This window comes from Erinaceus europaeus, chromosome 23 (genome assembly GCF_950295315.1).
Source record: "Erinaceus europaeus chromosome 23, mEriEur2.1, whole genome shotgun sequence".
NCBI lineage: Eukaryota > Metazoa > Chordata > Mammalia > Eulipotyphla > Erinaceidae > Erinaceus > Erinaceus europaeus.
The window spans coordinates 14,784,245-14,841,118 of record NC_080184.1 but is presented as its reverse complement, the minus strand read 5'-3'; the positions used below and the strand labels follow the sequence as shown (position 1 = coordinate 14,841,118).

The 56,874-nt window shown below is 63.0% G+C and overlaps 2 protein-coding genes across 7 annotated transcripts; one reads left to right on the top strand and one right to left on the bottom strand.

Moving 5' to 3' along the window:
- Positions 1 to 488: 488 nt before the first annotated feature.
- MAP1S (microtubule associated protein 1S) lies at positions 489 to 7,366 on the bottom strand. 3 transcript variants are annotated; one of them, XM_060182291.1, is made up of 7 exons: positions 7,162 to 7,366; positions 6,310 to 6,411; positions 5,923 to 6,005; positions 5,429 to 5,665; positions 3,196 to 5,305; positions 2,020 to 2,255; positions 489 to 671 (listed from the first exon to the last, which is right to left on the bottom strand). In XM_060182291.1, the coding sequence occupies exons 1-7, from the start codon at positions 7,280 to 7,282 to the stop codon at positions 516 to 518; spliced, it is 3,045 nt and encodes a 1,014-aa protein (XP_060038274.1). In that variant the 5' UTR covers positions 7,283 to 7,366; the 3' UTR covers positions 489 to 515. The 3 variants fall into 3 exon arrangements, with proteins under 3 accessions (XP_060038274.1, XP_060038277.1, XP_060038276.1); XM_060182294.1 differs by having other exon boundaries at positions 5,525 to 5,665; positions 7,162 to 7,320; XM_060182293.1 differs by lacking the exons at positions 489 to 671; positions 2,020 to 2,255 and adding an exon at positions 2,410 to 2,726.
- Positions 7,367 to 10,666: 3,300 nt separating this feature from the next.
- On the top strand, positions 10,667 to 55,219 carry UNC13A (unc-13 homolog A). 4 transcript variants are annotated; one of them, XM_060182258.1, is made up of 44 exons: positions 10,667 to 10,756; positions 13,105 to 13,134; positions 13,356 to 13,455; positions 13,626 to 13,743; positions 13,997 to 14,120; positions 14,567 to 14,640; positions 15,238 to 15,292; positions 15,913 to 15,948; positions 16,442 to 16,649; positions 16,854 to 17,378; positions 17,477 to 17,570; positions 17,898 to 17,945; positions 18,826 to 18,869; positions 19,013 to 19,091; positions 19,332 to 19,403; positions 19,691 to 19,910; positions 20,140 to 20,367; positions 20,838 to 20,979; positions 21,161 to 21,330; positions 23,810 to 23,925; positions 31,735 to 31,898; positions 32,800 to 32,950; positions 33,704 to 33,772; positions 34,415 to 34,504; positions 35,118 to 35,252; positions 37,784 to 37,917; positions 38,231 to 38,316; positions 38,794 to 38,920; positions 39,839 to 39,935; positions 40,073 to 40,216; positions 41,460 to 41,546; positions 41,959 to 42,036; positions 42,129 to 42,217; positions 43,634 to 43,786; positions 44,166 to 44,289; positions 46,829 to 46,867; positions 47,389 to 47,418; positions 48,517 to 48,573; positions 48,778 to 48,858; positions 49,067 to 49,214; positions 50,388 to 50,444; positions 51,939 to 52,031; positions 53,138 to 53,297; positions 54,493 to 55,219. In XM_060182258.1, exons 1-44 carry the CDS (start codon positions 10,735 to 10,737, stop codon positions 54,791 to 54,793), a joined length of 5,199 nt encoding a protein of 1,732 aa, XP_060038241.1. In that variant the 5' UTR covers positions 10,667 to 10,734; the 3' UTR covers positions 54,794 to 55,219. The 4 variants fall into 4 exon arrangements, with proteins under 4 accessions (XP_060038241.1, XP_060038243.1, XP_060038244.1 ...); XM_060182260.1 differs by lacking the exons at positions 46,829 to 46,867; positions 47,389 to 47,418; XM_060182261.1 differs by lacking the exons at positions 46,829 to 46,867; positions 47,389 to 47,418; positions 50,388 to 50,444.
- The last annotated feature ends 1,655 nt before the right edge of the window (positions 55,220 to 56,874 follow it).

The following is a 56,874-nucleotide window of genomic DNA, read 5'->3' as shown; positions in this document are numbered from 1 at the left end:
AGAGCAGAGGGAGAGACACAGAGATGGGGATAGAGAGACAGAAAGACAAAATGAGAGAAAGGAAGAGATGAAAGAGACTGGGACAGTGATGCAGGACAGAGATGAAGGCAGAGACCGAGAGATAGGCAAGAGTGAGGGGCTTCACCAGTTCAGGGGGGCTGCGCCCCAAGACAAGAGGCCCTGCCGCTCCCTGGGGTCAGCTGGCCCCCCATCTGGGCTCCCTCTGGCGAGTCCCTTGGGGGCGGCAGGTGGACCCCGAGATGGCGGCAGCTGCTCTCTGGAACAGGCTGGGGGAGGGGTCTCAGCCGGCGGGATCCTGCCTCTCCCAGCACTGGGCCCACCCCGCCTGCCCTTCCGGAAGCTTCGCTGGGGGCGCCCTCCACTCTCCGGGGGGCCCCCCGGCTCACAGCCGCCGCCCCACCCCCCCACCCCGGGGCCTGGGTCAGGAGCCCAAGGATCCAGGAAACACAGGAGGGCGGGGCACCGAGGAGAAGGAGGGTTTATTGGGTGGGAGGCTAGAACTCCACCTTGCAGGCCGGGAAGGCCTCGCCCTGCATGGTCACCGTGCTGTCGTTCCCCAGCACCGTCAGGCCCAGCGCCGGCAGCCGGGCGTGCGACGCCTCGTACCACTCATGCATGGCCGGCGAGTCGAAGGTGGGGATGAGGGTCACCTGCGGGCGGGAGGGTCCCGGTTTGCCTCCCGCTCTCCCCCGGCCGGCACCCCCCCCCCACAAGCTGTCCAGCAGAGGCCGAGAGCTTCCCCTGGTGGCACGGAGCTGCCCATACGGTGCCAGGGCTCCACCATGTACCGGGAGCCTGGACGGGGCTTCCCCCCAACCCCAGGCCTGGCCTCTGGGCTCCCTGCCCCCACAGCTGGGGCGCACTTCTCAGCCCAGTCGGCTTGGGGCAGCGCCCCTTCCCCACCCTCAAGGCTGTGTTTTCACCAGCCCGGCAGGCACAAAGCCCTGGGTTCGAGTCTCGGCACTCACGGGCCAGCACGATGCCCTGGTTCTGTGTCTTATCACCATCGTCATTTCAGGCTCACTTGTAAGAGAGTCAGAGCCTTCCTCTGGCTGGGACTCGAACCCAGAACCTCAGGCCTTAGAGTCGGGGCTCCAGCCCCATCTCCCTACTGCCCCACCCAACTTTGTGCTCCCTTTCAAATTTTTCAAAAATCAATCAATCAGCAACTAAACAACACATTCCTTGAAAGCAGAAAGCAGGGAGCCGGCTCAGCCTGAGGGCAGAGCAGCACAGGACCCCACCACCTGAGCCCCTGCGGCCCCGGGTTCCAGGCCCAGTGCCACCTGCCACCAGCGCTGGGCGGGGCTCCGCTCACAAACACCTTCATCTCTTTTTTCCTTTTTTGCATTTCTCTGTACAGGATGATGGAGGGAGAAAGAGAAAAGAGAGAGGAACAGGAGAGGCACAGGCTGGGGAGGCAGCAGAAGGGTCCGCAGGAGACCCTCCGCCTGAAACGCTATGAGGCCCCAGGTTCAACCCCCCGCACCAACTCAGCAGGGCTCTGGGCTCTCTGTATCTCTCCCTTTAAAAACTGATAAATAAAATGTTTTTTTTTTTAAGACAAGAGAGTGGTCCGGGAGGTAGCACAATGGATAAAGCATTGGACTCTCAAGCATGAGGTCCCGAGTTCAATCCCCAGCAGCACGTGTACCAGAGTGATGCCTGGTCCTTTCTCTCTCCTCTTACCTTCCTCATTAATAAATAAATAAATAAGACAAGAGAGGAGGGCCAGACATGGTGCACATGGTTGAGCCCGTGTCACGTGCACAGGGTTCGAGCCCCTGGTCCCCACCCGCAGGGAGAAAGCTTCAAGCTGCAGCCGTCTCTCTGTCTCTCCCTCTGTCTCCCCATCTCTCAATTTCTCTCCGTCTCTCCATGCCAGTCACCGTCTACAATAAGCTTTATAAAAGGAGAGAAGCAGAGCCCAGCCAGCAGCCGAGCGCCGGGCTATCTGAGGGCCTGTGTCCGGGGGTCTGTGCGAGCCCCTCCCCGTACCTGCACGTCGCGGCCCCAGCCCTCCTTGGCGGCAAGCAAGGCGTCCAGCACGGCCCGCAGCCCCTCCCCGCGCCGCTGGTCCTGGCCGCCCAGCACGTAGCACAGCGCTCGCACGCGGGAGAAGAAATCCTGGTCCAGCTCCGAGCCCGGGCCACCCGGGAGGTAGGCCAGGTCCAGGTAGACGGGGCTGCAGGGGGGGCAGGTGGACACCCCAGCCCGGCCGCTGCTCGCGGGGCCTGTGGATGGGATGGAGGCTCAGCGCAGGGTTGGGGGGCGGTCCAAGAGTCCCTGTGCCCCCTAGCAGGAGGGAGCAATCAGGGCAGACTTCCTGGAGGTGGTGTTTGCAGACTCAGAACTGAAAGCAACACTTGTCCAGAAGGCTGACTGGGAATGGGGCCTCTGTCCTTAGTTCTCAGCACCACCTTCTGGCAGGGTGGTCCCTCTCTCTGCCCTCAGAATACAGTAATCAATCCTCTCTGTCTTTGCTTCTTGCTGGATGGACAATGGCCCTCTTTCACAGGGGGACCTTCTGTTTTTTCTTTTCTTCCTTAAGGACAGAGAGAAATGGAGAGAAGAGGGGAAGACAGAGAGGGGGAGAGAGAGACAGACACCTGTGAAGCCACTCCTCAGCAGGTGAGAAGGGGGCTGGAACCGGGATCCTTGAGCCGGTCCTTGCACTACTGTCCAGCACCCCAGAGCTACCTTTTCTGATAAGAGTAAGAAACACCACAACGCCAGAGCTTCCCCCGGTGCTACGCCAGCTCCCATGCGGTGCTGGGGCCTCGAACCCGGAATGGGGGGAAGACACGCACAGGGCAAGGCAGGCGGGCATTCTACCCAGTGAGCCGTTAGGCCAGCCGGGGCTCGCAGGAAGGGAGCAGGCCGGGCCCCTGGTACCCTGCTGTGCCCCACAGACACGGGGTCCTGGAGTCTTTCAACTCAGGTTTCCAGAAGAGCACAAGCCAGGGGCCAGGGGCCAGGGGCCAGCTTGCCTGGCAGAGCACACACCTGGGCTGCGTCCCTGGCACCTCAGGAGGGGACCCCCGCACACTCAGCACCTGAGGGAGCTCCGTGGTGACTCCCGGGGGCCCATCTAGCCGCTCCAACAAGCTCCCAGAAGCCTCTCTGCTACGCGGGCGCCCGTGGAGGGTACCCCTGGACAGCAAGGGTGCTCACCTGGGGCTCCTCGGGGGGCCGCCTTGGGGACCGAGGGCTTCCTGGCCGGGGGTGCGCGGCTGGGCTTGTCCCCGGGGTCGCCGCGGGCGCTGGGGGGCCTGCTGGCCGCGGGGCCCCGGGTCCGAGTGGCCGCGGCGGCGGTGGCGGCCCTGGGGGGCCCGGAGGAGGCGCGCGCGGGGGCCCGGCGTTGGCGGGCGGGGCCGGGGGGCAGCAGCTCGGGGTCCACCATGCAGATGCGGGGCGGCGTGGGCAGCGGGGCCGGAAAGCCCAGCGGTGCGGGCGGGGGGTCCAGGGCGGGGCCCGCAAAGCCTTCACCGGCCACGTCATCGTCCGAGTCCGGAGCAGCCCCGGGTGCGAGCGGGAGCGGCGGGTCCGAGTCGGACAGCGTGGGCAGCGACTCGCTGATGGAGGTGGGGGGCGTCTCCTCGGGTCCCGGGGAGCCGCCCACACGCTCCTGGGAGCGGCCGCTGTCGTTAGAGCTGCCGGGGGAGGCGGCGGCCGGGGCGCCGGCCTTGCGGTGCTCGAACTCGCAGGGCGACACCAGGCAAAGGTCCACGTCGTGCGGGGAGGCCGAGCGCCGCGCCCGGGGGCCGCCCCGCAGGGGCAAGCTCAGCCCGGCGGGCTCCCCGGAGGCGGCGGCATTCGCAGGCGCCTGTTCGAAGGAGGCGGACAAAGACTCGTCCACTTCGGTGGAGTGGGGGGACCCCAGCTCGGCCGGCAGCGAGGGGGTGGTCAGCGTGGGCGAGGCCTCGGGGCCCGGGGGGCTGCGTGGGCGGGGGGCGCCGGGGCCCCACTGCAGCTCCAGGCCGTGCTGGGCCGACACCCCGTCTTGCGCGGGGGCGGCCGGAGGGCTGGGGGGCCCGTTCTCCAGGGGCGCAGGGCGGCTCTTGGGGGCCGCCGCCTCCTTGCTGGCGGCCTTCTTGGTGGGGGCGGCCGCGGGGCGCCGCGGGGGCTGCCCTTTGGGAGCACTGGCCTTGCTGGGGGGCGCCCGGGGCTCCCTGTCCTTGGCCTTGGTGGCGACGGGGGCCCTCCCCGAGGCCCGGGAGCCCAGGCTTTCTCGGCTGTCAGCCCGCCGGGGGGCGTCCAGGTCCTGGGGGGTGACCACGGGCTCCCGCAGAAAGGCGAGATGCTGCAGGCGGGCCAGGCCTTCCAGCAGGCGGGCGGGAGGCGTGCACCCGGGAAACAGCACCCTCACCACCTTGTCGCCGGGCGCCGCTGGCAGCCACACCAGCAGGGCGCAGGCAGACCCGGAGGACTGCCTGGAGGCGGTGTCGTTGCTGTTGTTGGAGGACTGCCTGGAGGAGGAGGCGAGGCCACCGCCAATGCCGTCGGTGGGAGGGTGCAGCACGTACAAGTCCAGGCGACCGACGCCCAGTTTCTGGAAGAGCACGGTGGGCTCCGCGGGCCGCGGCCCGCGGCTCAGGGGCAGCGGCCGGAGGCCCAGGCGTCGGAGCAGCTCCAGAGCCAGGGCGCCCTCGTCTGGACCGCGCAGCAGGCGGGGGGCGGCGGCCGGGGCGCGCGGGGCGTTGAGGAAGACCACCCCCAGCACGGGCGAGACCAGGCGGCCCCGCAGGGCCCCGGAGGACGAGGGCGCCTCCCCGTCCAGGGCGCGCTCGGCCAGCTTGCGCCGCAGCAGACAGTTGAGGCCCGGTAGGCTGTCAGCACCCGCGCGCGTCACCAGCACGGCGTCCACGCGGTCCAGGTGGCGCAGCAGCTTCCAGAAGGCGGCGCGTGGGTTCGAGCCGCCGTCCAGGAGCAGCGTGAAGCCCGGCACGCCCAGCACGGCGGCGCTGCCCAGCCCGCCCGGGAAGACGTAGCAGCAGGGCCGCACCAGGCGCAGGAAGCCCGCGGCCGCCGGCGCCTCCAGCAGCTCCAGGGGCGGCGCGGGCTCCAGGGACTCCGACAGCGACGCCAGGAACTCGCGGAGGCCCTCGCACCCGGGGCCGGGCCCCCCGACGACGGCGGGGTTGACGCGCAGCCGCAGCCGGCCCGCCAGCAGCCCCGGGGCCTCGGCCGCCAGCAGCCGAGACCAGCGCCCCACGGCCGGGCAGGTGACGGTCAGCACGGGGGGCCGCTCGGGGGCCGGGCCGGCGGTCAGAGGCTCGCGGATCTGCGGGGAGGGCGGGATGTCAGGGGGCCCCGGGGCCGGCCCCCCAGCTCGTCTCTCCGTGCCCCGGCTCCTCAGGGGACACACGCACTGCCCCCGTCCCCACACCCTCGTTCCCACGCTGACCTCAGGGCGGCGGCTTCTCCCCACCCACCGCCCAGGCTCAACGTGGGGGTCGGGGCCGTGCCCAGCCCCCCGGCCTGGTTCTGGTTGGGGGCTCACCTCTCGGTCCCCCAGCAGCCCCAGGAAGTGGCTGGCCGAGAAGCCCCCCGTCTGCAGCAGCAGCTCCCCGGTGTCCTCCAGGCAGGGCCCCGCCAGCACCAGCAGCTTGTGGGGGGCAGGGTCCAGCAGCAGGTTCCGGAGCTGGGGGGTGGACAGTGTGAGAGGCCCATTCTGGAGGGGCAGGGGTGTGTGTGTGTGGGGGGGCGACTCCCCGGCAGCCCGCTCCAGTCTCTGCACACACATCCTGCAGAGCCCCGCCCCAGCATATGCGAGCGTCCCCCAGTGCCTCTGTGGCGCTCACAGGTGGTGCTCACAGGTGGTGCCGGGGCTCCAGGCCAGGGACAGGCAGGGTGTGGGCGGGGACCCGGCCTGGGGTTCAGGAAGGGGGTGCCTCCTACCTCGTCGCACAGAGACTTGTCCGAGGGGTTCAGCAGCACCAGGGTGTCCAGGACGTCTCCGCGGTGATGCAGGCTCCGCTGGCCTGCGGGGAGGGCGGCTGTGAGTCGGGGGCTGCCCGGGTGCCCTCACCTCTGGGGCCCACAGAGGAGGGAGGTCTTCACGGGGAGTGGGGGGCAGGCTGGCCTGCAGGGGTGACTCTGGGAGCTGAGCTGGGGCCGCCCAGCGGCCTTTATCCCCGTTACCCAGCGTGGCCTGGGGGGGTGGTGGCACACAGAGGGTCCCCCGCGAGGTTTGCAGCCCCCCGTGTCTGTGCAGGAAAGGGGGCCGCCCCCACCCGGTCGAGAGAGGAAGGGGGCGGCGGGGACCCCCAGGCCCGTGGGCCTCACCCTTCACGAGGCTGGAGAAGGTGGCCGAGTGCCGCGCCGCGAACACCTTCAGCTGCTCGTCCAGGTCGCAGACGGCGGGGTCCAGGTCCCAGCTCCGCAGGCCTGGCGGGCAAACGGGAGCGTCCGCAGGGCCCCCAAAGCCCGGAGCTGCGGGGTCGCCCCGGGGTGGGGTGGGGTGGGGTGGGGGGCCCGTCCGCCTGCCCAGCACCCAGGGCTCCCCCGAGGGCTGAAGGTCACTGTCGCCCCCGAATGTCAAATGACCCCTGTCCTCCCGGCCACCGCCAGTCCCACAACCCAGGGGCGTGGCGGCTCCCAGAGCTCGGGGAGGAGGCTGCACGCCCGCTGCCGCCGGGGTTCGGGGCGCGCGCCCGGTGCCACCCGCGAGGCGGCAGGTGCGGCAGGTGCGGCGGGTGCAGCGCGTGCGGCGGGTGCGGCGGGTGCAGCAGGTGCAGCAGGTGCAGCGCCCACCGCCCCCCCCAGCCGCCTCTGCAGCCGGCGTGGCCCCGGGCGGCCCGTTTCTGCTCCCGCCTGGCGCGGAGCCCGGGCCGCCGCCCTCCCCTGCGGCCGCGTCGCCCCATCGCGCGGGCCCGGGGCTCCCTCCGCGGGGCTTCCTCTGGGGGTGTCCCGGGGACAGACCCCGCCGCCCCGCCCCGCACCCCTGCACCCCTGCAGCCGCGGGCGGAGTGCACGAGCCCCCATCTCGGCCCCGCATTCCCGGGGCCCTGGGACCCCCCATCTGCTGCCTAAACGGGGGTGCCCGGGAGCCCCCATGTCCACGCGCCCCCGCCCCGCCCCCCGCCCTCCACCCCTGCCCCCCGCCCCCCACCCCTGCACCCCGGCCGGCGCGGCCACCTCGCTCCAGCTCCTCCAGCACGAAGGCGCGCAGCCCCGGGCAGCCGCACTCGCCGCCCACCACCAGCAGCAGCGCCCCCGCCGCCTCCGCCGCCTCCGCCCCGGGGCCCGCCGCCGCCATCTTCCCGCCGCCGCCGGCCACGCCCCTGCGAGGACCGCGCCGGAAGCGCCGCCGCCCCGACCGGAAGTCCCGCCTCTCCCGCCCGCCCCCGGGGGCGCCAGGGAGGCCCTGCGGGCGGGGGGTGGGGTCTGAGGGGCTGCGTGAGGGCTGCGCGGAGGCACGTCCGCTGCCCGGGGTGGGGTAGACGGAAGTTCCTCTCCCTCCCTCACTCACTCACTCACTCATTCATCCACTCATTCATTCACTCATTCATTCACTCACTCATTCATTCACTCACTCACTCACTCATTCACTCACTCATTCATTCACTCACTCACTCACTCATTCACTCACTCATTCACTCACTCACTCACTCATTCATTCACTCACTCACTCATTCACTCACTCATTCATTCACTCACTCACTCATTCACTCACTCATTCACTCACTCATTCATTCACTCACTCATTCATTCACCCACTCACTCACTCATTCACTCACTCATTCATTCACTCACTCACTCATTCATTCACTCACTCACTCATTCACTCACTCACTCACTCACTCATTCATTCACTCACTCACTCACTCATTCACTCACTCACTCATTCATTCACTCACTCATTCACTCACTCATTCACTCACTCATTCATTCACTCACTCATTCATTCACTCACTCACTCATTCACTCACTCATTCATTCACTCACTCACTCACTCAATCATTCACTCACTCACTCACTCATTCACTCACTCACTCATTCACTCATTCATTCACTCACTCACTCATTCATTCACTCACTCATTCACTCATTCACTCACTCACTCATTCACTCACTCACTCACTCACTCATTCACTCATCCACTCATTCATTCACTCACTCACTCACTCATTCATCCACTCATTCATTCACTCATTCACTCACTCATCCACTCATTCACTCACTCACTCATTCATCCACTCACTCATTCACTCACTCACTCATTCATTCACTCACTCACTCATTCACTCACTCACTCATTCATTCACTCATTCACTCATTCATTCACTCACTCACTCACTCATCCACTCATTCATTCACTCACTCACTCACTCATTCACTCACTCACTCATTCACTCACTCACACTGATTTGCTCCTCTCCGCCTTTTACAAAAGGTTTCTTTGCTAATTCATTAGTGAGAGACACAGAGAGGGGGAGACCCAGAGCGCTCCCTGGCACATGCTGGTGTCCGCAGTCAAACTCGAAGCCCCAGGCCCGAGCGCCCAGAGCTTTACCCACAGGGCAGGCTGCTCCCTCGCCTGCGGAACTCCTGTAGACCCCTCAAAGCCCCACCTCCAAGATCCCTCCTTCCTTCCCTCCCTCGCTCTGTCCAGGTGCTCTGGCAGCTGGGCCCTGCTCTGGAACTCCCCAGAGCTTGGAGTGTGGGGGCTCACAGCCAACATCCACTGGCCTTGCCCCACCCGGCCACTTCCTCCCTGCGGCCACTTCCCCTCTGTCCGCCCTTCCCCTTCCCCTGGGCCCATGGCCGCCGTTATTTCTGTGATTTCTGCTCCGTGTGGAGGCCAGAGCGGATGGGTCAGCTCTCCCGGATCTCATTACAATACCAGCGAGCAAATCTGAGATTTAGAGAGACAGAGAGGAGCTGAGCCACCCTCTGGCACCTGCGCTGCTGGGGCTGGAACCCAGGGCCAAAGAGCCCCCCAGGAGGCTGGGGAAAGAAGCAGGGAAGCTTCCAGAAGCTCCTGCCTGAGAAAGGGGCAAGAAAACGGGGTCCTTGGCTGTGACCAGGGCTGTAATGGAGGGGCTAGGGCAGTGGTCCAGTGGCTAGAGCAGGGCCGTGGACGTGTGAAGCCCTGGGTTCAAGCACCGTGGAGGCACCAGGATGGTGGAGCTCTGAGGTCCCAAGTTCCATCCCTGGAACCATCATCAGCCAGAGCTAAACAGGGCTCTGGGGAAATAATAATAATATCATCTGGAGAGACAGTGTCTGGTTCTGCAAAAACAGCTTTCATGCCTGAATCTCCGAGGTCCCCAGTTCCAGCCCTGGAACCATCATCAGTCAGAGTTCAGCAGGGCTCTGGGAAAACAAAAAAATCAATAAGCTTCTTTAAGGAAAAAAAAAAATAGCAGAGCCAGTGAAATAGCTCACCTGTTTCACCATGGCAGGATCCAGGTTCAAGGCCAGCTGCAACTGCACTGGGGAAGGCTTCCCGCTGCGGTGTCCCTCCCTCTCTGGGGGTGTCTCTGAAACAGTTGCTCTGGGGGGAAGGGGCACGTGAGAAGAAGAGGTGGGCAGCTGTGCTTATGGGGGGTCAGGAAGGAACCCAGAAGGACTGGGGGTTGGGAGAGCCCAGAGAAGTCAAGGCAGCCTCTGTGTAGGGCAGTCAGGGTGGGCTTCCTAGATGAGGGGGTGTTCACACAGGGCACTGCTGACTGAAGAGGAGTTTGCTGGCAACCCACAGGCGATATTCAGACACACGGGCCTGGTGACTGCTAGGAAGAAGCAGAGACCCTAGAAGGAGAGATGGGGGGCACACGGAGGCAATAGCTGTCCTCCACCCCTATCTGCTGCAGCCCTGGTCGGAGAACCCCCAGGGCTGTGGAGTCCCACTTCTGAGAGGTTTACCCAAAGGAGGCGCCTGTGGTCAGGGAGCCCCACCTCTGATAAGGGGAGCCCTCATTTAAGCACTGGAGTCCCACCTCTGGTAAGGGGAGCCCTCACTTAGCACTGGGGAGTCCCACCTTGTGCCCCAGTGTCCAGGGTAGGTCAGGGGAACCCCTCGGCTTAGGGAGCCCCACTTCTGAGAGGACCCCCTCCAAGGAAGCGCCTGGGGTCAGGCAGCCCCACCTGTGAGTTGAGGAGCCCCTACCTCAAATTGGGGAACCCCAAGGGCTGGGGAAACCCCACCTCTGAATTGGTGAGGCCTCATCCTCCAGACGGGATCCGCCCGCAGCCCCACTCCCCCCACTCCCCCCACACCCACACACCCACACCCCCCCACCCCCCCACCCCCGTCTCCGCCGGTGCACCCATTCTCCCGGAGCCCCGCCCCTGACTCCCCAGTCCCGGGGAGCCCCGCCCCTGCGCCCCCAGTCTCGGGGAGCCCCGCCCCTGCGCCCCCAGTCCCGGGGAGCTCCGCCCCTGCGCCCCCAGTCCCGGGGAGCCCCGCCCCTGCGCCCCCAGTCCCGGGGAGCTGCGCCCCCAGTCCCGGGGAGCCCCGCCCCTGCGCCCCCAGTCCCGGGGAGCTCCGCCCCTGCGCCCCCAGTCCCGGGGAGCTCCGCCCCTGCGCCCCCAGTCCCGGGGAGCCCCGCCCCGCCGCCGCGTCAGGCGCTGTCCGCCCCCCCGGTGCTGAAGCAAGATGGCGGGCGGCCGGGCCGGGGCGTGAGCGGCCCCATCGCACCCGAGTCTGCGCCCCGCGCCCTGCCCGCCATGCCCCGCTGAGCCCGCGCGGCGCCGCGCCCCGGAGACATGTCGCTGCTGTGCGTGGGAGGTGAGCGGGGCGCTGCTCCGGGACCCTCACCCAGGGCGCCCCGGCGGGGGGGCGGCGGACTCGGGGCGGGGAGGGGGCGCCCGCACGCCGGCGGGGCCTGGGGGCTCTGCTGGAGCCGGCGCCGGGCCCCTCGGGAGGGGGCCGCACGGACGCCGCCCCGACCTGGAGCTGCAAGTGGGGTGCCCGGGGACGGGGGTCCCCCAGTTCTGGCAGAGCCGGGGCACGGGGTCCCTGGGGCTCACCGCGAGCTCGCCAGGGGTGGGGCCCCCAAATCCTGGGGTGCGGGTGGGGGGCTCTCTGGGGGCTGCCGGCCCCGCCCCTCCCCCCGCCAGAGCCGCTTCCGGTCGCTCCTCCGCCATGGGGGTGCGGCAACACCCGCACTTCGCGGGCCGCCCCCTCACTTAGCCACCTGCGCCCTAGGGAGGAAGGTGGGGTGCGGCTATTTCGGGGGTCCGCGCCATCTGCGCCGAGGCCCGCGCTGGGGGGCCGCACCTGCGCCCCCAGACCGCCGCTGTGGCTCCTCCCTTGGCGAAGAAAAGTCTGGGGTGTCGCTGAACCCCACACGTTTGGGGGGCTGGGGCTGGGGCTGGGGCTCGCTCCCCTCCCCCCTCCATTCACAAACTCACCCCCCACGGCCGCCCGCCTCCGTCTTAAAGGCGCCGCGCCCCCACCCACCACCGTGCTCCCACCCTCCCCTCTCCCACCTTCCCCCCTGCACTCACCCTCCTCTCTCCCACCCCTGTCGATGATGACCACTAACTCACTCTCCTCCCTGTCCATCTGTCCATCCTCCCCCACCCTCCCCCCACCCTGTGCCTCCCTTCAGACAGCCCTGCCTCTTCCTGCATTTCCCACCCAGACAGAAGTCCACTGCTGTCCATCGTCCATCTGTCCATCCATCCATGCACCTATTCTGTCAATCTACCTGCCCAAGTAGAAGTCCACCCACCGTCCACCCAGCCCCACCTGTCTATCCTCCATCCATCCGTCCACCCACCATCTACCATCACCCCTCTTCCATCCATCTGTCTGTTCATCCGTCTGTCCTCTGTCCGTGGGGTCAGGCAGCTGCACGTGGGGTGGGGACCCTGCACTGACCCCCCCAAAGTGGAGAAACGGCAGCCCGCCCTCCCGTGTGGGTGCTGGGGGGCTGACCTCTGCTGCTGGCCCTGGAAGAGGGGGGCTGGGGCCTCAAGGAGGTGCCCTGCAGGGGGGCGGCCTGGCCCGGCACACCTCGAACCCGGGCACCCCGGCACTGGGACGGCTGAGCTGACAGCTGCACTGCATGTACCGGGGAACAGCAGCCCCCCTCTGCCCCCAAGAAGGTTCCAGACAGCTCCTTCCTGCAGTCCCCGCGCCCCTGCTCTGGGCCGTGCCCCCCAGCTCAGGCTGCCTGCACCCTTAGGGCCCCCCAGATGGCAGAGAGCACGCCTTGCCATGCACCAGGCCCCAGCGCCACGCGGGAGGCTCCCAGGCTGGCAGAGTGGCGGCCATCTCTCCTCACTCAATGGCCCTGGCTGCCCCCTGGTACCCTATCCAGGGCCCAGGCTGAGCAGAGGGACCCAGAGGCGTCCAGGCCAGTGACAGTGGTGGTGGTGGTGGTGGTGACCCGGTGACGTCCCAGCCAGGCTGTCGCGTTATAAATAGCTCTCAGAGCTCCTGGCCTGTGACCGACCGCAGGGGCGGGGCTGACGGGGAGGGGGGGGACCTGGGCAGAGACTGTGTGCTGATGGAGTGGGACCAGGGGGAGAGACAGAGACAGAGAGATGGAGACAAGAGAGAGAAGGAAGCCCTCCCTCTACCCCCTCCCCTCTGTGGGGGTGAGACCTGGTGGAGCACACAGTGTTGGGGTGCAGCTGGTGGGTGCAGCTTGGAAGCAGGTCTTGGGAGGCTGGCAGGGGAAGGGAGTTGGGGGTCCACTGGTAATTGTCCTCCCCTGGCACCCCCTCCTTGGTTCCTTAAACAATCCTGGAGGACTTCCTGCAGGAGGCTGGGAATCTTGACTCCTGTTCGGTTGTGAAGAATGAGCCACTGAGCTGGCAGAGGGGGAGTTGGGATTGAGAGGAAAAGGGGGTTCGGGGCTGAGGCCTCCGAGTCCAAAGCTGCTTGCCCGCTAGATCTGCCTGTATTTCTGTCTGATGGCTGTCTCTTGTCCCTTCTCTCCTTGTGTCTCTCCCTCCCCGTCTCTCTGTCTCTGTATGTCTCACCTCCTCTGTCTTCATCCTCATTATTTCCCTCCCGTGGATCCCTTCTCCTCCACCTTTGTCTCCATCTCTCCTTCTTGTCCGTGTCTCTGTCTTTCTCCCCCTCTCCCCTCCCTGTCTCTGCCTCTGTCTCTCTCTCCACAGTCAAAAAAGCCAAGTTTGACGGAGCCCAAGGTAAGGGGTCTGTCGTCCGTCCACCCGCCCATCTCTGGGAGAGCGTCTCTGGGACGGGAGCAGTTTCAGGTCTCCCCAGACCCCCGGCTGTGGGGGGTTCACACTGAGCCGCTGGGGGGGGGCCCAGAGTGACCCCTGTCGACCTGGGGCAGCCGGGGGCAGGGGGCCGGGCCGGTGGGGGTGCGGAGACCCCTGACCCCTGCCCCCTGCCCCCCACGCAGAGAAGTTTAACACGTACGTGACGCTCAAGGTGCAGAACGTGAAGAGCACGACCATCGCAGTGCGGGGCAACCAGCCCAGCTGGGAGCAGGACTTCATGTTGTGAGAGCACTCCTCCTCCTTCGCCTTCTCCTCCCAGTCCTCCTCCTCTTCCTCCTCCGTCTCCTCCTCCCCCCTCCCCTCCTCTCCTACCCAGGCCCAGGATCCGCCTCCTCCCGGCTGTCCACCCGGGTTCTGGGGGTGCTCTGAGTCCTGCCCCTCTCGCCCTGCAGCGAGATCAGCCGTCTGGACCTGGGGCTGATGGTGGAGGTGTGGAACAAGGGGCTCATCTGGGACACCATGGTGGGCACCGTGTGGGTCCCACTGAGGACCATCCGGCAGTCCAATGAGGTGCGGACCCCGTCACAGCCTGGGACCCCCATTCTCTGGGAGGCGGGGTGGGACCCCCCTCAGTCACAGCCTCTTCCTCCTCCTCCCGGGGGCTCCTTGGGGCTGAGGATTCCCCTGTCCATCACATCCCAGACCCCCCCCTCCTCTGCCTCACTCCCCTCACCTGAGGGTCTCACTGGGGCCAAGTGGAGGGGCCTCTGGGTTGGGGGTGAGGGCCGCACCCCAAGGTCCTCACGCCGCCCCCCGCCTCCAGGAGGGCCCCGGGGAGTGGCTGACGTTGGACTCGCAGGTGATCATGGCGGACAGCGAGATCTGCGGCACCCGGGACCCCACCTGCCACAGCATCCTGCTGGACACCCGCTTCGAGCTGCCGCTGGGTGGGCGGGGCCGGGGGCGGGACCAGCGGAGGGGCGGGACGGCTGATGGGGCGGGGCCAGAAGATGGGGCGGGGCCAGCGGAGGGGCGGGGTCAGATATGGGCTGGGGCGGGCAAGCTGAGGGGCGGGACGGCTGGTGGGGCGGGGCAAGCTGGGGGCGGGGCCAGCGATGGGGCAGGGCCAGAGAAACAGGGAATCGCAGGTGAAGGGTGGGGTGGGGGGCACCCCAGAGGTGGGGGCAGGTGGGGGCCTAAGTGGAGGGGGGCCGGCCGGTGCCCATCCCCCAGGCTCCGGTCCTGGGTTCTGGGGGGGAGAGATTGAAAGACAATGACAGACACAGACTAGTGAGGGAGCCTCTTCCCTCCCACCGGCACCCACCTGGGCCCCTGCTACATCTGGAGGAGATGAGACAGACCCCCACCAGCTGACACCCTGTGTGCCCCCCAGACATCCCTGAGGAGGAGGCGCGCTACTGGGCCAAGAAGCTGGAGCAGCTGAACGCCATGCGGGACCAGGACGAGGTGGTCCCCTCCACACCCCTATCCGGTCTTTCTGTCTCTCTGCTTCTGCCTGGCTCTCTCTCTTTGGTTTTTCCCCCCTTCTTTGTTCCCTGAATGTGCAAGGCCCTGGGTTTGAGCCCTTGGCAGCCGCACAGTAACCCAGGGGAGCTTCATGGGTGGTCGAGAGTGGCTGGTGTGTCTCTCCTCTCTCTGTCTCTGTCTGTCTCTGTCTCTCCATCTCTATGAGGAGACAGCAGAAAACCACGGGGCCCAGCAGAGCGGAGCGGAGCGGACACCGAGCCCCAGCGCTGAGCGGGCGGAAAGAACCGACTCATTTACTCAGCGAGAGAGACAGAGGCAGGAGATACCACGCAGCCCCGCCCCCGCCATCCAAGGAGCTCCCCCTAGTGTAACACATGGTCTTCCCATGTGCTACCAGGGCTCGAACCCAGGGCCTTGTTCCTGGGGTGCTGTGTGCTCTCCCCTGGCCATTCTCGCCCTGCCCCCCACCCCAGTGTCTGTGTCCTTCTCCAGAGGGTGAGGATTTGAGGGGCTTAAGGGGGTGGTCAGGACAGGGTGGTGCCCCCCCAGTAACCCTCTCCCTCTCCCCCCACCAAGTACTCTTTCCAGGATGACCAAGACAAGCCTCTGGCAGTCCCCAGCAACCAGTGCTGTAAGTCCTCCGCGTCGGCCCCAGGCTCAAGCCCCCCAGCATCCCAGGGGAGCCCCCTGTTCTGGGGGAGTCCTCACACAGTGCCCCTCAGTCTAAAAAGCAGAGAGATGGAGCCCCCATGGGGACCAGCCCTTCTCCCAGGTCTCTCCCTTGGCATTGGGCAGGGCTGGGATTTGAACCCGGGTCTGAGGGACTCCCTCCCCCCCAGCCTGTTTCTCTTTCCATGGCCCCCCAGGCTAGAGCTCTCTGGAGCATAGGTCAGTCTTGGCGCTGTGGGGGACACCCACAGCCCTACACACACACACACACACACACACACACACACACACCAGACCTGGTCTCCACAGACCAAGGCAGTGTCTCTGCCGTGGAGCTTCCCCTGGTGCTGTCTATGGCTCTCCCATGTGGCGTTGGGGCTCAAACCGGGGCCTCACGCACAGCAGGACGTGTGCCCGAACCGCTGGGTTATGCTGGGGGGGGGGGTGTCACCCGGTCAGGGCGGGGGAGGGGGCCGCATGGGAGGAGGGTTTCTGTTACTGGAGTCTAACTTAGGCTCAAACTCGGGCCAGACACAGAGAATGCTGGCCCCCCTTGATGACCTCTGTCCCTTCTCTCCACAGGCAATTGGGGTTATTTCGGCTGGGGTGACCAGCAGAGTAAGTGGGGGGCTCAGGGGGTTGTGAGACCCTCTGACTGGAGGTCGGGACCCCTGCTCGGCACAGGGACCCCCTTTCCCTGCTCCCCATCTTTCTGTCCCCTTGGAAGTGACCCCCGGGGGGCTGGGGGAGGGAGAGGATTTCAGACAGAGGCTGTCTAGCCAGAGACCCCAGCTCCCAGCATCCTTCCTGTAATTTCCCCAGGGGGAAGACCACCACTCCCAGAGAGAGAGAGATTCCCCAGCTCACTCCTCTGATTCCTTTGCTGGGGGCACCTCTCCTAACACGAGGTCCAGTCTGACCCCCCCCCCCCCAGGCAAAGGAGAGGTTTCACCTCCTTCCTTCTAACACCTATACCTCTGCTAATATGGCCCAGGGTCCTGCCTCCTCTGCTTTCAGTCTGGATCCCTCTCCCGAGGTTCCTGGCCTCCCCAGGTCCAAGAAGCCATTGGGGCCCCCAGCCTGTACCCTGTCTGTCCGCTCTGTCCCCCAGACGATGACCCGGACAGTGCGGTGGATGACAGGGACAGCGACTACCGCAGTGAGACGAGCAGCAGCATGCCGCCACCCTACTACACAACCTCGCAGCCCAACGCCTCGGTGCACCAGTACGCGGTGCGGCCGCCGCCGCTCGGCTCCCGGGACGCCTACGAGGACTCCGTGCCCAGCTACGACGGGGACTTCGAGCCGCGTGGGCTCAGGTGGCTGTCAGGGACCTCCTGGCCCCACAGGCCTCCGACCTCCGGGCCCCCTGGTGCCCCTGTCCTTGTGCCCACTGGCCCCTCACTCCTGTCCCTTGTCCACTGTCCCCTGATCCCCATCCCCCACGCTTGCCCCCTGCTCCCTGACCTCTATCCTCCCTGCCACTGCCCCCTGGCCCCTGACCCTGGCCGCTGTCCCCGCAGCCCCACAGGCAGCAGCCACTACGCCTCGTCGGGGGAGCTGAGCCAGGGCAGCTCGCAGCTGAGCGAGGACCTGGACCCAGATGCAGCGAGCCTGCAGGGCTCTGAGCTGGAGGACGAGCGCGACCGGGACTCCTACCACTCCTGCCACAGCTCCGTCAGCTACCACAAGGACTCGCCACGCTGGGACCAGGACGAGGACGAGCTGGACGGAGACCTGGAGGAAGACCTGGAGGACTACCTGGAGGAGGAGGAGGAGGAGCTGGAGGAGGAGGAGGAGCTGGAGGACGAGGAGCTACCGGAGGATGAAGAGGAGGAAGAAGAGGAGGAGGTGCCGGATGACCTGGTCAGGTATGCCCAGGAGATGGTCGCTGTGTCTGAGTCCAAGGACTTCAAGCGCCTCAGCTTCCCGCCGGCTGCCCCCCAAGAGGACAAGGGCCCCCCTGAGGCCCTGGAGCCGCCCGGCCCAGAGGAGACACCCCCAGCAGAGCGTGTAGCCAAACCCGAGCCCCCCAAGGATGAGGAAGGGTAAGGGGGGCTAAGACCATGCTGCCTTTGGGCGGCCGAGGGCTGGGGGGAACTGGCCCTGGACCTCAGAGTGACTCTGGTCTCCGTCTCCCTTGCAGGCCGCAGGAGAGCCTCGAGGGCCAGGACTCCATGTCCAGGGCCAAGGCCAACTGGCTGCGAGTCTTCAACAGGGTCCGGATGCAGCTGCAGGAGGTAAGGGGGGGACGACTACACCCACGTGTCCAGGGCCACGCCCCCACAAGGCTCCGCCCACAAGACCACATCCACAGCTGACCCCATCCATACCCGTGCCCCGCCCCAGACACCACTCCCACTCTGAAGGCCCCGCCCACACCACCGGGTCACGCCCTCACCAGACACCCGCACACCTGCAGGCCAGACCCTCAGAAACCCCGCCCATGCCAGCCAGGCCCCACCCATGCCATACCACCCTGTCACGCCCACAAGTCAGGCTCCGCCCAGAGCACTGCCTTACAGCCAGGCCCCGCCCACACCAACTTGACCACGCCTCATCCCCAGAAGCCACGCCCACAACAGTCAGACCCGCTCAGCAAGCCATCCGTCCAGGTAGGCTCCGTCCATTGCAGCCAGAGCACTGCCTGACAGCTAGGTCAGGCCGCCGTCCATCCAGAGGCCCCGCCCAGCGTGAGCGCCACCTGTTAGGCCCTGTCCCCACCAGCTTGGGGACACATGTGTCCTAGACAAGCTCCGCCCTTCATGCTACAGAATTTCCACCCCGCCCCCTCCCTATCCAACAGACCCCGCCTGCAGGAAGCTGACCCCGCCCACCCCTGGTTCCATCCAGCCCCTCCCACACACTGCTAGGCCACGCCCACACGAGGGGGGCAGTTACATAAGACCACGCCCAGCTCTGCACCCAGCTCCAGCCTGGTCCCGCCCACAGACAGCCAAGCCACGCCCACCACCACATCTTCACTGTGGCGGTGTCTCTCCCCGTGTCCATCTCTGCCTGAAAACGCTGGCCTGGAGCGGTGAGGCCCCAGCGAGGACAATCAGTGAATGAATGAGTAAATAAATAAATGTATAAAGTTACAAAATGCAAAGACAGCAGCCCTCCCTGGGTAAGGGAGCTATGATGGGAGCAGAGAAATAAGTGAGTGTACCTACCTGAGACGCAATCTGGGAGGGCCCCAAGAGGAGGCAACACTTCTTATCAAATGACAGTCGAGGGCGGGCCGGAGGACTAGCTTGCTGGCTAGGGAGCCTGCCTTGCTATCCGCACCGTTCAGCCCTGGCCTCCATGGCAGGTTCCCTGGCACCAGGGGCAACTCCAGTGCTATGGTGTCTCTCCCTCTCTCTCTCTCTTCCTCCCCCTGTCTCTCTCTTTCTCCCTCCGTCCTCCCTGGGTTCAGTGAGGTGGGAGGCTGACAGACTCTCCCCTCACCCCGATTTCTGGATGGGTGAGCTGCGGTTGTCTGTCCTGCAGGCTCGGGGAGAAGGGGAGTCCAAGTCGCTGTGGTTCAAAGGCGGGTGAGTGACAGTCCCTCCAGCGTGGGTTGGCGGTGTCTCTCCCTGTCTCTTGCTCTCCCCTCTCTTCCTCAGCAGGAAGGTGGGGAGATGGCCCGGCCAGTGCGAGGCCCTGGGTTCGAGCCCCGCCCCTGTATGTCCCACAGGCCCGGCGGTGGTCTGATCATCATTGACAGCATGCCTGACATCCGCAAGAGGAAACCCATCCCCCTGGTCAGCGATCTGGTGAGTCCGGAGTCCCCCCCCCCCGCTGGGCATGCCGTCCTGGGGTGAGGGGGTGAGGGAACCCCGGGAAAAGTAAAGGACTAACCCTTTGCCTTCCGCCCCTGCCGCCCACCCTCAGGCCATGGTGAGTGAGCGCACTCTGGGGGCTGGGGCTGGGCCCGGGTGGAGGTGCGGGGGACAGCTCGCCTCCTGTGGTCCTGGGCTCGGCGCCCCTGAACCCCTGCACCTCTGCGCCCCCAGTCCCTGGTGCAGTCCCGGAAAGCGGGGATCACGTCGGCCCTGGCGTCCAGCACGCTTGACAATGAGGAGCTGGTGAGCACTGCGAGCTGGGGGCCCTCTGGGGCGGCTGGGGGTCCCCAACGGGGCCTGGCGGATTCCTGGGGTAGGCTGAGGGTCCAGGGAAGACTTCTGGGGGTCCCCGGGGGGTCTTGGTGGTCCCTGGGATCGGCTGGGGGTCCCCAGGGGGGGCTGGTGGCCCCTGGGGTAGGCTGGGAGTTGGAAGGGAGCCTTGGGTTTGGAGGGGAGACTGGGGTCTCCGGGGGGAGGACTAGGGGTCTTGTGAGACGCCCCCTTCCTGTGCCTGCCTGGCTGCCCCGCAGAAGAACCACGTGTACAAGAAGACGCTGCAGGCCCTGATCTACCCCATCTCCTGCACCACGCCGCACAACTTCGAGGTGTGGACGGCGACCACGCCCACCTACTGCTACGAGTGCGAGGGGCTGCTGTGGGGCATCGCGCGCCAGGGCATGCGCTGCACCGAGTGCGGAGTCAAGTGCCACGAGAAGTGCCAGGACCTGCTCAATGCCGACTGCCTGCAGCGTGAGCGGCGTGGGCGGGGCCAGCCTCTGGGGCGGGGCCAGTTCGATGGGCGGGGCTATTTCGGTGGGCGGGGCGAGCCCCTGGGCGGGGCTATTTCGGTGGGCGGGGCTAGTTCGGTGAGCGGGGCTATTTCGGTGGGCGGGGCCAGTCCTTGGGGCGGGGTTAATTGGGCGGCCAGGGCCGGCACCTGCCTCTGGCACCCAGCCACGTGGGTGCGGGTGTGGGGCAGGCGCGGCCGAGAAGAGCTCGAAGCACGGCGCGGAGGACCGCACGCAGAACATCATCATGGTGCTCAAGGACCGCATGAAGATCCGAGAGCGCAACAAGCCGGAGATCTTCGAGCTCATCCAGGAGATCTTCGCCGTGACGCGGTCGGCGCACACCCAGCAGATGAAGGCGGTCAAGCAGAGCGTGCTGGATGGCACCTCCAAGTGGTCGGCCAAGATCAGCATCACGGGTGCGGCGCGAGGGGCGCGGGGGCCCCATCAGTGAGGGTGAGGGACCCCATCAGGGCCCACGGGGCCTGGCACGCCCCCCGCCCTGGTTTGTATCGGGACCCTCGGTCTGGGCCTCCCTTGCATAGTGAGCCCTCAGATCCACCCCCACGAAGAGGCTCCACGTGGAGGAGCCAGGGGGTAGAGCACTCGCCTGCTGGCACGAGGCCCCGGGTTCGAGTTTGCTCCCTGCTGGGGGTGGGGGGCTGGCTTATGTAGGAAGGTCCTCTGGAAGCCCCTGCAGGGCTGAGAGGAGCAGGGTCTGCAGGGGGCGTTGGTGAGCCCAGTCACTGTATGTGTATGTGTGGGGGGGCATCACAGGACCTGGAGCTCCCCAGAGCGTGTTCCCCGCAGGGCTAGCGGCCCACGTGCAGTCAGGGAGGGCTTCCTGGAGGTGGAGGCGCCGCCCCGAGCCGTCCACGTGTGCCTGCAGTGGTGTGCGCGCAGGGCCTGCAGGCCAAGGACAAGACGGGTTCCAGCGATCCGTACGTGACGGTGCAGGTGGGCAAGACGAAGAAGCGCACCAAGACCATCTACGGGAACCTCAACCCCATCTGGGAGGAGAACTTCCACTTGTGAGCGGGGCGGGGCGGGGCGGGGCGGGGCGTACATGGGGCTCTGCGGGCGGGGCGGGGCGGGGCGGGGGCGGGGCGGGGGCGTACATGGGGCTCTGCGGGCGGGGCGGGGCGGGGCGCACATGGGGCTCTGCGGGCCCGGGGACACCCCGCCGGCCCTGACCGCACCCCCGGCCCCCAGCGAGTGCCACAACTCCTCAGACCGCATCAAGGTGCGGGTGTGGGATGAGGACGATGACATCAAGTCCCGAGTGAAGCAGCGCTTCAAGAGAGAGTCCGACGACTTCCTGGGCCAGACCATCATCGAGGTGCGCACGCTGAGCGGGGAGATGGACGTCTGGTACAACCTAGGTGAGTGCCGGCGCCGGGGAGGGCTCCACCCAGCCGCGGACTGGGATCTGAACCCCAGTGTCAGGAGGGGAGGGCCCATGGACCCCAGCCTCACGGGGTAGGGGGTCTGTGCACCCCAGCCTCACAGGGGTAGGGGTCTGTGGACCCCAGCCTCACGGGGTAGGGGGATCTGTGCACCCCAGCCTCACAGGGTAGGGGTGTGTGGACCCCAGCCTCACAGGGGTAGGGGTCTGTGCACCCCAGCCTCACAGGGGTAGGGGTCTGTGGACCCCAGCCTCACAGGGGTAGGGGTCTGTGGACCCCAGCCTCACGGGGTAGGGGGTCTGTGCACCCCAGCCTCACAGGGTAGGGGGATCTGTGCACCCCAGCCTCACGGGGTAGAGGTCTGTGGACCCCAGCCTCATGGGATAGGGGGATCTGTGCACCCCAGCCTCACGGGTTAGGGGTCTGTGGACCCCAGCCTCACGGGGTAGGGGGTCTGTGCACCCCAGCCTCACCGGGTAGGGGTCTGTGGACCCCAGACTCACAGGGTAGGGGGTCTGTGCACCCCAGCCTCATGGGGGTAGGGGGTCTGTGCACCCCAGCCTCACAGGGGTAGGGGTCTGTGCACCCCAGCCTCACGGGGTTGGGGTCTGTGGACCCCAGCCTCACGGGGTAGGGGGATCTGTGCACCCCAGCCTCACGGGGTAGGGGTCTGTGGACCCCAGCCTCACAGGGGTAGGGGTCTGTGCACCCCAGCCTCACGGAGTAGGGGGTTGTGGACCCCAGCCTCACAGGGTAGGGGGTCTGTGCACCCCAGCCTCACGGGGTAGGGGATCTGTGCACCCCAGCCTCACGGGGTAGGGGTCTGTGCACCCCAGCCTCACGGGGTAGTGGTCTGTGCACCCCAGCCTCACGGGGTAGGGGTCTGTGGACCCCAGCCTCACGGGGTAGGGGGATCTGTGCACCCCAGCCTCACGGGGTAGGGGTCTGTGGACCCCAGCCTCACAGGGTAGGGGGTCTGTGCACCCCAGCCTCACGGGGTAGGGGTCTGTGGACCCCAGCCTCACGGGGCTGGGGATCTGTGCACCCCAGCCTCACGGGGTAGGGGTCTGTGGACCCCAGCCTCACAGGGGTAGGGGTCTGTGCACCCCAGCCTCACGGGGTAGGGGTCTGTGCACTCCAGCCTCACGGGGTAGGGGGTCTGTGCACCCCAGTCTCACGGGGTAGGGGTCTGTGCACCCCAGCCTCACGGGGTAGGGGCTTGTGGACCCCAGCCTCACTGGGTAGGGGATCTCTGGACCCCAGCCTCACGGGGTAGGGGGTCTGTGCACCCCAGCCTCACGGGGTAGGGGTCTGTGGACCCCAGCCTCACGGGGTAGGGGGATCTGTGCACCCCAGCCTCACGGGGTAGGGGGTTGTGGACGCCAGCCTCTCGGGGTAGGGGGTTGTGGACCCCAGCCTCACGGGGGTAGGGGGTCTGTGCACCCCAGCCTCACGGGGTTGGGGTCTGTGGACCCCAGCCTCACGGGGTAGGGGGATCTGTGCACCCCAGCCTCACGGGGTAGGGGTCTGTGGACCCCAGCCTCACAGGGGTAGGGGTCTGTGCACCCCAGCCTCACGGAGTAGGGGGTTGTGGACCCCAGCCTCACAGGGTAGGGGGTCTGTGCACCCCAGCCTCACGGGGGTAGGGGGTCTGTGCACCCCAGCCTCACGGGGTAGGGGGATCTGTGCACCCCAGCCTCACGGGGTAGGGGTCTGTGCACCCCAGCCTCACGGGGTAGGGGTCTGTGCACCCCAGCCTCACGGGGTAGGGGTCTGTGGACCCCAGCCTCACGGGGTAGGGGGATCTGTGCACCCCAGCCTCACGGGGTAGGGGTCTGTGGACCCCAGCCTCACAGGGGTAGGGGTCTGTGCACCCCAGCCTCACAGGGGTAGGGGTCTGTGCACCCCAGCCTCACGGGGTAGGGGTCTGTGCACTCCAGCCTCACGGGGTAGGGGGTCTGTGCACCCCAGTCTCACAGGTTAGGGGTCTGTGCACCCCAGCCTCACGGGGTAGGGGCTTGTGGACCCCAGCCTCACGGGGTAGGGGATCTCTGGACCCCAGCCTCACGGGTTAGGGGTCTGTGCACCCCAGCCTCACGGAGTAGGGGATCTCTGGACCCCAGCCTCACGGGGGCTGGGTACTGTAAGACTCCACTCTGTTAGACATTTAACCCCACCTTCACACAGTATTAAACTCAGGCCACAGTAGGTAGAGCTCACACCTCACTACCCGCGAGGCCCAGGGCGGCACCATGGCTGGCACCGGGGAGGCTCTGTGGGTCGGGGAGCAGGGCTGTGGGTCTCTTTCTCTCTTGCTCCTTCAAAAACAAAACCAACCAAGACCGGGAGGCGAGGCCAGTTTTGGCGGAGGCCCCGGGTACCTCCCCGGGGGTCTCGGGGCTTCAGGAGAGGCCGGGCAACCGTGAATGCTGCCCCCACCCTGTCTGCCCTGCAGACAAGCGGACGGACAAATCGGCTGTGTCCGGAGCCATCCGGCTGCACATCAGCGTGGAGATCAAGGGCGAGGAGAAAGTGGCCCCCTATCACGTCCAGTACACCTGCCTGCACGAGGTCAGCACCTGCCCACCACACCGTCCACACTCCCACCTCTGAGTCTGTCCCGGGCGCCCTTGCCACTCCTGGAAGGTTCCCACCACTCATCGTGGTCCAGTGTCCAGGCCCCCTCCTCCAGGGAGCCCTCCCTGACCTCCAGGCTGACCTTCAGTTCCCATGGGTCCTAGTCCTGGACACTCAGAGATGGTGTGTGTGTGTGTCCATCTTTTCAGCAATCTGGGGGCTCCTGGAGAGAATTCAGTTTGTTGGATGGATGGAAGGATGGACTGATGGATGGATGGATGACTAGGTAGAGATCAGATAGAAAGGTGGAGGGGCATATGCATAGTGGGTGGGTGATTTGAAATATGGGCATGAGAAGGGCCGTGTGTGGTGTGCCTGGTTGAGCGCACATGTCACAGTGCACAAGGACCCAGGTTCAAGCCCCTGGCCGCCACCTGCAGGGGGGAAGCTTTGTGAGGGCTGCAGGGGTCTCTGTCTCTCCTCCCCCCTCGATTTCTGACTATCTCTACCCAATAAGTAAAGAGAATAATAAAAGATGCGGTGGATAGATGGGTGGGTTGGGGGGGCAGTTGGAAGAAGGGAAGATGGAGGACGGGTGGATGAAGGATAAGCAGCGATAGAGAATGGGTGGGTCATGGGTGGATGGGGGATGGACGAATGGATGGAAGGACGGGTGGATGATGGATAAGCAGCGATAGAGAATGGGTGGGTCATGGGTGGATGGGGGATGGACGGATGGATGGAAGGACGGGTGGATGAAGGATAAGCAGTGATAGAGAATGGGTGGGTCATGGGTGGATGGGGGATGGACGGATGGATGGAAGGACGGGTGGATGACGGATAAGCAGTGATAGAGAATGGGTGGGTAGTGGGTGGGTGGATGGGGGATGGACAGGTGGATGAAAGGACGGGTGGATGACGGATAAGCAGTGATAGAGAATGGGTGGGTCATGGGTGGATGGGGGATGGACGGATGGATGGAAGGACGGGTGGATGAAGGATAAGCAGTGATAGAGAATGGGTGGGTCATGGGTGGATGGGGGATGGACGGATGGATGGAAGGACGGATGGATGATGGATAAGCAGTGATAGAGAATGGGTGGGTCATGGGTGGATGGGGGATGGACGGATGGATGGAAGGACGGGTGGATGAAGGATAAGCAGTGATAGAGAATGGGTGGGTAGTGGGTGGATGGGGGATGGACGGGTGGATGGAGGACGGGTGGATGAAGGATAAGCAGTGATAGAGAATGGGTGGGTCATGGGTGGATGGGGGATGGACGGATGGATGGAGGACGGGTGGATGAAGGATAAGCAGTGATAGAGAATGGGTGGGTCATGGGTGGATGGGGGATGGACGGATGGATGGAGGACGGGTGGATGAAGGATAAGCAGCGATAGAGAATGGGTGGGTCATGGGTGGATGGGGGATGGACGGGTGGATGGAAGGACGGGTGGATGAAGGATAAGCAGTGATAGAGAATGGGTGGGTCATGGGTGGATGGGGGATGGACGGATGGATGGAGGACGGGTGGATGAAGGATAAGCAGCGATAGAGAATGGGTGGGTCATGGGTGGATGGGGGATGGACGGGTGGATGGAAGGACGGGTGGATGAAGGATAAGCAGTGATAGAGAATGGGTGGGTAGTGGGTGGATGGGGGATGGACGGATGGATGGAAGGACGGGTGGATGAAGGATAAGCAGCGATAGAGAATGGGTGGGTAGTGGGTGGATGGGGGATGGACGGGTGGATGGAAGGACGGGTGGATGACGGATAAGCAGCGATAGAGAATGGGTGGGTCATGGGTGGATGGGGGATGGACAGATGGATGGAAGGACGGGTGGATGAAGGATAAGCAGTGATAGAGAATGGGTGGGTCATGGGTGGATGGGGGATGGACGGGTGGATGGAAGGACGGGTGGATGAAGGATAAGCAGTGATAGAGAATGGGTGGGTCATGGGTGGATGGGGGATGGACAGATGGATGGAAGGACGGGTGGATGAAGGATAAGCAGTGATAGAGAATGGGTGGGTAGTGGGTGGATGGGGGATGGACGGATGGATGGAGGACGGGTGGATGAAGGATAAGCAGCGATAGAGAATGGGTGGGTCATGGGTGGATGGGGGATGGACGGATGGATGGAAGGACGGGTGGATGAAGGATAAGCAGTGATAGAGAATGGGTGGGTAGTGGGTGGATGGGGGGTGGACGGGTGGATGGAAGGACGGGTGGATGAAGGATAAGCAGTGATAGAGAATGGGTGGGTCATGGGTGGATGGGGGATGGACAGATGGATGGAAGGACGGGTGGATGAAGGATAAGCAGTGATAGAGAATGGGTGGGTAGTGGGTGGATGGGGGATGGACGGATGGATGGAGGACGGGTGGATGAAGGATAAGCAGCGATAGAGAATGGGTGGGTCATGGGTGGATGGGGGATGGACGGATGGATGGAGGACGGATGGATGATGGATAAGCAGTGATAGAGAATGGGTGGGTAGTGGGTGGATGGGGGATGGACGGATGGATGGAAGGACGGGTGGATGAAGGATAAGCAGTGATAGAGAATTGGTGGGTAGTGGGTGGATGGGGGATGGACGGGTGGATGGAAGGACGGGTGGATGAAGGATAAGCAGCGATAGAGAATGGGTGGGTCATGGGTGGATGGGGGATGGACAGATGGATGGAAGGACGGGTGGATGAAGGATAAGCAGTGATAGAGAATGGGTGGGTAGTGGGTGGATGGGGGATGGACGGATGGATGGAGGACGGGTGGATGAAGGATAAGCAGCGATAGAGAATGGGTGGGTCATGGGTGGATGGGGGATGGACGGGTGGATGGAAGGACGGGTGGATGAAGGATAAGCAGCGATAGAGAATGGGTGGGTCATGGGTGGATGGGGGATGGACGGATGGATGGAAGGACGGGTGGATGAAGGATAAGCAGCGATAGAGAATGGGTGGGTCATGGGTGGATGGGGGATGGACGGATGGATGGAAGGACGGGTGGATGAAGGATAAGCAGTGATAGAGAATGGGTGGGTAGTGGGTGGATGGGGGATGGACGGATGGATGGAAGGACGGGTGGATGAAAGATAAGCAGCGATAGAGAATGGGTGGGTAGTGGGTGGATGGGGGATGGACGGATGGATGGAGGACGGGTGGATGAAGGATAAGCAGCGATAGAGAATGGGTGGGTCATGGGTGGATGGGGGATGGACGGGTGGATGGAAGGACGGGTGGATGAAGGATAAGCAGCGATAGAGAATGGGTGGGTCATGGGTGGATGGGGGATGGACGGATGGATGGAGGACGGATGGATGATGGATAAGCAGTGATAGAGAATGGGTGGGTAGTGGGTGGATGGGGGATGGACGGATGGATGGAGGACGGGTGGATGACGGATAAGCAGTGATAGAGAATGGGTGGGTCATGGGTGGATGGGGGATGGACGGATGGATGGAAGGACGGGTGGATGAAGGATAAGCAGTGATAGAGAATGGGTGGGTAGTGGGTGGATGGGGGATGGACGGATGGATGGAAGGACGGGTGGATGAAGGATAAGCAGCGATAGAGAATGGGTGGGTAGTGGGTGGATGGGGGATGGACGGGTGGATGGAAGGACGGGTGGATGAAGGATAAGCAGCGATAGAGAATGGGTGGGTCATGGGTGGATGGGGGATGGACGGATGGATGGAAGGACGGGTGGATGAAGGATAAGCAGTGATAGAGAATGGGTGGGTCATGGGTGGATGGGGGATGGACGGATGGATGGAAGGACGGGTGGATGAAAGATAAGCAGTGATAGAGAATGGGTGGGTCATGGGTGGATGGGGGATGGACGGATGGATGGAGGACGGGTGGATGAAGGATAAGCAGCGATAGAGAATGGGTGGGTCATGGGTGGATGGGGGATGGACGGATGGATGGAAGGACGGGTGGATGAAGGATAAGCAGTGATAGAGAATGGGTGGGTAGTGGGTGGATGGGGGATGGACGGATGGATGGAAGGACGGGTGGATGAAAGATAAGCAGCGATAGAGAATGGGTGGGTCATGGGTGGATGGGGGATGGACGGATGGATGGAAGGACCGGTGGATGAAGGATAAGCAGTGATAGAGAATGGGTGGGTAGTGGGTGGATGGGGGATGGACGGATGGATGGAAGGACGGGTGGATGAAGGATAAGCAGCGATAGAGAATGGGTGGGTCATGGGTGGATGGGGGATGGACGGATGGATGGAAGGACGGGTGGATGACGGATAAGCAGCGATAGAGAATGGATGGGTCATGGGTGGATGGGGGATGGACGGATGGATGGAGGACGGATGGATGACGGAGAAGCAGCGATAGAGAATGGGTGGGTCATGGGTGGATGGGGGATGGACGGATGGATGGAAGGACGGGTGGATGAAGGATAAGCAGTGATAGAGAATGGGTGGGTAGTGGGTGGATGGGGGATGGACGGATGGATGGAAGGACGGGTGGATGAAGGATAAGCAGCGATAGAGAATGGGTGGGTAGTGGGTGGATGGGGGATGGACGGGTGGATGGAAGGACGGGTGGATGAAGGATAAGCAGCGATAGAGAATGGGTGGGTCATGGGTGGATGGGGGATGGACGGATGGATGGAAGGACGGGTGGATGAAGGATAAGCAGCGATAGAGAATGGGTGGGTAGTGGGTGGATGGGGGATGGACGGGTGGATGGAAGGACGGGTGGATGAAGGATAAGCAGCGATAGAGAATGGGTGGGTCATGGGTGGATGGGGGATGGACGGATGGATGGAGGACGGGTGGATGAAGGATAAGCAGCGATAGAGAATGGGTGGGTCATGGGTGGATGGGGGATGGACGGGTGGATGGAAGGACGGGTGGATGAAGGATAAGCAGCGATAGAGAATGGGTGGGTCATGGGTGGATGGGGGATGGACGGATGGATGGAGGACGGATGGATGATGGATAAGCAGTGATAGAGAATGGGTGGGTAGTGGGTGGATGGGGGATGGACGGATGGATGGAGGACGGGTGGATGACGGATAAGCAGTGATAGAGAATGGGTGGGTAGTGGGTGGATGGGGGATGGACGGGTGGATGGAAGGACGGGTGGATGAAGGATAAGCAGCGATAGAGAATGGGTGGGTAGTGGGTGGATGGGGGATGGACGGGTGGATGAAGGATAAGCAGCGATAGAGAATGGGTGGGTCATGGGTGGATGGGGGATGGACGGATGGATGGAAGGACGGGTGGATGAAGGATAAGCAGTGATAGAGAATGGGTGGGTCATGGGTGGATGGGGGATGGACGGATGGATGGAAGGACGGGTGGATGAAAGATAAGCAGTGATAGAGAATGGGTGGGTCATGGGTGGATGGGGGATGGACGGATGGATGGAGGACGGGTGGATGAAGGATAAGCAGCGATAGAGAATGGGTGGGTAGTGGGTGGATGGGGGATGGACGGATGGATGGAAGGACGGGTGGATGAAGGATAAGCAGTGATAGAGAATGGGTGGGTAGTGGGTGGATGGGGGATGGACGGATGGATGGAAGGACGGGTGGATGAAAGATAAGCAGCGATAGAGAATGGGTGGGTCATGGGTGGATGGGGGATGGACGGATGGATGGAAGGACCGGTGGATGAAGGATAAGCAGTGATAGAGAATGGGTGGGTAGTGGGTGGATGGGGGATGGACGGGTGGATGGAAGGACGGGTGGATGAAGGATAAGCAGCGATAGAGAATGGGTGGGTCATGGGTGGATGGGGGATGGACGGATGGATGGAAGGACGGGTGGATGAAGGATAAGCAGCGATAGAGAATGGGTGGGTCATGGGTGGATGGGGGATGGACGGATGGATGGAAGGACGGGTGGATGACGGATAAGCAGCGATAGAGAATGGATGGGTCATGGGTGGATGGGGGATGGACGGATGGATGGAGGACGGATGGATGACGGAGAAGCAGCGATAGAGAATGGGTGGGTCATGGGTGGATGGGGGATGGACGGATGGATGGAAGGACGGGTGGATGAAGGATAAGCAGTGATAGAGAATGGGTGGGTAGTGGGTGGATGGGGGATGGACGGATGGATGGAAGGACGGGTGGATGAAGGATAAGCAGCGATAGAGAATGGGTGGGTAGTGGGTGGATGGGGGATGGACGGGTGGATGGAAGGACGGGTGGATGAAGGATAAGCAGCGATAGAGAATGGGTGGGTCATGGGTGGATGGGGGATGGACGGATGGATGGAAGGACGGGTGGATGAAGGATAAGCAGCGATAGAGAATGGGTGGGTAGTGGGTGGATGGGGGATGGACGGGTGGATGGAAGGACGGGTGGATGAAGGATAAGCAGCGATAGAGAATGGGTGGGTCATGGGTGGATGGGGGATGGACGGATGGATGGAGGACGGGTGGATGAAGGATAAGCAGCGATAGAGAATGGGTGGGTCATGGGTGGATGGGGGATGGACGGGTGGATGGAAGGACGGGTGGATGAAGGATAAGCAGCGATAGAGAATGGGTGGGTCATGGGTGGATGGGGGATGGACGGATGGATGGAGGACGGATGGATGATGGATAAGCAGTGATAGAGAATGGGTGGGTAGTGGGTGGATGGGGGATGGATGGATGGATGGAGGACGGGTGGATGACGGATAAGCAGTGATAGAGAATGGGTGGGTAGTGGGTGGATGGGGGATGGACGGGTGGATGGAAGGACGGGTGGATGAAGGATAAGCAGCGATAGAGAATGGGTGGGTAGTGGGTGGATGGGGGATGGACGGGTGGATGAAGGATAAGCAGCGATAGAGAATGGGTGGGTCATGGGTGGATGGGGGATGGACGGATGGATGGAAGGACGGGTGGATGAAGGATAAGCAGTGATAGAGAATGGGTGGGTCATGGGTGGATGGGGGATGGACGGATGGATGGAAGGACGGGTGGATGAAAGATAAGCAGTGATAGAGAATGGGTGGGTCATGGGTGGATGGGGGATGGACGGATGGATGGAGGACGGGTGGATGAAGGATAAGCAGCGATAGAGAATGGGTGGGTAGTGGGTGGATGGGGGATGGACGGATGGATGGAAGGACGGGTGGATGAAGGATAAGCAGTGATAGAGAATGGGTGGGTAGTGGGTGGATGGGGGATGGACGGATGGATGGAAGGACGGGTGGATGAAAGATAAGCAGCGATAGAGAATGGGTGGGTCATGGGTGGATGGGGGATGGACGGATGGATGGAAGGACCGGTGGATGAAGGATAAGCAGTGATAGAGAATGGGTGGGTAGTGGGTGGATGGGGGATGGACGGGTGGATGGAAGGACGGGTGGATGAAGGATAAGCAGCGATAGAGAATGGGTGGGTCATGGGTGGATGGGGGATGGACGGATGGATGGAAGGACGGGTGGATGACGGATAAGCAGCGATAGAGAATGGATGGGTCTTGGGTGGATGGGGGATGGACGGATGGATGGAGGACGGATGGATGACGGATAAGCAGTGATAGAGAATGGGTGGGTCATGGGTGGATGGGGGATGGACGGATGGATGGAGGACGGATGGATGACGGATAAGCAGTGATAGAGAATGGGTGGGTGGTGGGTGGATGCTGGGGGGATGGACAGATGGATGGAAGGTGGGTGCGAAGGGGTGAGGAGGGAGGCGGCAGGGGTGTGTCGGGTGGCTGGGTGTGTGTGTGCCGCGGCGGCTGGCGGTGCCTTGCTGATCAGCCCAGACCGGAGGTCCCAGAGCCCCAGCTCCCCACCCGCCGTGACCACTGCCCCCCGGTTCTGCGGCAGAACCTGTTCCACTTCGTGACAGACGTGCAGAACAACGGGGTGGTGAGGATCCCCGACGCCAAGGGCGACGACGCCTGGAAGGTCTACTACGACGAGACGGCGCAGGAGATCGTGGACGAGTTCGCCATGCGCTACGGCGTGGAGTCCATCTACCAGGCCATGACGTGAGCGCCGTGACGTCAGTGGGCAGGGGAGGAGTCATCTAGCAGACCCTGACGTCAGCTGGGGCAGGGGTGGAGTCATTAGCAGGCCGTGATGGCAGGGGGTGGAGTCATCTAGCAGGCCCTGACGTCAGAGGGGGCAGAGGGTGGAGTCATCTAGCAGGCCCTGACGTCAGCGGGGGCAGAGGGTGGAGTCCGTCTACCAGGACATGACAGGGGGCAGGGGGTGGAGTCATCTAGCAGGCCATGACATCAGCGGGGGCAGAGGTTGGAGTCATCTAGCAGGCCCTGACGTCAGCGGGGGCAGAGGGTGGAGTCCGTCTACCAGGACATGACGTCAGGGGGCAGGGGGTGGAGTCATCTAGCAGGCCGTGACGTCAGGGGGGCAGGGAGTGGAGTCATCTAGCGGGCCGTGATGTCAGGGGCAGGGGGTGGAGCCCATCTACCAGGCCGCGAAGTGGGGGGGGGGATGCGGCGGGGGGAGGCAACGGGAGTCCGTCTACCCGACTGTGATGTGGGCGGGGGCCACAGAGGAGCACGGGGGAGCGGGGGATGTGTCATGGGGGGACTGGAAAGATAAGGACAAAGGGCAGAGGCGAGGGATGGGCTAAGTCAGAGCGAGACAAACTACTCGGGACGCAGTGGGCGGAGGGATGGAGGGTAGATGGTGGTGGGTGGGTGAAGGGCTGTGTGCGCACAGACGGATAGTGGTGGCCGCTGGGTGGGTCACCGAGGACGGACGGCGGCTGGCTGGCCGGGCCGTGGCGGACGGGTGGATGGATGGTGGACGGCAGGCAGCTGGCTGGAACCGGCCCAAGCCACTGGGCAGCGGAGGGTGCGGGGGTCTCACAGGCTGTCCCGGAGACCCCCGGGGTCGAGGCCACAGCCGCCACTCCTCCCGCAGCCACTTCGCCTGCCTGTCCTCCAAGTACATGTGCCCGGGCGTGCCAGCCGTCATGAGCACGCTGCTCGCCAACATCAACGCCTACTACGCGCACACCACCGCCTCCACCAACGTGTCCGCCTCCGACCGCTTCGCCGCCTCCAACTTTGGGGTCAGTCTCGGGGAGGGCGGGGGCAGGGGGTCACAGAGCCGTGAGGGCCAAACTCTCTGACCCCCACCCCCCTCACACATGGCAGAAGGGGAGAATGGACGAGAAGGGAGTCGATGGTAGCCAGGACAGGGAGAAGCTCAGGGGGCAGAGCGCACACCTTGCCACGAGGGGGCCTGGCCGCCCGCGGCACCTGGACAGCCCTGGGGGAGCTCCAGGGGCCATGCAGCCACGTCCTGCAGCCTCCTGCCCTCTCTCTCAAGTCAGAGAGACAGCGAACCAGGTCTACTGGTGGTGCACCGGTTAAGCACACACCGCCTTGCACAAGGATCCGGGTTTGAGCCTCCACCCCACCTGTGGGGCCAGGGGGACACACTTCAAAAACAGTGGAGCAGGGCTGCAGATGTCTCTGTCTCTCCCCGTCTCTACCTTCCCCTCCCCTCTCTATTTTTCTCTGTCCCATTCACATAAAAGAAAGAAAAGAAAGGGTCACCAGGAGCAGGGGATTCCTCCAGCCAGCACCAAGCCCCAGGGATAGCTCTGGAGGCAAAAACCAAATCATAAGAAACAAGTAACTAAAAGTAGAGATTTGGAACAACTGAATCAGGGAGGCTTCTCGGCTGCGTCTCCACTGAGACCCTGAGCCCGTGGCCACCCGAGCGTAAGAAGTCAGCACTGGCCAGCGTAGCGGCTGCCTGGAGAGCTGCCCGAGACCCCCAGCCCCTGCCCGCGTCACCCCTGCCCCCCTCTCTGCAGAAAGAGCGCTTCGTGAAGCTCCTGGACCAGCTGCACAACTCACTGAGGATAGACCTGTCCATGTACCGGGTGAGGGCGCGTGGGCTGCTAGAGGGCGCTGTGCGCTTGACCCTGCCCACCTGCCATTCATCATCCATCCATCACTACCATCCATCCATCCATCCATCCATCCCTCCCTCCACCATCCATCCATCATCCATCCACCCATCATTCATCATCTACTGTCCATCCATCATCCATCCGCTATCCTCCATCATCCACCATCCATCCATCCCTCCATCCCTCCATCCCTCCACCATCCATCCATCATCCATCATTCATCATATACTGTCCATCCATCATCCATCTGCTATCCTCCATCATCCACCATCCATCCATCCCTCCATCATCCATCCATCATCCATCCACCCATCATTCATCATCTACTATCTATCCATCATCCACCCATCATCCATCATTTTTTATCCACTCACAACTCATGTATAGTTTATTCATCAACCCTCCGCCATCCACCCAGCACGCACCTATCCATTCCATCCCACCCATTCCATCCTCTCATCTACCTGCCTACCCACCCACCCACCCACCCACCCATTCCCCCAGTTCCTGAAGCATGAGGGGCTCTTGTGCGTCTGTCCCTACACCACACCTCTCACATGCGGAAATGACCCTCACCGGAGGGTCAGGGCGATCGCCTACCTCTCCCCACAGAACAACTTCCCAGCCAGCAGCCCAGAGAGACTCCAGGATCTCAAGTCCACCGTGGACCTTCTCACCAGTATCACCTTCTTTCGGATGAAGGTAGGGTGACCCTGTCCCACCAGCTGTCCCAGGAGGATTCTCTGAGATGCTTGATGAGTTTGGGGGGCGAACTTGTTCTTGACTCGGTCGAGACGGCCTGAGTTAGGAAGAGTTGGCTTAGATGGCGTTGAGTTGTGTTGTGTTGGGTTGGGTTGGGTTGGGTTGAGTTGAATTGAGTTGAGTTGAGTTGAGTTGAGTTGAATTAAAATCACTCTTGACTGGCTAGAGTTGCCCTGAGGTAGGAAGGGTTGGCTTAAATGGTGCCCGGTTGAGTTCAGTTGGATTAAATTGGATTGCGTTGAGTTTCAATTCCACTTGCCTGGCTTGAGTTGACCCAAGGGAGAAGCTGGGTGGTTGGGTTACGTAAGCGTCCATTCAGTTGAGTTGGGGTTGGGTTCAGTACCCGTTACATCACTTAAGAAGTTCAATCAGCCATGACTCCAGTCCTAGTAAGTCCAGTTGAGTTGAGCAGCTTGAGTATAAAGTTACCTTCCCCCAGAGACCCTCTGCTTTGTTCTGCTCCACCACCTCTGGTAACCCCCCCACACACCTGGGAGGCAGTTTCTGGGCACCTCTCATTCGCTTTGTGCCCCCGCCCACATGCCCCATCCAGGTCCAAGAACTCCAGAGCCCTCCCCGAGCCAGCCAGGTGGTGAAGGACTGTGTGAAGGCCTGCCTCAACTCCACTTATGAGTACATCTTCAACAACTGTCACGAGCTCTACAGCCGGGAGTACCAGACAGACCCGGTGAGCACCCGGCTGGGGGCAGGGGTGGGGCATCAGGGCCCCGGGCTGCCCTCCAGATCCCTGCCCGGTCGAGGGACTCCCCCTGTCCTCCACCCTGGAGCCTCCCCTGTAGAATGGGGTCCGAGACCCACATTTCCAGAGGATGGAGGCCTGATGAGACGGGAGCCCTAGGCGAAAGCAGGTGCTCGCTGTCTGGTACGTACGCAACTGTCAAGTTGGCTCTGGCTGAGCCTTGTGGGCTTGGCGGCATTGCTGTGCCCGCCCGGGATGGAGCACAGCCAGCAAGTGCGCTGTGGGGAGAGAGCTTGAGGAGAGTGGCGTCCAGGTCACTTCACTAGCTTGAGGTGTGTCCACACAAGTCAGCCCCCAGGATGGCTGATGAGACTCGAAACGCGTGGATGCTCGTGAGAAGGCAAAGCGTGTAAATGACAGTCGACATGGCAGGGGGGATAGTGGGGGGGTCTTGGAAGCCCGCAGTGCCCCTCCCTCGGCTTGGACTTCTGCTGGATAGGACAAGAAGGTGGATTCTGCCTTTCTCTCATCTCTGTTCACTGCTATCCATCCATTACCGGTTACTTCATTCACCATCCATCCATCAATTCAACGTCCACCATCCATCAATTCACATCTACCAGATGATAGATGTCATCCTCCATCTGTCCATCATCCTTCCATCCATCATTGTCATCCACCCAGCACCCATCATCCATCCATCCATCCATCTTCCCATCTATCCATCCATCCATCCATCATTCATCGTCATCCATCTTCCCACCTACCCACTCAGGTTTTTTTGTGTTTTTTAAAATTTTTTTATTTAAGAAAGGATTAATTAACAAAACCATAGGGTAGGAGGGGTACAACTCCACACAATTCCCACCACCCAATCTCCATAACCCACCCCCTCCCCTGATAGCTTTCCCATTCTCTAGCCCTCTGGGAGCATGGACCCAGGGTCATTGTGGGTTGCAGAAGGTGGAAGGTCTGGCTTCTGTAATTGCTTCCCCGCTGAACATGGGCGTTGACTGGTCGGTCCATACTCCCAGTCTGCCTCTCTCTTTCCCTAGCAGGGTGGGTCTCTGGGGAAGCGGAGCTCCAGGACACATTGGTGGGGTCTTCAATCCAGGGAAGCCTGGCCGGCATCCTGATGGCATCTGGAACCTGGTGGCTGAAAAGAGAGTTAACATACAAAGCCAAACAAATTGTTGAGCCTACCCACTCAGGTTAACCAGTGTTCCACCAAGTCAGAATTGTCAGGAGGTTGGGGTGAACGGATTTAGAGGGGTTGCTCTTGGTCCCGGTGTAGCCACGTGCCTTCTGCTGATCTGCGGTTCACCGGGCGCAAGTTCTGGCTCTCGTGGCTCTTGAGGGCTGAGACCTATGAGTGGAGACACTCCCCCATTTCCATTCACTCGGGTTGAGTTCGGATCCTTCTTGTTTGCATCGATCTGGGCCACGTGAAGAAGGGATGGCGGGTTGTGGGGTCAGCAAGGTGGCGTTTTCCAGGGGGTTGGGCCAATCTGGCTACCGGTAGGTTGCGTGGGCCTCAGGCCCTTGAGTGGGGTTGAGTGGGTGGGTCCCGCCGGGTCCCGCCCATCAGTTGAATTCTGTCTACCCCTGTGTTGACTTGCCTCGGGCTGAGCTGAGCCCGACTGGGCTGGGCTGGGCTGGGTTCAAGGCGCTGTCTCTGCGTCGTTTTCACTGAAGCTGCTGGAGGAGTTGACTGCGTCCTGTCTGCCCACGTTCCTTGGGGTGTGACTCCATCTGGCTACGTCTGGTTCTGCTCTGCCCAGTGGCTCAGGGCCCCGACCTCCACCCCACTGGGCTGGGCAAACCTGCGTTTTTGTTTTTTATTTATTCTCTTTTGTTGCCCTTATTGTTTTATTGTTGTTGGATAGGACAGAGAGAAATGGAGAGAGGAGGGGAAGACAGAGAGGAGGAGAGAAAGACAGATACCTGCAGACCTGCTTCACCACCTGTGAAGTGACTCACCTGCAGGTGGGGAGCCGGGGGCTCGAACCGGGGTCCTTACACTTTGCGACACCTGCACTTAACCCGCTGTGCTACCACCCGACTCCCTTGAACCTGCGTTTTTTGACTGTGTTGAATCCACTTGACTTTTTTAAAATAATATTTCGTTTCCTTTTGTTGCCCTTGTTTCCACTTGACTTTTTAAAAAATCTTTTTGTTTTATTTATTATTGGCTAGAGACAGAGGAATTAAGAGAGGAGGGGGAGATAGGGAGGGGCGAGAGACAGACACCTGCAGCCCTGCTTCACCACTCATGAAGCTTTCCCCCTAAGGTGGGGGCCAGGGGCTCGAACCCAGGTCCTTGTGCGCTGTAGTGTGAGCGCTCAACCAGGTGCGCCACCCCTTGGCTCCCCACTTGACTTTTCGAGCCAGGTCGGGAGCCCAGTGGACCCAGCTCAGGCCGCAGATGTGGGGCGCCCTCCTCCGCTGCCTCCTGCCCCCCTCCCCATGGTGGCACAACCCAGGACCCCTGGCGGCCAGCAGCTCTGCCCCACCCGCAGGCCAAGAAGGGAGAGGTGCCCCCGGAAGAGCAGGGCCCCAGCATCAAGAACCTGGACTTCTGGTCCAAGCTGATCACCCTCATCGTGTCCATCATCGAGGAAGACAAGAACTCCTACACGCCCTGCCTCAACCAGTGAGCGCCGGGCTACTCAGAGACGGGGAGAAACAGAGGGGAGAGGGCGGGCGGGAGGGAGGAGACGATGGATGGATGACTGGATGGTGGATGGATAGTTGGATTGGCGGATAAATGGATAGATAATGGATGGATGCTGGATGCTGGATGCCTGGGGACCGGGGAAAGGCGGGTGAGGTTCTGGAGAAGCAGAACCACTCTGCGTGTCAGGGAGGAGCGGCAGGGGTGCCGCCTGCCCTGGGGGTGGGGTCCCGCCGGGGTCTGTGCTCCCCACTGGCATCAGGGACAGTGCGGGACCCTGCCTTCTCCCCAGGTTCCCTCAGGAGCTGAACGTGGGTAAGATCAGTGCAGAGGTGATGTGGAACCTGTTTGCCCAGGACATGAAGTACGCCATGGAGGGTGAGTGGCCCCCGCCCCACCCCGGCCCGGCCCGCCCTGCCCTGCCCTGCCCCACCCCGGGCCCGGCCAGCCCTGCCCGGCTGTGCGCCCGCCCCGGCTCAGCCCCGCCCCCGGCTCAGCCCCGCCCCCGGCTCAGCCCCGCCCCCGCCTCAGCCCCGCCCCAGATCAGCCCCGCCCCGGCTCAGCCCCGCCCCGGATCAGCCCCGCCCCGGATCAGCCCCACCCCCGGATCAGCCCCGCCCCGGATCAGCCCCGCCCCCGGATCAGCCCCGCCCCGGATCAGCCCCGCCCCGGATCAGCCCCGCCCCCGGATCAGCCCCGCCCCGGATCAGCCCCACACCCGGCACAGCCCCGCCCTGGATCAGCCCCGCCCCCGGCACAGCCCCGCCCCCGGCTCAGCCCCGCCCCCTGCACAGCCCCGCCCCGGATCAGCCCCGCCCCCGGATCAGCCCCCGGCTCAGCCCCGCCCTCCCCCAGAGCACGACAGGCACCGGCTATGCAAGAGCGCCGACTACATGAACCTGCACTTCAAGGTCAAGTGGCTGCACAACGAGTACGTGGCCGAGCTGCCCGCCTTCCAGGACCGGGTGCCCGAGTACCCCACGTGAGTACTCAGCACCAGCACCCTGTGTGAGCACGTAGCACGAGCACCCCAAGTGAGTGCCCGGGGGTGAGCGCTCCTTGAACGCGGGCAGTGAGGGGCTGACGCCTGGTGTGGATGAGGACAGGGAAGAGTGCCTAGACGGACAGACAGACAGACATCCCTCCATCTGCTTGGCCATCTGCCACTCCTTCGTCCGGTAGTCACCACTCCACCATCAGCCCTACCGCCCACCATCGTCCATTCACCCACCTTCTGCAGACCACCCACACACTGACCACTCATCCAGCCACGGTTTGCCCGTCCATCACTCATCACCATTCCTTCAGCATCCACTCATGCCTTTCACTATCCATCCATTTCCACCTGGCCTTCCACTGCCCATCAGCCATCCACCACCTCCATCCACCATCCGCCATCCACCATCCATCCATCCTCTATCCTCCATCCATCACCCATCCATCATCCACCATCCATCATCCATCCACCATCCAGCATCCAGCCGTCATCCATCCATCCATCATCTATTATCTATCATCCATCCATCCACCATCCATCCTCCAACTATCCTCCATCCATCCTCCATCCACCATCCACCATCCATCACCCATCCATCACCCATCCTCCATCCATCCTCTATCTGTCATCCACCCACCACCCAGCTCCTCCCATCCCCTGTGCCCCCATCCATCGGTGCTTCCTTGGAAGATTCCCCATGAGGAGAAGGGGCTGGGGATTGATCACAGCGTATCTATCTGCCATTGGGCTGAGCTGAGCACAGACTGGGGGGTCACCCTCTGCAGATCCGGTGCTGTGTTGGGGTCTCCGAGAGGAAGGCCTTGCTCTGATCAACCTCCACCTGCTTATGGGGTCCCCAGAGATCTGGGGTGATGAGAGCCCGACCCCACCTCTCCCTTGCAGGTGGTTCGAACCCTTTGTCATCCAGTGGCTGGATGAGAATGAGGAGGTGTCCCGGGACTTCCTACATGGCGCCCTGGAGCGGGACAAGAAGGACGGGGTGAGCTCTGAGAGGCGTCCCCGTCTCTGCCCCACAGACGCCCGAGTCCCCACATCTGCTCTCCTGGGTCCCCCACCCCGGGGTAGGTGCGGGTGGGCTGGGCTCTGGCCTTGCGAGCACCTCCCCCCCACACACAGTTCCAGCAGACCTCGGAGCACGCCCTGTTCTCCTGCTCCGTGGTGGACGTCTTCTCCCAGCTCAACCAGAGCTTCGAGATCATCAAGAAGCTTGAGTGTCCCGACCCCCAGATCGTGGGCCACTACATGAGGCGCTTCGCCAAGGTTGGGGGGTGCAGCCGGCCGGTGGAGTCCCTCGGGGCCAGGCAGTGGGGTGAAGGGCAGGAAGGAGCTGTCGACGTGCAGGGGTTGGGGGCTGGGCCAGCCCGCAGAACTCAGCGCTGAAGGATGGTGGGTGGACGGTGGGTGTGTACTCTGTGTGTGAATAACTGATGGGGGATGTTGGATGGTGGAGGATGTTGGATGATGGATGGATGGATCATGGATAGAGGGTGACAGATGATGGAGGATGTTGGGTGATGGATGGATGGTAGATGATGGATGGATGGATGGTGGATAATGATGGATGGATGGGCCATGGTTAAATGGTGACAGACGATGGAGGATGGGTGATGGATGATGGATGGGTGGATGGATGGATAGTAGATGATGGATGGATGGTGGATGGATGATGGATGGATGGATCATGGATAGATGGTGACAGATGATGGTGGATGAGTGATGGATGATGGATAGATGGTGGATGGATAGTGGATGATGGTGGATAATTGATGGATGATGGGTGGATGTTGGATGATTAATGGCAGGCGGCTGATGGTGAATGATGGATGATGGTGGGCAGGTGGGTAGTTGGTTATTAAATAAGTGGGCAGGTTGGGGGTGGGAACAGGGTTTGGTTGGGGGTCAAGGGTTAAGTGGAGGTCAAGATTGGGGAGGAGGTCAAGGTTGGATCCAGTGATGGCACCGAGACTGGAGCCACCCTGCATGTGTGAGGCCCTGGGTTCGATCCCTGGCAGTACACAGCAAGATAGACAAAAGTCAAGGGAGCAGTGCTCTGGTGTCTCTCTGTCTCTGTCTCTGTCTGTCACAGAGTTGCAAAAGGTTGGAGCTGGGGTCTAGGTGTTGGAGGTCAGAGCCGCATTGAGGCGGGGAGGGCTGGGCTGGGCTTGGCATCACCAGTTCAAAAGGGATTTAACTGGACTGTTGAGGCTGAAGTACAGAACTGGGAGTTAAGCAGACTTGCACCTGCCTGGGGAGGAGAACTTGGGGTCACTGCCCGAGAGTTGGGGCCTGTGGGGGCCACGAGGGCAGGACTCCAGCTCAGGGCTGGCCGGTCGCCCTGAGGAGGGTTCTGACTGAAAATCACCAGGTCCGTCACCAGCTGGCACCCCCTCGCAGTGGTGGCAGTGCCCTGGGGCACCCCCGGGTTCAGGCTCCTCCATGACATCACTGGGGCTCCTCACCCCTGTGGGGAGTCCCGCCTCACCCCTGCCCCTGCTTCCCCCAGACCATCAGCAACGTGCTCCTGCAGTATGCCGACATCATCTCCAAGGACTTCGCCTCTTACTGCGCCTCCAAGGAGAAGGAGAAAGTGGTGACCTGGGGGCGCCATCCTGTTCCCCTCTGCTGTGCACCCTGGGGCCCACTCCCCACTCCCCAGGCTGTGGGTGGGGTAGCGCCTGGGGGAGAGAGGCAGCCCTCACTGGCTTGCGGGGAGTGTTGTGTGAATGTGCCAACCAGGGCGTCCCCCAGAGGAGAAACGGGTCACAACCAGGACTCCTTCTCAGCCTGCCTCTCCCAGCCATGCAGCCCCGACCCACCGGGGAAGAGCCAGAGGGGTCAGGCCTCCCTCCAGCCCCAGAGAAACCCCAGAACTCAGTCCTGAACGTCTCCCCAGTTCAGATGTCCCAGGGACCCCAGCTTCCTCCTGGGCTCCCCAGGGGTTGGGGGAGGCACTGTGGGGCATCCTGAGGCCTGAACCCCCCCCCCCAATTTCTTACCCCCAGCCCTGTATCCTCATGAACAACACCCAGCAGCTCCGAGTGCAGCTGGAGAAGATGTTTGAGGCCATGGGAGGGAAGGAGGTGAGGCCCGGGGCTGTCGCCACTCCCCCCCCCAGCCTCAGCCCCCCACGTCCTCAGGAGGAGAGCCCTGACCAGCCCCCCCACCCCCGCAGCTGGACGCCGAGGCCAGTGACACCCTCAAGGAGCTCCAGGTGAAACTCAACAACGTCCTGGATGAGCTCAGCCGCGTGTTCGCAACCAGGTGGGACAGCTCCAGGTGGGGCGGACGTGGCAGGTGCAGCATGGATGGTGGATGATGGATGGATGGTGGATGGATGAATGATGGATGTATCATGGAGGATGGATGGTGGGTGGATGGAGGATGGATGTTGGATGGAGGATGGATGGATCATGGAGGATGGAGGATGGATGGAGTATGAATGGATCATGGAGAATGATGGATGGATAGATGGTGGATGAATCATGGAGGATGGAGGATGGGTGGATCATGGAGGATGGATGGTGGATGGATGGAGGATGGATGGAGGATGGATGGGTCTTGGAGGATGGATGGAGGATGGATGGGTCTTGGAGGATGGATGGAGGATGGATGGGTCTTGGAGGATGGATGATGGATGGAGGATGGATGTTGGATGGAGGATGGATGATGGATGGAGGATGGATGGATCATGGAGGATGGATGATGGGTGGAGGATGGATGGATCATGGAGGATGGATGATGGGTGGAGGATGGATGGATCATGGAGGATGGATGATGGGTGGAGGATGGATGGATCATGGAGGATGGATGATGGGTGGAGGATGGATGGATCATGGAGGATGGATGATGGGTGGAGGATGGATGGATCATGGAGGATGGATGGTGGATGGAGGATGGATGGTGGATGGATGGATGGATGATGGGTGGGCCATGGAGGATGGATGGATGGATTATGGATGGATCATAGAGGATGGAGGATGGATGCATGGATGGATCATGGGGGATGGATCATGGGGGATGGATCATGGGGGATGGATGGATGGATGGATCACAGATGGATCATGGTGGATGGATGATGGAATCTGAAGGATGAATGATGGATGGATCATGGAGGATGGATGGATCATGGAGGATGGATGTTGGATGGAGGATGGATGGATCATGGAGGATGGATGGATCATGGAGGATGGATGGATGGATGATGGATCCTGAAGGATGGATGGTGGATGGAGGATGGATGGTGGATGGATCATGGATGGATCATGGAGGATGAATGGATAGATGAATGATAGATGGTGGATGATGGATGGATCATGGAGGATGGATGGATGGGGAGGGGGTGGAGGATGATAGATTGATGGAGGAGGATGATTGCTAATGATGGATGGTGATGGTTGATGTTGGAGGGTGGATCATGGGTGATGGATGGATGATGGATGGATGATGGAAAATGGTGATGGTGGATGGACAGATGGATGGAGTGTGAAAGGCTGGGATCTTCTGACTTCACCACCTCCTCGCCCGCTGTGTTTCCGGCTGAGCAGTTGTCTCTGCACCCCCCCCCGGGGGGGGCCGAGCCCGACACCCCGTGGCTGACTTGCCCAGGGGGGATTCCCTCTGCCCCCAGTGTCCCTGTGCCTACTCCGGGGTTTGGCCTGAGCTGGCTCCTCCCCACAGCTTCCAGCCGCACATCGAGGAGTGCGTGAAGCAGATGGGGGACATCCTGGGCCAGGTGAAGGGCACCGGCAACGTTCCGGCCAGCGCATGCAGCAGCGTGGCCCAGGACGCCGACAACGTGCTGCAGCCCATCATGGACCTGCTGGACAGCAAGTGAGCGGTGGCTCGGACCTGGGCCTGCGGGGGGACGGGGCTGGGATGGTGGTCCGCAGGTGGGGGGCACGCAGGGTGTCTGGGTGATGTCGGCGTGGGTGGGTCCTGGATGGCTGATGATGGCGGGTGGATGGATGAATTCTGGGATGGGCGGATGGGTGAATTGGGGGATGGGATGGGTGGGTGGTGGGTGGCTAAGTTTCTGCAGGCTGGGGCAAGGCCGGCGGAACAGGCATCAGGTGGGTGGAGGGCATCCCTGGAAAGGACCGCGTGTGAAGATGGCGGGAGGCAGAGTAGGGCAATGGGCAGAGCCCAGCCAGGGCTGTCCCGCACCCCCGCGTCCCGGGGCCCTGAGCCGCGTGTGCCGCCCTCCCCACAGCCTCACCCTCTTCGCCAAGATCTGCGAGAAGACGGTGCTGAAGCGGGTCCTGAAAGAGCTGTGGCGCCTGGTCATGAACACCATGGAGAGGACTGTCGTGCTGCCGCCGCTCACTGACCAAACGGTGAGGCCCGCGGCCGCCGGTGGGGTCAGGGGTCACCCGACAAGGACCACCGGGTCGGCCGGGCTCGGGGTCAGAGGCCACCCAGAATGGGGTGGCGGAGTCAGGGTGGGCACGGGGCGGCGGGCGCCCAGCAGGACCTCGGGGCCCTTCGGAGATGGAAGGGGGGTGACGCCGGAGGGGCGCCCGCGGCTCGGGTTCAGAGAGGTCAGGCCCCTGGGCACGTGGGGAGCCCTCCTGCGAGGATCCAGGTGCTGGCGGGGTCAGGAGTCGGGGTGCTGGGGACACAGGGCAGACGCTGCTGAGTGGATTGGAGGTTTGGGGAGGGGGGACCCCCAGAGGCCCCCCGACAGTGGGGGAGGTGTGGGCCTCGGATCCAGGCTGGCCGGGGGGTCCCCTCAGCGCCTGCCCCTCAGCCCCCCCCACTCACACTGACTTGTTCCCCTTCCCCCCGCCGCCCCCCCCCCACGGCTGACAGATGATCGTAAGTAGAGGCCCGGCTGTCCGTCTGTCTGTCCGTCCGTTCCTCCGCTCTCTGTGTGGACTCCAGGCCGGCTGCACCCACCCACCACCCCCACTCACTGTCCCTACCCATCCTGTGTCCCAGCCGCACCCACTGCCCCCTCCGCAGCCCGAGTCCCTCCCGCCCCCCTGGCCCCCCTGTGCCCCCTCCCCACCCACTGCCCCTCCCCACCCTGCGCCCCTGTTCCCGCCCCCCTTGTCTGTCAGGGGTGGCGTATGGGCGGGGCGGGCGCGGGGCCGGGAGGGAGCCCCCGCCAGACCCTTAAGCCCACCCATTCTGGGCCCAAGTCGTCCGCCACACACCCCAGGACTATGAGTCCCTCCAGAGCAGCAAGGCATTCAGAACAGGGGAGCCCTGGGACCCCCACCAGGTCCATAGGGGACACATGCGGTGGGGGGCTTGGGCGCTCAGACCCCACCTTCCCTGCCAGCACCGCCCCCCAACCCCAGAGCGGCTGGGCTGCCGGGGGCTGGTGTGATCAGACTCACAAGCCGGGGCCTCTGGGCGCGCAGGGCGGTGGCCGCGGGGGGGCTCTGTCAGGAGAGAGGGTGCAACCAAGAGGGGTGCGGTGGGCAGGGGTGAGGTCCTGAGTTCCGTGCGTGGCATCACATGTTCCTGAGCGAGGCTCTGGGTTTCTCTCCTCTGTCTCCTGTGAAGACATAATACATGTTTCACAGTTTCATGTCTTTTTTTTTTAAATCTTTTTTCATATTTATTTTTTTTATTTATTCCCTTTTGTTGCCCTTGTTGTTTTATTGTTGTAGTTATTGTTGTTGTTGTTGCTGGATAGGACAGAGAGAAATGGAGAGAGGAGGGGAAGACAGAGAGGAGGAGAGACAGACAGACACCTGCAGACCTGCTTCACCGCCTGTGAAGCGACTCCCCTGCAGGTGGGGAGCTGGGGTTCGAACCGGGATCCTTATGCCGGTCCTTGTGCTTTGCACCACCTGCGCTTAGCCCGCTGCGCTACAGCCCGACTCCCCGTCATGTCTTTTCTTTTAATGATACAGAGAGAAATACCAGAGCCCTGCTCAGCTCTGGCTGATGGTGGTGCTGGGGATTGAACCTGGGGTCTCACAGCCTCAGGCAGGAGAGTCCGTTTACAGACCCACTGTGATGCCTTCCCAGCCTTATTAGTAGTAGTCGTCGTCATAGTTATTTTATTTTTATTTCAGAATTTATTTATTTATTCATAAGAAACATAGGAGGAGAGAAAGAACCAGCCATCACTCTTGTACATGTGCTGCCAGGGATCGAACTCAGGACCTCATGCTTGACTATCTAGTGCCTTAGCCACTGCGCCACCTCCTGGACCACGTCGTAGTTATTTTAACAGAGCTGTGGCTGACCAGGGCCCTCAGAGCCTCAGGCGGGACCGTCTGTTTGGTAGAACCCCTGTGCTGCCTCCCCGGCCCGATGTAAATACATCTAGTTCACAAGACCCCCCTCCCCCCCTGCTTGTTCAAAAGTCCCCCAGTGCTCACCTCAGGCTCAAGGCTGCTCCACTTGGTGGTGGAGTACCAGGCCCTGAGCACCAGGCCTCCCGCAGGGACCGTCGTGGGAGCATCCTTAGGGAGTGGGTGTAGAGGTCTGGGGGGGGGTCTGTGTTCGGTCGTGCAGGGGGGGCCCTGTGGCCCCTCAGAATCAGGGCTCAGCACTAAGTCTGTCTGAACGCTCAGCCGGCTGCCTTGCCATGGCCCCGGGACCCCTGTCTCAGTAGATGTGGACGGGTTCGATTTCAGCGCCTTCTTCCTCCCTCCCTCTCTCTCTGGTGCTTTCTTTGGCTTTCTTGGTGTCTCGGTCCTGTCTCCGGGCTCTGTCTCTCCCAGCCATCTCTGTTTCTCTCCTTTCTGCCCCCTCTGTCGCTCTGTCTCTCCCCCGACTCGGCTCGTCACTCACACTAGATCAGCCGCCTTGCCGAGCCCCTCTCCCTGGCCCTGTGAGTACCCATGTGGCCGCCCCGGGTCCCCTCACCCGCCCACCCGCCGGGTTGATCACCCTGTGACATTGTCTCTGCAGGGCACTCTCTTGAGAAAACATGGCAAGGGATTAGAGAAGGTAACGTCCACCTCGTTTCTGCCGGGGCCCCAGACTCCAGGGTGTGTGTGTACTCGAGTGTGTGCGTGTGTACTCGAGTGTGCGCACCAGCTGGTGGTCCGGGCAGGAGTCGGGTGTCCTCGTGCAGCCCCGGGAAAGCGGCTGCCAGAGACAAGACAGCCCCCCCCCATGCAAGCTCCCTGCCTCTTGCAATAACAACAGCCAGGGCTGCTCAGCCTGTCACGGGTCCCCCCGCCCCACCGAGGGATCCTGAGGAGAAGGGGCAGCCCGTGGGCTGCTGCCTGTGTTGTGCGCTGTGCGAGAGAAGCGTGAGTTGCGCTGCTTGTGGGAGTGTCCTTGTAGGCTCTGCTAGTCGTGGGGGGCTGGGTGTGCCCCCATCTTAACGGTCTGTCCCCCGAGCCCCACCGGGCCAAGCTGGGGAAGAGGGTCCCCAACTGGAAGCTCAAGCCCTGGGAGGGGCCCCTGGGCAGGGGCAGGGACAGGGTGCCCCCCGGACGCTGACCTCCTGGTTCTCTCCGCAGGGCAGGGCGAAACTGCCAAGCCACACAGATGTAAGCCCGGCCTGTCCCCGTCTGTCTGGCTGTCCCCCCCAACCACTCCCCCCACCCCCACCTCTGTGGTCCGTGCCTTCCCTGGGCGGGGTGTTCTGTGAACCCCATCTGTCAGTCTCTTCTTCCTGTGTCTGTCTGGCTTGCTTGGGAGGGTGGTGGAGGGCCGAGGGGGCTTCGGTGGGAAGGGTGCAGGGGGATGACAGAACAGAGCAGAGTGGTCAGGCTGAGGGCCGCTCACGGGAGCTGAACCCCCCCCCCGTGTCAGAGCCCCCCACTCCCACTAGCCCTTCTGGGGGACCCCCAGGCCACCCCAGGAGCCAAGCCCCCCCAAGCTTAGGAGAGCACCCTGTGGGAGCCAAGCCAGGAAGCTGAGGCCCACAGAGGGCAGGCTGTGGCTCAGCCCACAGAGCTGGGCTTCCCCCCGCCCCGGGCACCTCCGGTCACCTTGACACTAGGGGGCCCAGGTGCTGGACAGAGTCACCCTTCCGGCAGAGCCAGGAAGCTGACAGGATTTCCCTCCTCCGGATGGGAAAGTGAGAGCTGACCACAGAGTTTAAGCAGCTGGCCCAGGGCCACACAACAGCCTCGGGTGGTTTCGAACCACAGTCAGGATGCCATCTGGCTGGGGTCTGGGGGCCGGGGCGGGGAGAGGGGCTGCGGGATGGGTCCTGAGGCGTTCGTTGGGGGGAGGGACCGGAGTTTTCTGTGCAAAGGTTCAAAGAGACACCCCCAGATGACTGGGGTACACCCCTCCAGGGGACAAACAGACTCGAGACTGGGAGTGGGGCTTTCAGGGGAGCCCCGGTTTCCTCAAGACCCCCTAACTGGTCTCTGCGAGCCCCCATAGCCACCGTCTGGGGCTCCCCCATCCTGCTGTGTTTCTTTCTGCCCCAGGAACCAGGGGCTCCATCCGGGGGACTGGGGCTTCTGGGGGACAAGCTCGCCCCTTGTCCTTAGCGCTCCCCGGGCCGGGGGCTCTGTATCTGCCCCCCCCCAGGACACAGAAGAGACTCAGGCCTTGCCCCAAGACTTTGGAGGGGTGCCGGGTAGTGGGGGTGGAGCCCTGCACTCAACCTGCGGTGTCTGATGTTCCTGCAGGGGACCCAGATGATATTCAGCGCAGCCAAGGAGCTGGGCCAGCTGTCCAAACTCAAGGTGAGGCCAGGTGGGGGAGGAGGGCAGGCACCGGAGTGAGACAGGCTTCCCAGGCCCAGGGGGCAGGAAGTTGCTGCAGACGGACGCCATCAACTCGGGCCTGTCATGAGCAGACAGACAGACAGACCCATGTCTGCCTGCTGAGGGACCTCCCCCCAGACAGGCAGAGCTCACAGCCACTCGGCCCCTCTGTCCATCCTTCAGGACCACATGGTACGGGAAGAAGCCAAGAGCCTGACCCCTAAGCAGTGCGCCGTGGTCGAGCTGGCCCTGGACACCATCAAGGTGAGAGGCCTCTGTGGGCCAGGGCCGGGGTGGGGGGTGCTGGGGTGCTGGGGGAGGAGTCCGGGAGGGCGTCCTGGAAGAAGGCGGGTTTTGAGGGAGGCCTAGGAGTCCGCTGACAAGCCAAACCGAGCGCTCTAGGCCTGAGGCCAGGCCCTGGAGGCAGGGGGCGTGGGGTCCTCAGCGCCGGCACCCTGTCCCCGCTCTGCAGCAATACTTCCACGCGGGTGGCGTGGGGCTCAAGAAGGCGTTCCTGGAGAAGAGCCCGGACCTGCAGTCCCTGCGCTACGCCCTGTCCCTCTACACGCAGGCCACCGACCTGCTCATCAAAACCTTCGTGCAGACGCAGGCCGCCCAGGGTAAGGGCCCCGGGGAGCCCCGCCCCGCCCCGCCCCGCCCCGCCCCGTGGGAAGAGGCCACGCCTCCAAAAGGACCTGCCCTGTGAGAGGCCGAGCCCCTGAGGCCACACCCCTCGGAAGGCCTGTCCTAGTGTGAAGCCACGCCTCTGCGAAGTCCCGCCCTGTGGGCGTGCTCAGCCCTGTGAATCCAACCGGGAAGCCCCACCCATTGCTTCCCTGTGATGTAATGGGCAGTGCCGCCTCCTGGGGGCGGGGTCTTGACGCTTGGACCTGGAAGTGATTGGCAGCTCCTGGCATGGGGGTGGGGTGGGGTGTGATTGACAGTTCCCAGGGGCGGGTCCAGGGAGGTAGGTGGGGAGGCTCGGGAATGATTGACAGCCCTGGGGTGGGCGGAGGCTCTAACCACATTTGGGCCTTGCAGCGGCTAGGCAGTCTGTGATGTCATGGGCCCAGGAGCGTGATTGACAGCTCCCGGGGGCTGGTTGGACCCCCATGTCTGGGTCCTAGGAGCTATTGACAGCTCAGGGGCGAGGCTTCTGTGATGGGAAGGCCTAGGGAATGATTGACAGCTCCTAGGGTCGTATGCTGGACAGCCTGGAAATGGTGGGCAGGGGATGGTGGGCTAGAAAGTGATTGACAGCTGGGGTGGATGGGGCCTCTCGATGACTGGCAGCTGCAAGGGCAGTGAGTGGTTGCCGTCTTGGTGGGCGGGGCCTTGGGATGATTGGCAGCCACACGGACGGGGCTCCTGGCAACAGGGTCCTGAAGAGGGGCTGGTGAAGGGCGGGGTGGGCCGAGAGGCAGCTACCTCTCTCTCTCTCTTTTTTTAACTTTTTTTTTTATACCAGAGCACTGTTCAGCTCTGGCTTATGGTGGTTCGGGGGATTGAACCTGGGACTTTGGAGCCTCAGTCATGAGAGCCTGTTTGCACAACCGTTATGCTATCTACCCTCCGCCCAGTCTCTCTCTTGTTGACTCTCTCATGTCTCTGAGCTCACACAGCAGCTGGGGCTGGGGGACCCCAGAGTCCTGGTCTCCCCTTGGAGAGTGTGGGGGGCTTCACGGCTGGGCCCAGCGCCCCCTCCCCGCGCCCCAGCCCCCCAGGGGGATCTGCCCTTCCCGCCGCTGACGTGTCTCTCTCTGTCTCTCCCGCGCGCTTGCCCCCCCCCTTAGTCCATGGTGGCCGAGGGACTAGGTTTACTCTTAGTGAAGACATTTACCCCGAGAAGGGTAGGTGTCCGGCGCTCCCGCACCCCGCCCGGTGCCTGCGCCCCCGCCCTCGCGGCTAGTAAGGCGCCCGGTCCTTTGGCCTCGGCGGGGACCCCAGTACCCCCCTGGGGCGAGGGGAAGGACAACTTGCTGGTTCCACGGGGGAGGGGGCAGCAGCGGAGACAGTGGGGGTCTGGTTCCCTCAGGTCTGCATCTATGAGGCCGTACAGGGGTCCCCCATGGAGGAGCACCCAGACAGGCAGCCCCAAGTTCTCCCCAGGCCTGGAGCCGAGGATCCCCCACACACAGACATACGCACACATGCTTCCAGCAGCTCTTTCTGAGACGGGGTGCAGGGTCCCTCCCAAACTGGGGTCTCCCCTGATGGAACCCCCAGCTCTGCCCTGGGGCCGCTGGCCGCCCCTCCTCACATGTGTCCCATCCTTGTGTCTTGGTCCCTGTGGGTGGCGGCCTCCCCTTGCTGGAGAAACACCCCATCCAACTCCAATTTTGGGGGTGGCCAACTCTCTCTCCAGGGGATGAGAGATGAGGGTGCTGTCAGTGGGAGTCGAGGCCATGTGTCCAGGGGACCCTCCCCTGCAGGTTGGGGGGGACGGGCTGGAGCAGAGAGACAGAAGCAGGACACCCCCTTGGAGCCAGCAAACCTTGGGCCCGGGCACCCGGCACCGCCCCCCTTACTAGCCTTGGCCTGGCTCTACCCCACCTGACCGGCCCCCACCCCGGCACCCCCAGTCTGCCCTCTGGAGCCTGCTCTGAACCTTCAGCCTTGGGTGGGAGCATGTGGCGGGTGGCACAGGGACCATGGCCTGGGGCGGGGGAGAGGCGGGGTGCACGCCTCCGCTGGGTTACAAGCCTCCAGGGTTCTCTACCCCTCAGGTACCCGGGTCGACCTCGGACTGAGCCATGTCCTCACCCACCCTCACTCCTTGACCCTACCCCCCCATGCATGGGGCGCTCCGGACTGGGGAGCTTGGGGAAAGGGGTCAGGGAGGGGCCTGGAGGGAGAGGGGCTGGCAGTCCAGGGTCCCCCGGCCTACCAGGCTGTGCTTCCCAGAGTCACAGAGGCCAGCGAGGGTTTGAGTCGGCGTCATGGGCTGCCAGACCCAGCGCCCCCTTCAGCTCGGGCTTGTGGAGGTGCCAGAGATGGAAGCCACAGCCTCCGCCCAGGCACACGGGCTCAAGGCCCGAGGTCCAGGGGGCCCCCACCGCAGAAGCTGTGATCTGGCACAGGGAGCGGAGCTCCGGGTTTCCACAGGGCGGGGAGCAGGGCGGACATGTGTTAGGCCCAGAGACGTCAAGCTCTCCGCGTGAGGTCACACAGCAAGACAGAGCGTCCCCTGGGCACCAGCCATCCTGCCATCCTCACAGCCATCCTGGCAGGCCTGGCGACCCTGGACTGCCGGTGGGTGGGTGGGTGGGTGGGCTGGGCCCGGGCCCTCCTGGGGACAGTGGAGGGACAGAACTCACACCCAGCACCCACCCTGCTCCACTCAGGCTCAGGTGTGGAGGACCCCGTGGGTGAAGTCTCGGTGCATGTGGAGCTGTTCACCCACCCAGGCACCGGGGAGCAGAAGGTCACGGTGAAAGGTGCGTCCTGGGGGTGGGGTGGGGAGGGGCGGGCGAGTGGGGGGGCACTCACAGCCGGTGCCAGGATGCACGAGGCTCTCCGAGGTCTGGCTCCTGCTGCCTTCAGCAGGACCGAGCGTTCTTGACGAAAATGCCAATGTAGGCACCTTCAGGAATGGCTGGATCTATGCGCAAAGAAAAAAAAAAGTTGATGGATTTGGACTGTGGAGCATCCGACGGTGTTGGACTCCTGACCATGAGGTCACAGGTCTGGTCCTCGGCGGCCCATGACTCAAGCGATGCTGTAGTTCTGCCTCTCAAATCCATCAACCTTCAAAACAAGCACCCCCTCTCCCCTGCACCCACTCTCCCGTGTGTTTTTCTGGTTTTCCTGTGATTTCTAAGCAAGCTGGGACTGCTGCTGCCCCCTTGCCAAGGAAAGAGTCAGACACTGGGGCCAGGTGCTGGCACACCTAGTTGAGAGCACATGTTACAATTCACAAGGATCCAGGTTCAAGCCTCTGGCCCCCACCTGCAGAGGGAAAGCTTTACAAATAGTGAAGCAGTGTTGCGGGTGTCTCTCTGTCTCTCCTCCTCACTGATCTCCCCTTCCCCGCTCCATTTCTGGCTGCCTCTAGCTAACAAATAATGACAATAAAACAATTTTAAGTCAGATGCCACAGCCCTGGAGCTTCCCTTGGTGCCGAGCACCTCCCGTGTGGTGCTGGGGCTTGAACCGGGGCCTCGTGTGACAGAGCAGACGCCCTGCCCTGTGAGCACTCTCTCCGCAGTCACCTTTGCTGGTCCTTTCCTCCCCGTCTTCTCCTTCTGCCTCAGGGAAGGGGCAGATTCAAGACCTCGTTCACTACGGAGATTTGAGTGATAACAGAGGCGGGCACGGTGCCGGCTCGGGCAGGAGGTGGTGTGGGGGATTGAACCCGCAGCCCTGGGGCTTCAGCCGGTGCAGGGGGCTGACCTGTCGCCAGGACGCGCTGTCTTTTTCAGCCACTCGGGGCCACGCGATCTGTGCGCCCGGAGCACGCTGGGAGATGCAGTCTTTTGGGGCCCACTCATGGGAGGCGTCCCTGAGCCCCGATCTCTTTCTGCCCCCCACATCCCCAACACAGTGGTGGCCGCCAATGACCTCAAGTGGCAGACGTCCGGCATCTTCCGCCCGTTCATCGAGGTTAACATCATCGGGCCGCAGCTCAGCGACAAGAAGCGCAAGTTCGCCACCAAGTCCAAGAACAACAGCTGGGCCCCCAAGTACAACGAGAGTTTCCAGTTGTGAGTCTGGGGGCGCCCAGGGGTGGGGGGGGCAGCCTAAGGAGGGGTCATATGAGGGTTGGAGCCTCTACAATGATGGCTCGCCACCCCAGTCCCGCCCAGGGTTGTGGGGTTCTGGCGAGCAGGTTCGATGTTGGAGGTGGGGTCCTGGGGACAGCAGGTCGGAGAGGAGCTTGGGATGGGACGGATCACACCCCTGGGTGTCTGGGGCGCAAGGCTGAGCTTGGTCCAGGCGTGGGGGCTGGGGCCTGGCAGTGGGTGGGGCCCGCACAAGGGGCGTGGCCAAGGGGGCCTAAAGGTGCAGAGTCGGGTGCGCCCTTGTGGGTAGAATGGGGTAGAACGGGAGACCCCGCTGTGGGGGCGGGGCCGGCAGGTGCACGCCGTGGAGGGGCGTGGCCTGTGCGAAGGCCCTCGCAGTGGGTTCTGGGAGGACTGTGGGCGTGCTCGGAGGGCTCCTGTCTTGGTGGATCGCGCTTGTGGGCGTGGCGTAAGGACTGCGGGCTAGGGCTGAGTGGGCGTGCCCCATGTGGAGCTGTGGGCCCCGCTACAGGAAGCGCAGGAGTGGGCACCCCTCAAAGTGCCCGTGTCCTGAAAGATCGCCGGGCGCAGCCTTGGGGTGGGCCTGTCCTCGTGGGGGCCGTGGCCACAGTGGTGGGCGTCTCCCTAAGCGAGCAGGTCCTTGCGGAGGGCGTGGCCACGGGGGCTAAGCCTTCGGTGGTGGGCGTGGCCTTGGGGGATGTTGCTTCGCGCTGGGCGTGGTCATGGGCTCAGGAAGGCTGGCTGGGGGCGTGGCCACAGGAGGGCGCGGCCTTGGTGGGCGTGTCGCGGGATGGTGGTGGGCGTGCAAGGCCTCTGTGGATGTGACTTGCGTGGGCGTGATCATGACCTGCTGGGCATATGAGTGGGGGCAGTGGCCGTGTCTTCTGAGATGGGCATGCCCGCTGGGCAGTTATTGGTTCCCAGGGTGTCATTCCACTGGGCGTGTCCACAGATTGATGGGCATGGTCTGGACCGGGCACGTCCTGGGTGGGCGTGTCCTGTGGCCTGTGGGCGTGTCCTGGCAGGCGTGCCCCGCGGGCCATAGGCGGTCCCCAGGGAGCGGGTCTTGGGTGGCCATAGGGGGGGGCATACCCTGGGGTGGATGGGCATGTCTTTGAGTGGGCGTGTCCCACCCCGCCCTTCCCCTCCTCCGCAGCTCGCTGAGCGCCGACGCGGGCCCCGAGTGCTACGAGCTGCAGGTGTGCGTCAAGGACTACTGCTTCGCGCGCGAGGACCGCACGGTGGGGCTGGCGGTGCTGCAGCTGCGGGAGCTGGCCCAGCGCGGGAGCGCCGCCTGCTGGCTGCCCCTCGGCCGCCGCATCCACATGGACGACACAGGGCTCACGGTGCTGCGCATCCTGTCGCAGCGCAGCAACGACGAGGTGGCCAAAGAGTTCGTCAAGCTCAAGTCCGACACGCGCTCGGCCGAGGAGGGCGGTGCCGCGCCTGCGCCCTAGCGGGGTGGACGGGCGGGCGGCACTGCGCCTGCGCTCCCGCCTAGAGCCTCTGGGCGGGGCTGCATGGAAATGAGGCTGCGCCTGCGTGCTGGACCCTCCGGGGCGGGGGCGGGGCTGCGCGGTGGAATGGGAGCCGCCTCGCCGCCTGGAAGCCCCGCCCCTTCTGAGGCCACGCCCAGTGGCCGGTTGCCTTCCAGCTGGGTCTGCGGGCCTGGGGTGGGGGGTCCCTCCTGTCCCCTGGAAAGCCATACAGGGGACCCCAGGCCTCGGGCTCCAAGACCAATTGCCAAACATGGAGATTTGGGCTCCCTGCGGTGGGTGGGAGGTCCCGGGTGGGGTCTCTGGGGCCCCGGGATGCTGGTGGCCAGGGACCCGAGAGCTTCGTGCTGTTTGTGCTAAAAGAGGGAAGAGTGAGACGGGTGGGGAGGGTGGGTCTCAAAAGCACATGCGCCCTTGGGCGCAGCCCCACTCCCACCAGTCACCCCACTGAGCACAGGCGAGCGTGGAACGGGGGCCCAGGGTCTCGCCCCTCCTCCTGCACCCCTATGGACAGGGGGGCTGAGCTGGGGGCCACCCCACACAGCTCCCCATTGCTGCTAACCCTCCTCAGGAGAACTCTCATCCCTACCCCGTTCCCACAAGGAATGGGGGCCCCACTAACCCTGCCCCCCACTTCTGGCTGCCAAGCCCGACCCCTGCCCTCCAACCTTTGCCCTGGGACCTCCAGGCGGACACCCCAAGAACTCTTGACTTCCAGCCAGAAATATAAACCAAATGCACAGGAGTGAGGAGTTGGGGGTTCCTAGACCCAGCTGCGCCCCAAGATTCTCCAGGCAGGAAAGAGCAGAAAGAGACGGAGGCTCCAAGCGTGAGCAAGAGTTTAGCCAAGGACCCCAGGAGTTCACTCAAAGCCAGGAGGCAAATGTGGGGACCCCAGCAAGCGACTGAGCTGGGGAGGGGGGGCCTGAGCCAAGATGGCCTGGGAATCTGCCTGGCCAAGGTGTGTGTGTGTGTGTGTGTGAGAGAGAGAGAGAGAGAGAGATGCTGCACAGACCCAGGTACATGGACCGAGCCTCAGGAAGTCATCGACTTTCTGATACCCAGGCTAGAACTGTTTCGGGTTTTCCCCTCCACCTCTCCGGTACCCCTCGCCCCATCCCAGAGAACTCCTATTCATCCCTCAAAGTCCATGACAGAAAGCCCACTCCTGTAGCCAAACCTCTGTGCACCCCCCTCAGGACTCGGGCCCCCAGTCACAATCAAGGGAAGGAGAAGGCACTGGTGAGCTCAAAGGACATCTTGGAGAAAGCCAGTCCCCACTGGGGCGGGGGGGAGGAAGCGAAGGGAGATGCATCAGCCCAGGTTGAGAGAGACACCAAGGTGGGGAGAGGAAGGGGCTGCCATTCTCCCTGGCTCCTCAGCCCCCCAAAGGGAAAGGAAATGAGGAGGTGCCCACTATGCCTCCCCCAACCTGACTCAGGGTGCCGAGCCCTACATCCCCACCAGAAATGCAAAAAAAAAAAAAAAAAATCAACTAACCTTCTCCCTCACCTCCACATCCTGGGGACTTCAGTGGGCTGGAACCCCGGCCGTGCCCCCACCAGGAGCAGGGCAGTGCAGGGGCAGCCCTGAGCTGTCCCCCCCAAACTTGAGCTCCTCCAGGACCAAAGGCGCCGTGGCTGCCATATGAGCTCAGCTTTCATTTTATTTTTTTAAAGAGAGGAATCCTGTCCCCTGCGCTGACATCACGGGGCTGGGGACAGAGGAGTGGGTCACGGGCAGAGGGCACCCCACCCTGGACCCCAAACCCCCCCCAATCCAGCCACACAACCCCCACCCCCAGCATGTGGTTGCAAATGTGAAATCTGACGCAGTCAGTCTGTCTGAATCCCACCCTGTCCGTGGGTCCCCACTTGTCTGTAGATAAATCCTGGACCCCCAACTCGGAGCCAATGAGAAGCTGCCACCAGTGCATGGCGTGGAGATGTTTTGCACAATGACATTTTGGTCTCTGTAAAAACTATTTTATTAACAGCAAACAATAAACAAAAGGTCCAGAGCACATGGGCTCCACAGGGCTG

Coding starts and splice junctions, on each gene's coding strand:
- UNC13A (XM_060182258.1), top strand. CDS start 10,735: ATGTCGCTGCTGTGCGTGGGAG. Junction 21,331..23,809: donor GGACGTCTGGTACAACCTAG/GTGAGTGCCGGC, acceptor TCTGCCCTGCAG/ACAAGCGGACGGACAAATCG. Junction 37,918..38,230: donor TACACGCCCTGCCTCAACCA/GTGAGCGCCGGG, acceptor CCTTCTCCCCAG/GTTCCCTCAGGAGCTGAACG.
- MAP1S (XM_060182291.1), bottom strand. CDS start 7,282: ATGGCGGCGGCGGGCCCCGGGGCGGAGGCGGCGGAGGCGGCGGGGGCG. Junction 6,412..7,161: donor GCTGGAGGAGCTGGAGCGAG/GTGGCCGCGCCG, acceptor TTTGCCCGCCAG/GCCTGCGGAGCTGGGACCTG. Junction 5,666..5,922: donor ACAAGTCTCTGTGCGACGAG/GTAGGAGGCACC, acceptor TCCACCCCCCAG/CTCCGGAACCTGCTGCTGGA.